The sequence below is a fragment of the Zingiber officinale genome, chromosome 3A (assembly GCF_018446385.1).
Source record: "Zingiber officinale cultivar Zhangliang chromosome 3A, Zo_v1.1, whole genome shotgun sequence".
Classification (NCBI taxonomy): domain Eukaryota; kingdom Viridiplantae; phylum Streptophyta; class Magnoliopsida; order Zingiberales; family Zingiberaceae; genus Zingiber; species Zingiber officinale.
Genome location: NC_055990.1, coordinates 6,115,253 through 6,187,269, shown reverse-complemented (window position 1 = coordinate 6,187,269; position 72,017 = coordinate 6,115,253). Strand labels below are relative to the sequence as shown.

General features: G+C 35.8%; 2 protein-coding genes across 4 annotated transcripts in view; both read right to left on the bottom strand.

The window, feature by feature from the left end:
* LOC122053536 (chloroplast envelope quinone oxidoreductase homolog) overlaps positions 1-2,356 on the bottom strand; it is a 2,636-nt gene extending 280 nt beyond the window's left edge. Inside the window, exons 1-4 of the mRNA XM_042615583.1 lie at positions 2,154-2,356; positions 795-936; positions 596-687; positions 1-521 (exon numbers count right to left, since the gene is read on the bottom strand). The exon at positions 1-521 is cut by the window's left edge and continues 280 nt beyond it. Of these exons, the coding sequence (XP_042471517.1) occupies positions 1-521; positions 596-687; positions 795-936; positions 2,154-2,225 (827 nt within the window). The 5' untranslated portion in view covers positions 2,226-2,356. The remainder of the gene's footprint in view (positions 522-595; positions 688-794; positions 937-2,153) is intronic.
* A 12,897-nt stretch (positions 2,357-15,253) lies between these two features.
* On the bottom strand, positions 15,254-60,552 carry LOC122051099 (probable serine/threonine protein kinase IRE). 3 transcript variants are annotated; one of them, XM_042612052.1, is made up of 16 exons: positions 60,230-60,552; positions 59,875-60,081; positions 58,528-59,802; positions 54,429-54,601; positions 54,039-54,267; positions 49,053-49,145; positions 48,833-48,973; positions 48,643-48,735; positions 32,659-32,866; positions 32,482-32,567; positions 16,530-16,618; positions 16,251-16,302; positions 16,118-16,174; positions 15,834-16,010; positions 15,673-15,750; positions 15,254-15,580 (listed from the first exon to the last, which is right to left on the bottom strand). In XM_042612052.1, exons 1-16 carry the CDS (start codon positions 60,233-60,235, stop codon positions 15,494-15,496), a joined length of 3,051 nt encoding a protein of 1,016 aa, XP_042467986.1. In that variant the 5' UTR covers positions 60,236-60,552; the 3' UTR covers positions 15,254-15,493. The 3 variants fall into 3 exon arrangements, 2 of the variants coding, with proteins under 2 accessions (XP_042467986.1, XP_042467988.1); XM_042612054.1 differs by having other exon boundaries at positions 59,875-60,078; XR_006131322.1 differs by lacking the exons at positions 15,254-15,580; positions 15,673-15,750 and having other exon boundaries at positions 15,950-16,010; positions 16,118-16,179.
* Positions 60,553-72,017: the final 11,465 nt, after the last annotated feature.

Sequence of the window (72,017 nt, the reverse complement as noted above, 5' to 3'; positions counted from 1 at the left end):
AGGGTCACTAGCTTCTTCTTCGACATCATCACTCTCCTGCACAGCGAAGTGAACATGGATCTGAAAGATGGTGAGATGTCAATGACCTTCCCTTCAGCGCTCAAGTTAGCCTCAAAGGTCCCCCATGAGATCCACGTAGCGCAGTGGATCACAGTGTCGTACTTTTTACCCGACGGGCTCCTCAGTTTGGCGCCTGCAGGTTTCTTGTAGTCCAAAACCTCGTCGGCGCCGAGGCTCTTGACGAGCTCCATGTTACGGGAGCCGCAGGTGGCGGTGACGTGAAGGCCCGCGAGCTTGGCGAGCTGGACGGCGTAGTGCCCGACACCGCCGGAGGCAGCGGTGATCAAGGTGTTTGAGGAAATGTTTCTTCCGTCGAACTCGACACCAGCAGTTTTCAGCGCCTGCAAGGCGATGACGGCGGCCGTGGGCAGGCCGGATGCTTCGGCCGGAGCAAGCTCAGAGGGCCGCGGAACTGTGAGGGTTACAGGAGCCACAGCGTACTCTGCAAGACCTCCACTCTTCTGCCATGGTAACATTGAATTTGAATTTTACAGGTTCCATTAACTAAAACAAACATATATATTTGAGCACTTACAGGGAGGTTAAGCATGGCAATGACCTTGTCGCCTTGTTTAAAGTCGGTCCTTTCATCGCCCACCTCAATTATTTCTCCTGCGACGTCGACGCCTGTTCCAAACAAATTAAACACAGAGTTATTGATAGTGTTTGATCTTCTCCTCCTCTTAATTAGCTAGCTAGGAAGGAAAGCGAGTGTGTAAATTAAATTAAATTACCAGGTATAAAAGGAAATTTAGGGGGAAGAAATGGCCTCATCATGCCCTTTTGAAGTTTCCAGTCAATTGGGTTTATGCTTGTGGCTTCCACCTTCAGCAAAATCTCGCCTTCCTTGGGACAAGGAATTTGGACCACAACATGCTGCATTCGACATGATCTTCAGTCGCATGTAAATGATTCAAGAATAGATTTATTTTTATTCAACTATTTGAATCAATGAATCATAATTGGTTCGATTTTATAAAAAATTTTCATCAGTCATCATAATAAATTAAAAAGTATTCATAGTGACAAAATACGAATATGTTCATCTCCAACACCCTCATTAATTCGTCTTAGGGTCAACATAGAGAAGGTAAATCATTGACGACTACTAACTTTTGGAATAATGACTGTCACATAAGGGAGACACTCATGAAGATACACGAGGAATATTTTTAAAATCACTTTTTAGAAGAAAAATCTTTGTAGTGTGATGCTGCAACAATAAGTTTACCGTGAGACTCATTTCCTTATTAGTAAAATTTTATAAATAAAAATTATTTTCTTTTAAACTTTCAAACATCATTCCTAAAAAAAAAGTATATACATTTGTCTAATATAATTTTTTAATTAATTAAATAAAATTCGATTTGGTTAATAAAATATTAAAAATAATAATTAAATTTTATAATATTATTAATATATATTTTAATTGTTATTTTTAATTGTTTTTATGGATCAATTTTAACTTTAATAAAGAGAGTCTTGGTACAATCCTAAAATTAAGTGAGTGATCTAGATAAATTAAATTATCGATTAAAAGAGAGAGAGAGAGTGCGCATGATAAAAAAACAAAGAGATCATAATAATAAAGACCGGAAAAAAAAAGGAAAAAATAAATAAAATTTTAATATATTTTTTAACTTTTAAAATTATTTTTTTTATAAAACTATCAAATTTATTAGACAAACTTAAGTTTTTGAAAAATTACTAGTTAAAATTTAGCTTAAAAAAATAATAACTATCAGCCCAATCTAATTCTGACAGTAAAAGAATTAAAATTATTAACCAAATCTAATTTTAAACGTTAAAAAATTAAAAAATATCGCCAAACTTAATTTTAATCATTAAATAAAAATAAAAATTACATGTCAAAGTGATTAGTTAAAAATTAAAAATCACCGTCAAACTTAGTAAAAAATTTAAAATTACTCGTCAAATTTAATCTTACTAATGAAAAAAAAATAAAATTATTAATCAAAATAAACAATGACTAAACTTTATTTTAATCTATAATTTCAATATTTATTAAGCAAACTTTCTAAATTAAGTGCGTTGCAATTGTGCATTCCGTAACAGAGGAATTAAAGTTAAACCTTCAGGGCGGCGGCTCCTCCTCCGTAGCCGTCATATTGGATTGCTCTCATAACTCCGTTCGCTTGGGCCATTCGAAGAGGAAGAAAAAACTATATCTTGTTGAATCAGGAACCTTGAAAACGGGCAGTCGGCTCGGCTCTGCTCTGCTCTGCTCGCTGGAATAGGGGTGTTAAACGGAGCGAGTATTTGTAACAGCGGATTGTAGCAGCGGTTCGGTGGCCAGCTACCCTTCTCATCACCGGTGAGGCACATTCTTATCTAATAAAATTCGTAACACCAACTACTACGAATTAAAATTTTTAAAATGACATAACTATTTTCAGATTTACCCCTTGTCGTTCTCTCACGAAACAACGCTCACATGTGCCCCACGGACGGGATCAACTGGTTATGACATGGATTCTTGCAGCATGAGTCGAGAGGTCAAGGGTCTGCGGCAGCAATTGCGATAACATCAATATCTGTCCGTGCTAAACACCTAAGACCGCCATGTCATAGTTGGGCCTGTATTCATCATGATTTACTCCCTCTTATATTTGTGGGGCCGGGTTGAGGGGGCCGCTAGGTTGACGGTTCCAACTTTTGCAGCACGAAACAACGCTTACATGCGGCGAACAAAAAGTCAAATCCGAATCACGTTGCGTGCAGGCTCCGCCAGTGCCTGAAAAGGTGACGTGCATCCGCGACATGAAAAAGGCATACAGTGAGAGCCTAAAACTGTGTCTGTTGCTGACGGTGTGCAACACGTTGTAATTAGGAGTATACATGAATTAAATCATGTGAACTATTTGAATCTCAATTTAAATAAAAATTTATTTGATTAAGTTAAAAATCTGATTTTGTGCTAAAAAATATTATAAAATCGAGTTTGAGTTTAATATTATTTGATTTGTAAGCTCGTCAACATGTTTATTTGTTTGTTTAGAGGCATAGGCTCGTTTATTTTATTTTATATGTATATATATATATATAAATATCACATAAATAATAAATATAATAATATATTATTAATTATTATAATTAATTTTCTTAAATAATCTCAAATTAAGCTTATTTAATTTTTAAACGATTTTTTTTCGTCAAATTCAAATTATTTAATTTTATTATAAACTGAGATCGAGGAGAGAGCAAATTACAGCGGTAGGTCACATCAAATCTATGAAAAGCAAAGGTCAGAAAGCAATTTACAGGGACAGGCATGCTAATTTGGTTGTGAATGTATCGAATAGTGGTTTGTGAATAATGAAATAAGATATTATGAATTTGAATTTATTTAAAAAATTATTGAATATATTTGAATTCAACTCAAATTTAATAGTTTTAAATATAAATTAAATACTTAAATCTAAAACAAGATATCGGTCATAACTAATTTCAATTAATAAAAAGTTATGGTATAAATAATATTTACTTCCATCCAAGTAGTCGGGGAAAATTTAGGATATTAGGAAGGTTATTAGTACAATGCATTCAAGTAGTGATAAGAACAAAGTTTACATTAGATGATTATCATTATGGTTTGTAAGTGCAAATTACGTGATAAAATTATTACATGAGCAAGGTGTCATGAATGAAATTAAAGTGTCTTCTCGGGATGGTCTAGTGATTAGCACATGAGGTATTGTCATCATGAGATCTGAGATTCGAATGTCGGTAAAGTCAAGGTAAATATCTTTCTTATGTGCTATAGTCACTATTCCAAAGGCTGGTAGTCGCCTGTGATTTACCTCCTCTGTATTAGCTCTGGAATGAGTTGGCGGGGGCATTAGGGGTGAGCATATTCGTCTTTTGTCACCATGAATGAAATTAAAGTATATAAGTTTGACAAACACTTGACAACAAAAAAATTTAGACGGGTTGAGGATCAAATACTTAGTAAATGTAAATCCACATAAATCAATAGTAATCGGATGTTTAAAAGATAAAAGATGTTGGATCGAAAAAAATTTAGATATCTCTACAATAATATGATATTATCCATTTTGGGCCTAAACTCTCATGATTTTGCTCATGGGCTTTACCCAAAAGACCTCATACCAATAGAGATATCTTTTCTCTTATAAACTCATGATCTTTTCCATGTGTTTTCAATGTGGGACTATGTTTACAACTTTGCAACCCCAACAATTCCCCCCTCAAACAAAGTACCACAAGCCTGCCCCTCGAGTGGAGTCTGATGTCTAGTCCTCTTGATCCAATAGGAGCCCCCACTTTCTTTGTTCGAGGTCAATATTGTACCAACATGGCTCAATTAGACCATACTTCTTGTGCACAGTCGACGGTTATACCTTCTGACAGTCCGAGCTCTGATACCAATTGTAGGATCGAAAAAAAAATTAGATATCTCCATAATGGTATGATATTATCCACTTTGGGTCTAAACCCTCATGGTTTTGCTCTTGAGATCTACCCAAAAGGCCTCATACTAATGGAGATATCTTTTCTCTTATAAACTCATGATTTTCCCCATGTGTTTTTAATGTGGGACTAATGTTTGCAACTTTTCAACCCCAACAAAAGGCTTAATAAGTAAAGTTTGACTAGATACTGTAAGTACCCCGGATGAGTTTTGATATGATCAACAGATTAAGTTAGACTCTGTATTTTTGATGATTTATGTTTAAATGTGCAGGGATTTAGGAACATAAGAAGTTGAGTGGAAGATGCAGCGGACAAGAAGAATGACACGAGAATCAAGTCGATGGGCTCGATTCATCCGAGGGTTGAGAAGCTGCAGAAGAGTATACTGGTGGAGTGAAAAGGACACACGCGATGCTTCCCAGAGACGAGAAGCCCGAGCGGAAGACTACTCGTGGAAAGGCCGGAGATGGGTTTAGATGAGCTCAACTCTGGATGGTCGAAAATCACCCAAGCGACTGGAACAGAAGCCGGATAAATCAACATGAAGTTGACTTGTCTAAGTACTTGGACCAAGTCCAGACACCTGGACACTAGTTGCTCGAAGAGGGTCTGGGAGCCCGGACCACCCTGCTAGTAGGGGGGCATCAACGAGTCGTTATAGAGTGGATAGGTATTGGGTCTACATTAGCAACACTCCAGGTGTCCTAACTAGTCCAAGCACCCGGGTAGGGATAAAGTTTATCTCTAAGATGTTGCAAAGCTGATAAACTTGCACCATTGGGGTGCTAGGATCGAGTCCAAGCATCCGGAAGTGTCACATCATAAAAGCGATTATTTCGACCAGTGGGTTAGTAATAGAGCCCTGACCATAGGAGTTCAAAACAACAATCGAAAATAAAACACTTGCTTCTCTTCTTTGAAATATTTTTAAAAAATGTTTTAAAATAATTTTAAAGTGATTTTTAAAAATATTTTGAAAATAATTTTAAAATTATTTTTAAAATAATTTAGAAATATTTTTTTAAAAGAATTTTTAACAGAATTTTAAAATGATTTTCAAAGATTTTCTAAAATATTTTAAAAAAGTTATTTAAAATGTATTTTAAAATATTTTTAAAATGATTTTTAAGAAGAATTTTTAAAAGTATTTTTAAAAGTTTTTAATTTTTAAAAGAATATTAAAAGATTTTAAAAATTATTTTAAAATAAATTGTTAGAGAATTTTTAAAAGAATATTAAAATATTTTAAAAATTATTTTAAAAATAATTTTTAAAATGTTTTTAAAAATATTTTTAAAATGATTTTTAAAGATTTCTAAAAGAATGTTAAAAGATTTTAAAAAAGATTTTTAACATAATTATTAAAGAATTTTTTAAAAAAATTTAAATATTTTTAAAAGAAATTTTAAAATATTTTTAAAATGATTTTTAAAAGGTTTTTAATTTTTTTTAAAAATAATTTTAAAAGAATTTTTAAACAATTAAAAAGATTTCTAAATAATTTTTAAAATATTTTTTAAAAATATTTTAAAAAATATTATTAAATATATTTAAAATAATTTTTAAAATGATTTTAAAATAAATTTTAGAATAATTTTTAAAAGAATTTTAAAAGAATTTTTTTAAAGGAATTTATATTTATAAAAATATTTTTATAAGGAATTTTAAAAATGATTTTTAAAAGGAATTTAAAAAAATTTAAAGAAATTTTCAAAATAATTTTTAAAAGGTTTTTTTTTAAAAAATAATTTTTGAAATTATTTTTAATATAATTTTTTAAATAATTTTTTAAAGGAATTTTTTAAATAATATTTAAAAGGATTTTTAAAATATTTAAAAGGATTTTTGTATATAATTTTTAAAAGGATTTTAAAAATAATTTTTTATTTTTTTAAAAAATAATTTTTTAAAAGTATTTTTAAAAGTATTTTAAATTAATTAAGTTGGTTAAATTGTCTTTCTTTGAAAAAATATATTTAAGATTTAAATTTTCTTTTAATTTTGAATTTGTTAAATTATCTCTATTAAATTTTAAATTAATAATATATTAAATTATTTGAATTACCATTGTTTAAAAGATTATATTTAATATTTAAGTTTTTATTAATTTTTAATTTCTAATTTGCTAAATTGTTTGAATTATCTTTGTTTTAAAACTTATCTTTAATGTTTAAATTTTTTATTAATTTTTAAGTTTTAATTTATAAGATTTAGTTTTGATTTTATCAAAGTGTTTAATTTTATCTTTCCTTATATTTATCTTTTCTTTATCTTTTAAGTTTATATTATTAGTTGAATTTATTAGATTAATTTTATCTATATTATTATCCTTAAGATTTAAATTTTTATTAATTAAATTATCTTAGTTTTGAATAGAAACTTCTAGATTGATTATCAAATATTTTATTAAGGTATTTATTAATTTTATCTAGATCTATTTTGTCTTTTTTAATTTTTAAATTTGAATTTATCTTAATGTTTAAGTTGATTGAGTTATTAATTATTTCTAAATTTTTAATTAATTTTAAATTTCCTGAATGAATTAATTTATTTGAATTGATTTGGTCAATGTTCTATTTGACCAAGTCAAGGTTGATGATTAAAATATTTATTGACTTATATCAAAATCTAGATTATTTTTTAGTTCAGAATTTTTAATTAAATTTGAATTATGTAAATCTAGATAATCATGCATTATACTAGAGGTAATTTTATAATTATCTAAATTATCATGCAGATTTTTAAATTACTATTGACAGGGATTTTTTGATAAATTGTACTAACCTTAAGTGCAACCCCTAATTCTGTTGACTTTTCCATCGATTTAGATTTGTGTCTTGGTTCGACTTTGATTTGATCCTCCAGTTTTAACAACTCCTCATGAAGCTTATTTAACCAGGTCTAAAACTTGTGGACATCTTTGACCTCCCCTATTCTGTATATAATTTTATTAGGCAATAAATCTGAAATTAACTTTATTATCTTTTGGTTTACTTTCAAATTTTGAGAAGCCCTTTTCAACGTCATGCCACCATCAAAGTTGTTCATAAGGATGAAGCTTTCCATTGACATCCTCCATAGATTGAATTTGCTCATCTTGTACATCTCACATTTCTCTATTCACTATTTTTCTTACAAAGAAAATTTTATAGAAAATTTCCAAGACTAGATCTTGGGATTAATAGTGTCAGGTCTATAAACCCAACTAGACTTCGGTCAGATATTAGGTCCCGTGGATCCAGTATAATTTTTTGTCAGATATCGAGTCACTCCTTGACCTATCTGGACTTTCCACCAGCTATCAGGTCCAATAAACCTAATTAGATTTAGATCTGGTGTAAGATCCTCCAGACCCGTCAAGTCCTGCACACTTGGTAACAAGGTTAGATGACACAACATCTAACTTTGATTTATCAAAACTTAAGTTTGATCATTGGTGCTTACTGTACTAACACTATAGGGTCGGGCTGGTCACCTCCAGGATTAGTCTGTTTGAAGAGCTGGATACCTGAATTACTAAAACAAAAAAAAAATAGACATGTTTAAAATCAAATTTATAATCTTTTAATATGTGCATCATCCAAAGTAACTGTATCACACGTCCACCCATGACTATATATTCGACCTTGGTAGAAGATCCACAGAATTGACATCCTACACTTGTATTATTTTTATTTAATTTATTTCCAGTATAGTCAAAATAAGAGTACCCTATTTATGGCTGGGCTTGAGTCGATTGATTCACTATAGCACATGAAGTCATCAACCAAATTAACAACTCTCTTCTTAGATTTGTGTATTAACATCAATTGATTAATCTCACTTATCAATTAATTGCCTAGCCTAATGAATCTCGATTAGAAATATTATGTTAATTTACATTTTAGTCTGAGTTAAGTTAACTGTCTAGTCGACTCAACCATCAATCAATTGAAATTAGTGATTTCAACTAAAGCATTGACTATAGCTACTCGAAGCTCAAATCCTCATTTTGCCAAAAGATCCCATGTCTCTAAAACTTCCTCTTCTACCTAGTATAAATTAACCTCGATTACTATGATTTTCTCTTCTTAAAAGCTTAATATCTGAAACTTCATCCTTTGTCTAGTATCAATCAACCTCTACAACTAGGACTTTCATTGTTAGGAGGGTTAGCCTCAGGGACTTTATCTTTTGTCTAGTATTAGTTGACCTCTACTTCCAAGATTTTGTCTACCTAAACGCATAGCTTCTAGGACTTCATAGGTAGACGCATAGCTTCTAGGACTTCATCCTTTGCCTAGTGTCAATCGACCTTTAATTATGAATACTTCTTCCACTTACTTCACCTTAAGTCAACCTTTACTAGTCAAAACTTCTATGTACTTAAAGACTACTCTAGGACTTCTACTTGCCTTGCATACAATTAGCCTTAAATTTTCATCATCTAATCACTTACTAAGCATCTAATCAATCTTGATATGTTTGGACTTCCATCATTGTCACACATTTAGCCAACCTTTTAACCTTCTTGGTCTTTAGTCACTTACCAAGTATCTAGACAATCTTAACCTGCATAAACATTTGTCACATGCAAATATGTGGTTAACTTCGATCTACTTGGACTTTCACTACCAATACTTATTAGACTTTCCTCTTGTCAACTTCCTATTGGACTTGCGACATGTCAAATCCCAATTGGACTTTTCATCTTGCCATTTTCACTAATGCCAACACATATTAAGCTTTCACTTTTGCCAAATGTCTAGTTAACCTCAACCCATTTAAACTTATCCACTGTTAAATATCCAGTTAATATGATTTACTCGACATATGGGCCTAACTTAAACTCACTTTAATTATATTTCCCATAATATAATTTCACTAACGTATTTTTGTTGGGTTCTTCGGGCCGCGAAAACCGCTTTTTCGCGTCGCGGAAACCCCGAAGGACCCAAAGCCGTAGATCCGTGCAAAGATTCGTATACAAAATTCGAAAAACTATTTCTTGTACGAGTTCAAAAACCGATCTACTACTTAGATCTACGAGAAAAAGTGTTTACCCTTGAAGCGTGCCCTTCGTTTAGTCCCGCTCGTCCAAGGAAGCGTTGGATCTCGAGAGTGTCAATGTAGACACTCCTCTCTCGGTATCCACATGAACAAGGAGGGTTCTCTAACTCTCAAGGATGGAAGAGAGAGCACCACAAGTGTGCTAGCACTCTCTAGATGCTCTCGGATGGGATTGGAAAGAAGAGAAAAGAAGAGAAAACAAGAAGAATCTCACCACTCCTCTAGTAGTCTTCTCCTTTATGACCTTCACACTCTCTTATTGTCTTGGACTTAACTCACACCTCTCCTCCCAATCAAGTGCACGGCAACCATCAGCCATGGAGAGAGCAAGCAAGAAGGAAGATGATACAATAAAACCACATCAATACACACAAATGAAAAAACTCCACACCATTAAGTGTGGCCGGCCACATAACTCCTCTCATTAATGTGGCCGGCCACATTAAAGAAAGGAGAGTGTAACCTCCAATGAGGTGGCACACCTCATGAAGTGGAGGTGATGTGGCAACTATGTGTCATGCCATGTAAGATGAGTCAACCTACATGATGTGGCAATGCATCAAGTCAAACTTGATGTTTCAACTTCCAATTTGGTCAAGTCAAACTTGACCCAATCTCTTCCTTGTTGAGTTAAATTCAAGCTTTGATTCAAGTCAATTTTAATTTAATGAATCTCAATTCATTAATATAAATTGACTCAATGAATCAAATGTAAATTAGACTCATTCAACAATTGAATCTAATTGAGTCTAACTCAATAAGTCTAATTCGAATCCAATCTTTGGTTCATCATATGAACCTAATCTCCATCCACATGTTCTTTGTGTGTGACCCAATATGTTTTTGTAACGTTGGCAATGTTTCTAAACTCTTTTAGAAACATAAACAATGAGCGGCATCTAGCAATACATCATTGCTACCCAAGTTACAAAAAATGTTGAGATCCAACATCACCTTGTGACTACTAATTGTGACTCCTCACAATATGTGACATTGTCCTTCTATCCTAGACATCTAGATTGATCAATGTGAGGCATAGACCGTGTCATCCTCTAATCAATCTAAATCTTGAACTCCAAGTAGACGCACTCGATCAAATGAGCTCAACATCTAATGTTGACTCATTTGGGCATGGCCATGCACTTAGTGGTCTCACTCTATCAAGAATAGCGATGTCGCTCCCGTCATATGGGAGGAATAGATCCCATCTACATCACTCACATCCCTCTGCATAATTCGTTATATACCCAGTAATCGCCTTTATAGTCCACCCAGTTACGGGTGACGTTTGACGAAACCAAAGTACATAACTCCTTATGTAGGGATCCATGGTGACTTCAGGTCTAAGGACTAATAGTCATACTAATAGCCACATGAGAAAGTATATGACACTCATATAACGATCCATGATACTTTCTCATGGCGGGTCATTCAGTATACATTCTCCAATATATACCCATGTGTCAACTTGATATCTCCATATCCATGACTTGTGAGATCAAGTCATCGAGTTGACCTACATGCTAGTCTTATTGCATTAACATCGTCCCTGAATGTTAATACTCGACTAGAAATGATTAAGAGTAGTGTTCCCTATATCATCTCACTATCGATTCAACCAATCGATTGATATAGGTAAGAACGCTCTACTCAAGGACGTTACTATACTTAGTTTATTTGGCACTAAAACAAATAAGCATAATAACCAAACTATTGCCTTTATTAATATAAGAATATGATATACATGAGTCCATACAATCATCAAATGATTGGCTCTAGGGCTCTAACTAACAATTTTCACCTACATATTGTACAAACATTAAAACCCCTCAATCATCATGCCTTGGTCTAATAGGCGCAAGTTGGGACTTGATTGCACTAACAAAGCCCACTAGTTTTTCTCCTTTTGAACTTCTTTCAGGGGGCGAGAAATTTTTTATATTATTCTTTATAAGATGAAAGACAATTGAAGCTAGAAAGATTAAGGCTAATATTACATAAAGAGAGCTTATAATAAAGAGAGCAATAAGCTTAAACACCAACTATCAAATGTTCCTCTTGATCCTTGATTTATAGCCTACAATATCTTCAACTTTTCACTTTTTCTTCTATCATACTCTCTTTGATCAATGAACTTGATCCACCATTAGTCAACTACTTCTCCAATCATCATAAGCTCTAGTGTGTCAATGACTATCTTAGTCGACTAGCTTCCACCATCAATCGACTATTTTCTTATATCCCTTAGATTATCCAACTGTTATCACTCAACTTTGTTTGATCAATGACTATCTTAAGCTTTTGAATAAGTAATAAATTGACTAGATCATGTTATCAATTGACTTACTTCAGTTCAGTTGACTCTCTCATTGACTCAATCATGGGCAAAAATATTTTATTCAATGGTCAATCAGCTTGAGTTGCCTACCTAGTCAACCCTACCAACAGTTGACTGAACTCTACCATTTATTCTATTGGATCATTAGTTACGACCATTCTAATGGTTGATACTTTGCCTAAATTGAGAACAACCCTCTCCTAGGTTACAAGTCTAGAATGGTTGATAGTTTGCCTAAATTGAGAACAACCCTCTCCTAGGTTACAAGTCTCTCAACTCACTTATGAGTTTACTTTGTAACTCATCTTCTCCCATGAGGCCATCCTATGTTAGGTTTATCATTTCTTGAATACATTGAGCCCTTGGCTTGATCCATGTATCATCTTTCACTTGTTCACCTACTTGTTTAAGTGTTAGGGACGTGAATCTATTGAATAATTACTCAAATAAATTATTTTAAGTAATTCTGATCAATTGAAATATTTTTTCAATTGACTCAGTTTAATTTCAATTAATTGACCTGCTTTATCACACAAGTCATCTTATGGTTGTTGTCTTCTCCTATTAGATCAACAATCTTCTTCTAAGAGGTCCCACTTTCAAGATTTTCTTTTTTACTTGATATTTGATCAACTTTGACCTACCAAAAGTTTTATCTGTCAAACAACTGATTACCCTTATTTTATCTAACTTCTATTCGTGAAGTATTGATCAACCTTAGCCTACTTGTATAATTCTAATTGCTATGCACTCGGTCACTATTTGGACTTGTCTAACTACCGACACTTGTTGGACTCCTTATTTGCAAACATATGTTAGACTTCTTGAATTGCCAAAAATCTTATCACCCTTAATCTATTTGGCAAATCACCCTTTTGACTAAACATCAAAAGTGCTTGGTTACCTTGATCACTTGAGTATTATGACACCAACAATCTATCCAATAGCACTTGGTTGAGCTCACTCACTCAGGGCATGATTACACTAACAAGGTAAATTCTAGAGTATTTTGATAGGATTTGGGACTTTATAGGGGAGTAGAGAAGGATGACATGTCGGAACATGATGCATCTAAAGGACTAGGGACTAAGCGAGTTGAACTCAAGGACAAGGAAAAGCATATATCAACAAGGTTGAAGCTCTTAAGGCAAGAGGGTTGTGATAGATTACATGTGAAATATAACTTGGATTTGAGTCTTTGAGTAGCATCATTGTGTGTGATGTATTTATCTATGTAGGGTTAGATTATATAGTGGATTGAATGTAACCTTCAACTAAGAGGCAATATGTCTCGGGTTATAGTCAATTGATGAGTTTGATTCTATATATAGCTTTGAGAAGGTTTTTGAGGGTGTAAGTTAAGTGAGATCGGGATCGTTAAGTGGATTCAACTGAATGGAGGGGGCCCTCAATCGACTATAATCTTCACTTGAGAGTCGATAATATTTTTATTTGGGCTACAATCACAATTATATTAGAAAAAAAAATTAATCAAATTTAATATCATGATCATAATATTGATCATTAGCACTTCATGACATAGTGAATTCAAAATTTTCATTTATTATTGAGAAAATCACACTTTGTATCACATATTTTTTTCCCTTTTGTAAAATACCTCAAAGCTTTTAAATCACCATTTTGCCTGTATAGATTTAGTTTGTTATGGAATTGCCTCTTTTCAGTGTTATCGTCCGTATCAATATGACTCAAGATCAGCAAGATGCGTCTACATGATCCAATTTGAGCTACCTAGTCATCTTGCTAAGTCATAATTATCCAAGTCCCACTTGGCCGAGCTGCCAAATTGATCTGAGTTGTCGAGCTAGTTCAGCCTAGTTCAAACTAGGCTAACCTATTGAGTTGATCCGAGCTACCGAGCTAGTCCGAGCTACCAAGTTGATATGAGCTGCCGAGCTAATTTGACCTACCGTGTTGATGAGTCCTCTAGTCCGGCTGAGTTCTTTTAGTAGGGCTCGGCAGACCATGTGTAGATATGGGTCACGATCTCTACTTTTCCTAGGATCTCTTATCCATAATCTTCATGAAAGGGCTCTCAGACTCTCTCTTTCTGCATTCTCTCCTTTTTGTATTTTGTCATTATATTCGTGACCTCTGATGCATATTATTCCTCCAGAATCAATAACGTCATAAGAAGAAAATTTCATTAAAATAAATAAATAAATAAATAATCAGTACCATCGAATATGGAAGAAAACTTCATTCTCACTATGTGGTACGGTGGTAAATTCCTGCCGCATCATCCAGATTGCAAGCTAATTTGTAATTAGCTTGGTCGATAAATTCAAGATTAATATGACTTGTGTTTAAGTCATATGATAAAAAAATAATTCATTCATCTCAGCACCCCCAATAAGTCTCGTCAATTTGTCTTTAGACCAATACGGAAGAGATAAATCATGGATGACTATTAACCATTAGTACAGATGACCAAGACATGCTCAGATAGACTAAGTTTAAACCCAAGACCTCATATGGTAATACCTCATATCTCAACTTCATATTGTCCCGAGAAGACGATTTGTGTTAAAGTCATGAACCTACAAAATGTCCCTGTCTCTAATTTTAATTATAAACTGAGTTTACGAGTATTTATTCAAACATAATGTCGAGTTCTAGGGGATAATCAATTTTAAAAATTAGGTTATGCCCCCTAAATTCAACATTTTTAATCACAAATCCATTTTATAACTTGTGTGAAGCCAAATTCTAAAAAAAAAAAAATCTCACAATTTCTTGAAATTTGATTACAAGGTGCTTAAATACAATCTTTATATGAGTTTGCATCTCTAAAGGTGTTTTAAAAGAAAAATTGAATTCATGGGCATAATTAAATCGGCTTGCAACCTGAACATACAATTACGTTTTAATCAATCCTTTCTGGTAATCAATACAATTAAAGCAACGCATATCCTCCAATATGTTTTGACTCACCACCTTTTTGTTTATTTAACACAATGAGGAGACATTTTACTCGAATGTATGCTGATTTAGGCTAGACTGAGTTCCAAGCTGAATTACCACCACTGAATCACCATCACAAGATTATCAATCATTTTGATGAACAAACAGAAATTGGCAGGGGCCATTTTTGTAAGCTGAAGGCATGATGACGTGAATTGATGGATAATCAATCATTTTGTAAGCTGAGTACAATTCACAGGTGGCTTAGGAACCTCAAAATTGGGTTTCCAAGGCCTTCAACAAGGCATATATCACAGAAGGTGCACCAAGTACAAGTACTTCTTTACTGATGCACCATGGTTCTAGGATGTGGTATTACAGTTTGATCTGAAAAGCCTGAAGGAAAAAATTTATAAAACTCGAACAAAACGGAAAAATATGAAACACTAAAATATTCTTCAAGAAAACTTCACCTCGTCTACAAGTTTCATATCTGAGTCGGCAGGATTAAACTTCTATGTATTCCTCACACTCATGCTGCTATATATACACATCCACAAATATTTTGCATGGACTAATTAGGAGCCACCACCATTGACAGCTTGACTCTTGACAATTCAAAACAAGTTACATGAAATGGAAAGAGTTGCTGACTCAAAATTGGTCTCAGGGATGAGAAGCTTCTGCTGAATCTTTGCTAGAGTTGCATTTTGTTATCAGGTCGTAGTTGATTGAAGCCAGTTGCGACAAGTTCTGAGAGTGATTTTGCAGGAGGATGAGATGAGATTTTATTCACAGCATAATCTTTCATAACCACAATTACTATGGTTCAGTGAAACTCCTACCTTGAAAGAAAAGTTGCTGAAGGAATATTTCACAGAATGCGATGGCCCAAAGTCTGCCATACTGCCACATTCATCTCCCTGTTCACGGAAAATTTTAAACAGAATGTTATCTCCAAGAATGACCAATTCCATGGTAAAAAACGGAAAATATATCACTGTACATCTTCATCCTGGCTGGAGCTATGAGGACTGCTGCCGCAGCTCATACTGCATGTGTCCGATCCGTCATCATAGTCATGTGATGCTGCCACAAGCAGCTCATTACTTCGGTTCCATTGATGCCGGCTAGCAAAATAGCTTGTGTCCTCTTCGCCTTCAGGTGAGGGGATGAATGCTACCTGTCAAGAGAGAATCAAACTTAATTCAGTCATGTTTCTTTCTGTTGTGTTTGAAAAAGAAACTGAATCTTGGATCGCGTAAGTAGTCTAGACTTGAAAAATGTAACCTTTTGCAAAGCGAGCATGTCCCAGTTAATGCTTTCGAAGAATGGATGTGCCTTCACCTGTCCTAGTGTAAAACAGTAATGTCAGGTTTTGCTGCACTAATTAAAGATGTTGATCATGCTAAATGATATTTACCTCCCCAGCACCAGTTGCTCCAAGTCGTTGGCTTGGGTTTTGAATTAGCAATCTGAAAAACAAGTAAAGGATGAGTTTGGTTGCCTACTTAATTTGAGTTTTTTATTAAATGCATACGTAAAACATCTTAGGGTCAGAGAAATGTATTTTACAGTATAGAGCACGAGTACAACTCATGTACCCACTATGCTACTCCAACCAGAAAAACGTAATGTAATAATATTTAGAGCATTGCCAAACAAGAAAATAACCAAAGTTTAATTACATCTCAGATCTTACTTGCCAATCAAATCATAGGCTGCAAAGCTCATCTCTTCAGGCACTTGTGGCCAGGGTATATCCCGATTCATGATGTTGTCAAAAATTTTCTGCAATTAGTAAGATACTCAACTTTGCTTAAAAAAATATAAAACTATGAAAGGACACAACTTTATCCTAAAGTATAATGGGTAAAAGTAGACATGGGTAACCAAAGGATAAGCATAATTAAACAAAACAACTACAAAATATTAATTTGCAGTCAGCCAATTTCAAATGAATGAATAGCACACTTTGGGATGTCATTTGATACAGCACTTATATAGGATAGGATCGTTGAGTGCATTTAATAAAAGAATTTAGTATTCAACGTTGATGACCTACCTCAATAGAGGGTTAGTGGAAATGATCTTTACCCTGGAATTAATTAACTATCATAAACCTCCCATATTTGGCAGACATCAAATGTGAGCCACTAGTACTGGAAAGATACCTTTAGCCTTATAGTCTTAAAACAAGGCAAAGATAGACATCTTTGAATTTTTCATAGACTGTCCCTGTTCATTTAAGTCTCACCAAATTCTTTTAGTTTTTCATTCATAACTATTCCATGCCTAATTTTGTCTTGGTTCTCGTAAAATTACCTTCAATTTCATCATTTAATCTTACTTAGAAGCTGAACTTGTAACATTAGAATCTCAGTTTTTGAAATCCACTTTAGTACAATAATTTTATCTCCAATTCTTGAACATTGACACCTCTATCCTTATAATGAAACCTACTATACTTTTATGCTTTACTTCTAATGTCAAAGTTTAAGACAATGTGAAAATCATGGATTAATATTTTGTACTGTTATGGTCAAAATGGGCAAAATTTACCATTGTACCTGCTGCTCGACACCATAGGACGCTATAGGATCACAAAGGAGCCACGATCCTGTGGTACTCCATGAGATTGCAAGGGGCCTCCATGACCCTGAGGAGGCCGCCATGGGATTGTGGCGCCTTCACAACTCCACAGAGGTTGTCGCGGGTGGGATCGCGAAGGCCTTCGTGGCCCCGCAAAGGTCATCATGGGATCACGGTGGTGGCTCCGTGATTCAGTTTTTTTTAAAAAAAAATATTATTATTATTATTATTTATTTATTGCATTTTTAATTTTTTAATATTTAAGTTAAAATTTTTAATTTTAATTAATATATTTTATATTTAAAAAATATCAAAACTATATCGGTATGACATGATACGGTACCAAAACCATATCATTTCAGTTAAAAACTAAAACTCCGATACAAATCAAAATTTTAAACTATGGTGAGAAGCTCTACCTATTTTGCATCACAATAATGAAATGAGTTACTTCTGCACCATTCTGATAGATTAATATCCTTATTTATCGGTGTATTGATCAAATACTACTTTCTTTTGTCTTCTATACGCCTAGATATCCTTTCAGCTTATTATCTACATGTAAACACACTAAATCACTTTTTTGGTAACCTCTAATATTGATTCTATTTCCATTATGATTTAAGGAAAAGTGAGCAAAATAAGGCATAAATCTCAAGCATTATATCAGTTGGTGGTGGCTAAACACTTATCTTCTCTAGTGCTTGATTCTTCTCCACTCCAAAATAATCTCATGGGTTATCTTAACCTACAAAATTTACAAAAAGTTTTCACATTTTATCTAATCTTTAGAATCTAGAGTGTATGCCTTGCAATTAAGTGAGCACGTCCAATCTTCATTTCTTGCTAGTGTTCAAAAAGATACATCAACACCCTTCTTAGCATGTCTGGATATATAGGGTCTGATTGGTAAACCAGATGTCCCAAAAGAAGATCCTTAGAAAAGGAAACAATTTATATAATTATATTATTAGCATTCCTCTTTAAAATTGATTGGCTAACAATTATTTATAAAAATTCAAATCCTACCTATCTTAAAAAAATTGAATCATTCATATGTTATGAGGATGTTAAGGTGGATGTGTGGACATACGAGAATGAAAAAAATTAAAAATGAGAGTATTAGAGAGAAAGTCAGAGTTGCATCTATTAAGGAAAAATTCTGAGAGATACGTTTAAGATGATACGAGCATATACTTAGAGGACCAATAAATGCTATAGTTAAGTGATGTGAAATTATGACAAACACATATATCAAACGAGGAAGAAGAAAGCCAAAAAAGACTTGGTTAGCAACGATAAAACAAGATAAATTTATTTAAGTATAGATGATGATAAAATAGGAGATAGAGCTCAATGATGCAAAAGGATTCATAAAGTCGACCCCACCTAGTGGGATAAGACTTGATTATTATTGTTGTATATGTTATGAGGTCATGTCAATCAAATCAAGTATCCAACCCACACATGAAGAGAGAGTGTCACCCAGACCCACACATGAAGGGAGACTATTTACTATACAAATATATAAATTGGAGCTTTCCTAATAGCTCAAGTTTTTGAAAATAGTTTTAGCCAATGAACTTTAACTATTGGTTTTAAATAGTTTGTCAGCTTTAGTGATGCATATTTTAGAATGGTACGATTTTTTATTTTGTGTGTGTGTTGAAAGTGTGTTATAATTTTAAATACTTTGTTACCTTCATTGGTGAGTACTCTAGAATGCTACTACTCTTAGTTGAAAGAGCCTTTTGAGTCTTTTCCATCTTCTGTTCCTTTGAGAAGTGACAACGCTAAAGTATATATTTCAAAGGGTTAAAAAGGGCAATGCTAATTTGTATTCCTCTCAAACATTTCAATTATTTCTTTTTAATTAGAGTAAACTTCATCAATCTTTGTTTCCTCAGACATTCTAATGAAGTAGTATCGCTGTAAGAAAAAATAGGCATTTGGTGTTCACAAAATTAACCATATGAACAAAGCTTGAAAGAGTTGTTGCAGATCACATAGGTACTGATTCCTTGACCTCATATCAATCAATAAGTTGATAGAGAAAGGATGAAGAAAGGCCACATAACAAGTCTCTTACGTGTGCTTCTTCTTTAACTGGTGTGTACAAAGATGGGTAGAGAAAAGGAAAACATTCAATGAGGTTTACAGGGACGACTAGAGGATGGAGAAAGACCACAGGAGAAAAGTCTCTTGGGTGAGCTTCTACCTGTCGTGCCTCATACAACAGCACCTGACAAATTGATGAAAAGGGAGAAGGAAGCAGTAGACGAATCCTATAACTAGCTGATAGGATTGTGTATTATGGTACACAGTGAGTGTAGGAAAGGAAAAACAGGAAAATTTGGAAGAAGGGTCAAGAAGAAGAAGCAAGCTAAGGATAGGAAATAAGTTTTGCTTGTTAGAAAAGAGGGATTCTACCTCTAGAAAATGATTTGAGAGAGAGGGAGACTAGTGTCTGGCACAATCAAGGACACTGGGAAGAAGTGTAGAGATAAGGGTAGTGAACACGCTGAGAGGTTGATTGAGATATAGTGACATAGAAAAGACAGCTGGAGCCCAAACGAAACCAAGAATGAAGTGCTGAAGAAAGCCGAAGATCTGAAAGCAGAATGAAGTGCTGAAGAAAGCACCTCAGGAGGAATGAAACTTTCACCAATGCAAGCCCTATAAGAGAAGCTCTGTAGGGAGGGAAACACTTAAGCAGAACTCTATATCAAGAAGTGCTATTGATAAAATAAGTTGGTAGGTAGTATAGCTGCTAATAGGGGAATAGAGTTAGAAGGATTTGAATTTGGATTTGGAGGACAATCATCTATGAAATCAGAGAAACATCTAGGTGCAGGAGGTGGGGCAGGAAGGAATCAGAAGTAGAGAGATAGAAACTACCCAAAGCATTAGACATTGAGGGTAGCTGGCATTGCCAACCTAGTGCAGATGTTAAGCAGAACAAAAGAGACAACATTTTGAAGATCAAGCATGAAGGGAAGAAATCAATGACTCTAATGTTTAGTGGGTGGCATCACAAATTGATAGAGGTGACAAGGAGACAAATTTTGATAACCAATGGAAGAGCCATAGTTTGTAGAATCACGATCCTACGCAGAATCGATTCAGGATCGAGATCGGATCGTAGAATCGTACGATCCTACCAAAAACCCTTAAAGTCTTATCATACATGATTAATAATTAGAAAAAATACCTAAAAACTCATTTATATATAAATAGATAACTAATTTTACATATATATGCAATCATTTACACTCAACACCTCAGATTACATTACTACATGTACAAATTTAAATTAACTAGTAGTTTAACTACCATTCTTTCATAGTAATAATATTTATATTTATATTTTCATATCATAAAATGAAAGAATATAAAATTTCTATTAACACAATAATAATACACATTCAACATCAAAAATATTTCCTTGGTTTATAAGACGATCCAATTTAAATGTCAACAAAGCACCTAACGTACATAACAGAAGCTATTGAATCCTTTGATTCAAATATGAACACCGAAAATAATCTTCTAAAGATTGGTTGATGCCACACAATACTAGACAATAAACATCCAAAACTCATCATTTTGGGAAAAAGAAATGACAAAATATTATTGATAAAAAACTAACTCAAAAATAATTAAACATATGTTTAAATAATTTAAAACCCTAAAAAGACAAAAAAAAGATAATAAAAAAGATAAAATCTTCTGGATATCCGAAAAAGATTTAAATGATATTTTTTAGGTTTGAAATAGAGCGGTTAAAGATAAACTTTGAAATTTATTAAAGATCTTCGAACGAGCATTGATTTGATATATTATAGGCCCCATGGTTCAATCCAAGTCAAAAGTTATGACCTCTTAAAGCTTCCACCGATCCTGCTCCAATTTTGCTTCGATTCTGTTACGATCCTATCGATTCTATTCCGATCCTACCGATCCTGTTGCAAAAATCGATTCTGCACGATCCTGGATCGATTTTGGGTATCCGGATCATAGGATCGTATACGATCCTACGATTCGGATCGCGATTTTGCAAACCATGTATGGCACTGAAAGCGAAGGTTTGTGAAGTTAGTGGTGTTAGTGGCTTGAGAAACTTCCTGGAGCGTCCGAAATCCGATTTATTTCAAACCAGTAGTTATTTTACTCTAGAAATCAAATTCGGTAAAATAGGAGACCTCTTTGTAAAGTACACCTAAATTTTAATTTTTCTTTTTATTTTACTTAAATTGGGCCTAAATAACTAAGTTTAATATAGATTAATAGGCCAAATAAATCCCTACACATAAATACCCAAATCTGAAGTCTTAAAAAGGGAGAGAGGAGGCAAACCTAGGATCGGGGAGAGTGGGCGGCGACCAAGACTTGGCTGCACGAATCAAAAAGAAAAAAAGAGAAAGAGAATCATGGATCAGGAGGAAAGGGAAGGGAAGTCATTCCTCAATCGTGCGCTATGACCCTTTATGCCAATATTTGGTTTTGAGCGTTGTTAACACAAAGACACGTCCTAAACCCTTCTTTTTCCCATTCAATTTATAGTATTTGTCCTTACTGAAATCTTTCATGAAAATACATAGAAGCATGTCTCATTAGATGACAATGTGGTTTCTTGAAGTTTCTGAAGTTTTTCCTTTAGATCTTGTTGTTCTTGTCGAGTATTGTGGTTGGAAACCTGTAGGGGATGTTGCTGCATTTTCGGATTCTAGGATGAAGTCCAGGAGGTTTAAAGAGGGCTGGTATGTGAGACTTAATTCTGGCGGGGAGGGAGTTGAGTCGCAAGGTAGAGTTCGTTTCAAGAAGGGAGGATCGATGTCTCTAAGGCGCAGTTTTTGGGCTCGTCCTTATAGACTGGGGTTTGCATAGGGTTGTGGTCTGATCATGTTTTGAGGCGAGTTGGGGGTTGGAGTTAGAGTAGTGTTGGTTGAGTTGAGAGGCTAGGACAGCGAGTTTGTGGGATTTAAGAATTATGAAAACGATTCGATGTGATTGGAGGTAGTGAGGTAAATCCATCAAAAATGGGTGCGATGATTGTAAGTGCACCGTGTTGGTTTTGATGTGGTCAACTAAGTCAAGTTAGGTCATGTGTATTTGATCCTTGTGTCTAAGTGTGCAGGAGCTTAGGAACACAAGAAGTCGAGCGGAAGACACAGCTAGCGTGAAGGATGGCACGGGAAGGGAGTTGACCGGTTCAGTGCATCCAAGGGACAAGGTGCTGCAGAAAAGTATGTTGGCAGACGAGAAGGAAGCTCACAGCGTTTCTGAGGGACTAGAAATCGGAGCGAAAGATTGCTCGAGGAGAGAAGGCCGAAGTTGGGTTCGGGTGAGTTTGACTCTGGAAGGCAGAGAATCACCCAGGCGACTAGAGAAGAAGGTAGTGACTGGAGAAGGCGCCAGACAGTCAGCACGAAGCTGACGGATCCGAGCGCCCGGATCACCAGGGTGTCACGTCGCAGTGGATCACTCTTCGGATTCACGTCAGCAACGGTTCGGGTGCCCGGACATGGTTAAGGTGCCCGGACATGGTCCAAGCACTCGGATATGAAAAAACTCTATCTACCAGCCGTTGTGAGGAGATAGAGTTTACCTCGTTGGGCGCCCGGAGAGGGTTTGGGTGCCCGGACCGTGCCACATCAACAACGGATAAAATTCACCAGAACACTATAAATAGAGTCATGGCTCAGTCAGTTTAGAACAACACTTTCTGTATTTGAGTTATTTCACTCTGTTCTTCAAAATTTGTGCTTTCAAAGTTCTGCAGAGGCTTCTCCTCCTCCGATTGGTGTCAAAGAAAAAGTTGATTAGTTGAGCTACACTTACCTTGAATTAGCAATCTCTTCGGTTGCAAACCAAGTAATCTTTTTGTCTCATACTTATTTTATGCATTTTAGTTTCTCTTATAAAAGTGTTTGCCTTAATCAAAGTCGAAGGTTTTGGAAGGGACCAACAACGAACTCACAAGAGGGAATGGAATCCATCGAAATCGACGACGGTGAACTTACAAAAGGGAAGGGATCCGTCGAAAACGGGGGTAGTGAACTCACGAGAGGAAAGGAATCCGTTGAAAATAGTGACAGTAAACTCACTATAAGTTGGCATGAGGGATTTGGCGATATCGGTGTCAATGAACTCTGCCGGCCCGGTAATATACTTTGTAGATGGATCCATCGGAGAGAGGATGTCACTTGAAGGTACTACACCACTATGCTTATGCTAAGTTGAGGAGAGGTCTATGATAGACATCAAGTTATTCTAAAGGTTTAGATTAAGGTGATTGCCATTGAATTTAAGTTAAATGGACTTGTTGGAAAAAAAAAAGAATTATTATTATGGTATTATGCATGTGAATGGAAGATTATGTACTTGTAATACTGGTTCGGGATGTGTTGAGTCGTTAGACTCACTAGATTTGAATGGTTGTTGGTGAGGAGGATACTGAGGCAAGAGGCTTCGACACTTGAATGGATCAGGACCTAGGCAGTGCACTCCCAGAGACCTTCCGTTTTCGCATAAAACCAAAGATAATAAAATTTGAGGGGAGGGTTTTTAATATAGATGGTTTCAGGGTTTAAATTCTGGAATTTTGAATGTTGATTTCTGCTTAATTTATTTTTAGTGTAGTTCATGACTCAAGTAGCATTTAAAGGTTTCATTGGCATAGTTTGTTTTAAAGTTTTTAATAATGAGTTTTCTAATTTCAGTGAATAGAAGTTTTTGGTGAACAGTACTGCGTGAACTGTAGCTTTCGGGGAAAAAACATTTAGTATCATTAGTTAAATTTAGTATAGGGTCGTTTTAGTTGGTATCAGAGCGGTTGTTCTGGTAAGGGATGCACCTACTGTCGGGTGCGAGAAGCCCAAGAATTCAAGCCTTAAAGTATGTAACTTTAGATAAAATTTATTAAGAATTTAATTGCTATGCCATTTGTCTATATATATATATATATATAAATGCATGCGGTTTATTTTCTTGTTTTGGACTGAGAACAGAGATGCCTCCTAGACAGTACGAAAGGAGGAATAGGGGGAATGGAGAGGAGGGGTATGGGGAGGCACCACCATCGTTGATATTGAAGATTGAGTGCTTCAGACACCTCCTCCACCCCCACCCCCTAGTACTCGTATGCTAGAAGGTATGGTGCAATTGTTGGAGTAGCACACTAAAGCTTCTCGCAGGGTTCGACCAGAAGTAGTTTATGAGCACTTTAAGAGGATGGACCCTAAAGATTTCTCTGGCACTACAGATCTATTTGTGGCTGAGGGATGGATCAGATCGTTAGAGGTAATATTCAAGTTTATGGACATGGAAGATGCAGGCAAGGTGCGTTGCACCACCTATTTACTGAAGGATAATGCCTCTTTGTGGTGGGAAAGGGCAGAGAAGTCAATTGACTTGAACACCTTGACTTGGGAGGGGTTCAAGAAGATATTCTATGAGAAGTACTTCACAGTCGATGTGCGGTCGAGGGTGAAGAGGGAGTTCATGAGTCTCCGACAGGGAGACTTAATTGTTGCGGAGTATGTCCAGAAGTTTGACAGGGGTGTCACTTTTTGCCTCTAATTGCAAATGATGCTGAGGAAAAACTGAGGCACTTTTTTTGGATGGTTTGTGGCCTACTATTTACAACGATGTGTTAATGGCGGACCCGACTGAGTACTCTTCTGCTATTACCAGAGCCTTCCGGGCAGAGCAAGCCCTGAAGGATATCAATTTTGAGATGCAGAGAAAGAGACAGTATCGACAACAGCAAATAAGAAATCGTTTGCAGGATCACCGAGGTTACAAGGGCCCCAAAGGCCTCAAGGACAACAGAAACAGCAGCCTCCGAGGCCAGTTGCCCCGAATGTAGGTGACAAACCCTTGTGTAAGGAGTACAACCATCATCACTTTGGCAAGTGCATGTGGGGATCAGGTAAGTGCTTCAAGTGCGACGAGGAAGGGCATCAATCTTATGGTTACCTGAAGCTAAAGCAACCAATGACCAATAGGGCTTATGTGATGCATGCCTAACAAGTTGAGCCAGACACCACACTCATCACAGGTATTATAGTTGATTCGGTAAAGTTTTAATCGTTAAATTTATTGAGATGCTAAGTCCAAATGCTAGAATTATTGCTAAGGTAGGATTTCAGAATTTATGGATAATTAGAAGATTTAAAAAAAAATTGATGCCTAAACCATAGGAGTTAAAAATTTTGTGGTAGATTATGAAAGACTTGGACTGGATGTGATGTTTCTGTTGACACATGCAAGATTTATATTGCGGGGTAGCCACTTATGCTTTATTGGATTTTGGAGCTACATAATTGTTTATATCTGAATCATTTGTGAATCGTTTAGCAATCATCCCTGAGCATTTGGAAGGGGGATGTAGAGTGACAATCCTTTCAGGGAAGAGATGTTATCTACCAGTTGGGTTAGAAACATAGAGCTCGAGCTGCAAGAGAACACTATTCGGGCAGATCTTATTGTGTTTCCAATGCCTAAGTTCGATATTATATTGGACATGGATTGGTTGACATTAAATGAAGCTTTGATTGATTTCCGACAAAAGTTAGTGTTAGTCAAACAGATCAGTGGGAAGTCATTTATTTTTGAGGTAGTGAAGAGCAGGTAGGTGTCGTATGTCATTTCTTGTGTTTGTACGAGGAAGCTTTTGCATAGAGGTTGTCAGGGATTTCTAGCCAACATCATTTCAGTACCCGACATAGTCAATCAACCTATAGAGGATGTGGAAGTGGTCAGGGAGTTCCCTAAGGTATTTCCTGACGATGTTGCTGGTATCCCACCTGACAGAGAGGAGGAATTTTCTATAAAATTGTTACCGAGTACAGTACCCATTTAGAAGGCACTATATCATCTAGCACTTGCCAAGATGAAAGAATTGAAGGACCAGATTAAAGAGTTGCTAAATAAGAGATTTATTCGTCCTAGTTACTCTCCATAGGGCGTGCCAGTGCTATTCGTGAAGAAGGACGGAAGCCTGAGGCTCTGTATTGATTATCAAGAGTTGAACATGATGACCGTGAAGAATAAGCACCCATTGCCAAGGATCAAGGATCTCTTCGATCAGTTATAGGGAGCTTCGGTATTTTTGAAGATAGATCTTCATTTGGGGTACCATCAATTAAAGGTGAGGGAAGCAAATGTTCACAAGACAACCTTCAGAACTCGTTATAGATATTATGAGTTTTTGGTAGTGTCATTCGAGTTGACGAATGCCCCAGTGATCTTCATGGATCTCATGAATCACATATTTCAGCCGTACTTGGATCGGTTCATCATCATATTCATAGATGACATCCTGATCTACTCTAAGAGCAGAGATGAGCACAGACAACACTTGAGGACCGCATTGCAAGTACTTCAGGATCAGAAACTATATGCTAAGTACAACATGTGCGAATTTTGGATGGAGAAGGTAGCATTCTTAAGCCACATTATTTCGAGTGGAGTAGCAGTTGACTCATCTAAGGTGGAGGCCGTGAAAGAGTGGTCAGCACCGAGAAGTCCAATCGAGTTACGCAGTTTCTTAGGCTTGATGGGCCATTATCGAAAACTTATTAAGGACTTTTCGTCTATTACAGTGCCCTTGATAGCCTTGACGAAAAAGAATGTCAAGTTCGTATGGGGAGCTAACTATCGAGAGAGTTTTGAGGAGCTGAAGCAGGCACTTACTACCGCACCAATTCTAGCGATGCCATCTGGGAAAGGGGACTATGTGTTGTACACTGATGCTTTTAAACTCGAATTGGGTGCCGTTTTGATGTAGCACGATCGGGTTATTGCTTATGCGTCTAGATAGTTGAAGGTTCATGAGAAGAATTATCCGGCGCACGATTTGGACTTAGCAGCAGTTGTTTTTGCCTTGAAAATTTGGAGACATTACTTGTACTGTGAGAAGTGCAAAGTCTTTACCGATCACAAGAGTCTCAAGTACCTCTTCACCCAGGAGGAGCTGAACATGAGGCAGAGATGTTGGTTAGAGCTTGTGAAGGACTACAACTATGAAATTAGCTACCACCAGGGGAAGGCTAGTGTCGTCGCAGACGCCTTGAGCAGGAAGACATCATAGCTCATCTGTCGTATTCTATACATCCGGAGAGTACAAAGATATATAAAGACTTGCAACTACTCTATTGGTGGTCAGGTATAAAGTGAGATATTATGCGTTTTATATTTGAATACCTAAATTGTCAACTGGTAAAGGTAGAGCATTAGAGACCAGCAGGGATGCTGAGACCATTTTCTATTCCTGAGTGAAAATGGGAGAACATTACGATGGACTTTGTTGTGGGATTGCTGAGGACGGTAAAAGGCTTTAATGCTATTTGGGTGATCATTGATTGACTCACTAAATCAGCACACTTTTTGCCAGTAAAGACGACTTTTACCATAACGCAGTATGTAGAGCTGTACATTCAGGATTCCAGCATCGATAGTGTCTGATAGAGATCCAAGGTTTACATTCTCCTTCTGGAAGAGTCTGCAATCTACTATGGGGACTAAATTGTTGTTCAGTATAGCGCTTCATCCTCAGACAAATGGCCAGTCTGAGAGAGTGATACAGATTCTAGAGGACTTATTGCAGGCTTGTGTGATTGATTTTCAAGGAAGCTGGGAACCAAAGTTAGCTTTAGTAGAGTTTACCTATAACAATAGTTATCAGGCATCTATAGGTATAACTCCTTATGAGGCACCTTATGGAAGAAAGTATAGGTCGCCTATTCATTGGGATGAGGTTGGAGAAAGAACTGAGATCTGGCCAGAGATTGTGCGGTATATCGCATACTTAGTAGTCAGAATCTGGGATAGGATGAAGGCTGCTAAGAGCCAATTGAAGAGTTATGCTGACAAGAGAAGAAGAAAGCTCGAGTTTGTCGTTGGAGACCATGTGTTTGTGAAAGTAGCACCCATGAAGGGGGTTATAAGATTTGGCAAGAAGGGCAAGCTTAGGCCAAGATTCATAGAGCCCTTTGAGATCTTGGATAGAGTGGGAGCATTGGCATATCGAGTGGCTTTATAGCCTAATCTTGCGAGAGTACACAATGTGTTCCACGTATCTATGCTTCGCAAGTACATGTTGAATCCTTCACACGTGCTAAACTTTGAGCCACTGTAGCTTACATCAAACCTATCTTACGAGGAGAGGCATACACAGATTTTAAGCACACAAGAGAGGAAGCTGTGGAACAAGGTAATAAAGATGGTCAAGGTCAAATGGGCGAATCAATCCAAGGAGGAAACCACTTGGGAGATTGAGACTGACATGAGAAGTCGCTATCTAGAGTTATTTAGTAAGCTTTAATTTCGAGGACAAAATTTCATTTAAGGGGGAGGAATTGTAGCATCCGAAATCCGATTTATTTCAAACCAATAGTTATTTTACTCTAGAAATCAAATTTCGGTAAAATAGGAGACCTCTTGTAAAGTACACCTAAATTTTGAATTTTCTTTTTATTTTACTTAAATTGGGCCTAAAAAATTAAGTTTAATATAGATTAGTGGGTCAAATTAATCCCTACACATAAATACCCAAATCCGAAATCTTAAAAAGGGGGAGAGGAGGCCAACCTAGGATTGGGGAGAATGGGCAGTGGCTGCTGCATGAACCAAAAAAAAGAGGAAGAGAATCATAGATTGGGAGGAGGAAAGGGAAGGGAACTCATTCCCTGATCGTGCTACGACCCTTTGTGCCGATATTTGGTTTTGACCGTTGTTAACACAAAGGCACGTCCTAAACCCTTCTTTTTCCCCATTCAATTTATAGTATTTGTGCTTATTGAATTCTTTCATGAAAATACGTAGAAGCATGCCTCATTAGATGACATTGTGGTTTCTTGAAGTTACTGAAGTTTTTCCTTTAGATTTTGTTGTTCTTGTCGAGTATTGTTTCTGGAAAACTGCAGGGGTTGTTGCTGTGTTTTGGGATTCTTTAGGATGAAGTCCAAGAGGTTTAAAGAGGGCTGGGACGCGAGACTTAATTCTGGTGGGGACGGAGTCGAGTCACAAGGCAGAGTTTGTTTCGAGAAGGGAGGATCGGTGTCTCTAAGGCGCAGTTTTTGAGTTTGTCCTTGCAGGCTAGGCTTTATGTGGGGCTGTGGTCTGATCATGTTTTGGGGCAAGTCGAGGGCTGGAGTTAGAGTAGTGTTGGTCGAGTCGAGAGGCTAGGACAATGGGTTTGTGGGATTTAAGAATTATAAAAAAGAGTCGATGCGATCGGAGGTAGTGAGAAAAATCCGGCGAAACGAGGGCTACGAACTCACTAGAGCGAATGGGATCCGTCGAAAATGGGAACGGTGAACTTACAAGAGGGCAGGGATCTGTCAAAAACGAGGGCGGTGAACTCACGAGAGGAAAGGAATCTGTCGAAAACGGGGACGGTAAACTCACTATAAGTTGGCATGAGGGATTTGGCAATAACTGGGTCAATAAACTCTGTCAGCCCGGTAATATGCTTTGTAGATGGATCCATCAGAGAGAGGATGTCACTTTCGATGAAGGTACTACACCACTATGCTTATGCTAAGTTGAGGAGAGGTCTATGATGACATCAAGTTATTTTAAAGGTTTAGATTAAGGTGATTGCCATTGAATTTAAGTTAAATGAACTTGCTGTCATTGAATTTAAGTTTTATATATATATATATATTTATGGTATTATGCATGTGAATGGAAGATTATGTACTTGTAATACTGGTTTGGGATGTGCTGAGTCATTGACTCACTAGATTTGAATGGTTGCATGTGAGAAGGATACTAAGGCAGAAGGCTCTGACACTTGAATGGATTCGGACCTAGGTAGTGCACTCCCGAAGACCTCCCATTTCCGCATAAAACCAAAGATAATAAAATTTGAGGGGAGAGTTTTTAATAAAGATTGTTTAAGAGTTTAAATTCTAGAATTCTGAATGTTGATTTCGCATGCTTAATTTATTTTGGTGTAGTTCGTGACTCGAGTAGCGTTTAAAGGTTTCATTGGCGTAGTTCGTTTAAAATTTTAATAATGAGTTTTCCAATTTTGATGAATAGAAGTTTTTGGTGAACAATACTATGTGATCAGTAGCTTTTGGGGGGGAAAAATTTAGTGCCATTAGTTAAATTTAGTATAGGGTCGTTTCACTTCCGAAGCTGCGGAGTGGAGGCAAAATCTGTAGTGAGGAAATATGAAGATATTGAGGGCTTGACTATCAAGAGATGACAAATATGATGGTGTGGATAAATTTAAAGAGGGGAGGTGATTGAGTTTGGCAACGACCTCTTTCCATATTAGATTTGTTTCCTAAGAGCATCCGCATTGGTTTGAATGTTAATATATGTCACCTCTTCGAAAAGCATAAGACCCACATGCCACATACCCATTATATTATATCTCTCTTTTATTAACACACACCCACATTAATTTTAACATTAACACTCATTAATTGTAGGTCCCACGGTCCACTTATTTATCTTTATTCTTATTTTACATTAAATAAATAAATATGTTTTCAATTTTATTCTTGCTCATTAACTGTGTTCAAAGAATTGAACGTTGGCGTGTGTGGGTGCTATAACACCCACCCACATTGGTTGTAACACCATTTGGGTGTTATAACACCTAAACATTAACACCAATGTGGGTGCTCTAAGACCCTAGCGTGAGAAAAGAAGCTTTCCACATAGAAATTGACAAACTTAGTATCATATTTATGATGTTATGAAGGAAAAATTACATGATAGATATAATACTTATGATAAAATTCCAAACCTATGGTAACTCTTATAAAGTAGCAAGCAACATGGTTGAAGTATATTGTTTCAGTAAATTATGAAACTCAAAACTAAATAACAAATATAAATTTCTTTTATGTCACCTATGCTAATTGACACTTGTAAAGCTTTTCCTATTTGGTTTATGTAATAGTGGTAATGAACATCCAATGGTGTAGATATGCAACACCCCTTGGTATGGTGTGACACAAATTAAAATAAGTTCAAGTAATGTTTGTAATTTTTAAACTTTTCTATAAAAATTATTATAGAAAAAATGTAGGACTAAATCTTATAATAATTCATTTCAATAAACATTCTAGTGAAAATGAAAATTTTAATTCAATTGCTAACATAGTTTTGCTAAATAAGAATATCTAAGTGAGAGAGGATTAAATTAGTAAAACCTATTTAAATTCATCATGAAATTTTATCTAACATACTTGACATATTCTTATACTATCAGTTGTTGGGTCCTCGGAAGCTACTAGACAGAGGCTAACAAATTGGTTTTCTCAAGATGGTGGGGTGGCTAGGGTGTATGACTTCTTTAGGCATCCTAGCCCTAAGAAGCCAAGGGCCAGAATAATATGGGAGACATACCTACATCCGAGCCATGTGGTTACCTTATGGATGCTGGCACAGAGGTGTTTTCTGACTAGAGACTAGCTGGATCACGAGGATCGGCATTGCATTTTCTAAAGACAGGTGCTAGAGATATAAGAGCACTTATTCTTTGGATTAGAGACTAGCTGCATATGCGATCGAAGATGCCTACCTATCAGAGAATGATGAGTCTTCGAGAGACATTGCCGTGGGAGTAGAGTATGGACAAAGGCTCATCATCTAGTCTTGTCATCTGTTATTCATTATGTATGGAGATCTAGAAATTGTAGTTTCGTTGGTGAGGGGCTATTAGACATTGAGAGGATTTTCAAGAGTGTGCAAATTCATGTATACCCATCCTTGGGTGTTTACTCTGATTTGATACTTTGTCATACATGCGTAACACAGAGATCAGTTCTTGTACTCCTGGTTCATGCTATTCAAATTTTTTACTTATGCAAAAAAAATATTGGCACGGTTAATAAACCTAACACAACCTATTGGCAATCATATCATAATCTTGGGATTATATCCACAACATTCTTACAATATTAACCTAGTAAACCTAACACAGCCTATTGTCAATCATACCATAATCTTATAAATTTCTCTTTAACCTAAAAGGCACATCATACAACCCCTAGAACTTTTTGTTGGAAATTCTGAAGTCCACAATTGCATACCTGTGGATGTTCTGCATTGAATGGAGGAATACCTACTAGAAGTTCAAAAAGAATGACACCCATTGACCACCAATCTGCAGTTGGGCCTGCAATCCATACACGACAATTATGATGCATAAGTTGGTATCTAGTCAAGAGCAATAAGAAGAAACAATAGATAAGTTTAACGTGACAAACCATGCTGCATCCCTAGAAGTATCTCTGGTGCTAAATAATCAGGAGTTCCAACAGCTGATTGTTTTTGTCTTTGCTCCCGCTTTAATGCCCTTTGTTCTGCTGGCATTGATTCATTATTTTCTAAGAGGACAGATCCACTTACATCTGGACCTGATAAATCATCAGTGCTGTTGATAAGGCCAACCTTAGAAAGCCCAAAATCAGTCAACTGCATGAGAAAGAGACAGTATGAGTTCACACAGAATGCTATTGTAACACAGTTGATACATAGTAATAGATCAGAAGCAAGTGTTAGCTATAAATACTTCACAAGTCTTAGCAACACAGTTAAACAGCAAAAGGAAAGCAAAGTTAAAAATAAGGAAAAGGTAAAGGATCTGAAATTGTCCAAAGGACATTAATCTTAGTAGCACATGATACATAGAGTTCATGGACCATTCAACCTGTCTAAGTCCAGTTTGTTGTTGGCCTCACCTCATATACACACGGCCCTATTGTGATCTTTATCCTCGAGACCATCCATTAAGTTCAATATTAGACACATAGCACAAAAAGTTACCTGATTTTTTCATTAAATCAAATATCAATGTATTTAGTAAAAGTAACACATATATTCAAATTCAAGAAATATGCAGGCACCATACAATAAAGTTTATTAGGGTAACAAAAGCACAATTTGGGATATGTTCTAGTTCTGACCCTCAGCTTTCATATTCAAGTTCAGCAGGAAAATTGAATATTGGATTATTATCATTGGTTTTAAGTTTTTAGTTACGATAGATGTAGGATTTCTAATATTGTATACGATTTGCTTTGATTGTTATCTGTAGGCCAGAACAAGAACCTGACCACCAAGTTTGATGTTGCATGATGATTGGTAAATTGTCCTCTACTACTATGGAACCATTTTTCCACTTTTGAATATCATAGGCTGAATTTAACCAAGGTTTTAAAAGTGTATATAAACTCTTGAACCACTGAATAATGCGCATGTGGATGCGTATGCAGTCATAATATTCTAAAGCAAACATCAGGTATATTGATTATAATGTAGAGTAACATGACGTTACAAAAAATAAAAGTTCTCAACTCCTAGCTACTATAGAATAGATTAAATTAATCAATATAAGCAATTTATATAAACAAAATTTACATCTATCACTTAATAATTAAATTAATCAATCTAATTTCCAAATAAAATTTCCCAATATGAATCTAAGCAATACAAAGAAAGCAAAGAATATAACACCAATCAATCCAAATAATGTCATGCAAATAAAAAAAAAGAACACATTAACTAAGCAAAACATAGAATAGTCTCTGCATTTATTATTTGGTAAAATTGGTTTAATCTAAACAGCATTAACATGAGACGGAACTTGATACAATAGAGATAGATCTAACCCACATAATCCTTCTGTGCTTATAAACGCAGTTACTTACTAGATAAGTGCATGGCTGCATAAGCTGTTTATGAAGGATCTTAGAACAATGGTTTCATCGAATATTAAACCGTGCAAATCCTCTGCTCTCCTCTTTAATTCTATCATCATCTCAGTTCCCTTACCTTTTGCAAATTTCTCTTTCTCAATATCTACCATTCTTACCTTTTGATTTTTTATGGAAACATGGTATGCAACTTGTTCAACAAAACCAATTAAAGTGCAGATAAATACACTGCAGTAGCAACAAGGCATTATGTAATTGAAATTCCATGTTGCTGATGGCTATGGAGCTCCCAAATGAATCAAAGTGTTGTTAAAAATTTTGTCATTTTCGACGAAAACAATTAACTGCAAATGAGCCAGAAAGGAAGAGAAATGAGAATGGTTCCACAAACATGATGAAAAGTTGAGCAATTGTTGAGTGTCCTATCTTCTAGTGATATGGAGGCCACTTCTAGCATGAGAAAGAATAATAGTAGTTGAAAAGGGCCGATTTTATCACAACACCTTATCTAACAACAAACACACACATGTTAATAATGCATAATATGATAGTGGTAAGTGGGTGGGGGTGGATGGGTGAGGCTAGAAGGGACCCATCCTCTAATGATACTTGAGATCATTCATTGTTACTTGCATAAATTAGAGGATTATCACACATGGATCTAATCATTCTTGTTTGTGGCCATAGTAAAGACAAAGCAGGCAGGGAGGGAACATGGAGATGGGATGACAAAAGGGGAAAGGGGAGAAGATTGGGTCTGTGAAGAAGGAATGGGAGAAGATTGTAAACCCTATAAAAAAGAGAGAACCTGAGCTTCTGCCCTTTGTGAATCTATATTTAATGGAGTAGTTGAGTTGAATCCAATAAGGATATTTGGGATTTGAGTTTTAATAAGGGTTCAAGAGTTTTTTTATCCAAGCTCATATGTGGGCTCCGTTGACAAGCAAAGTGTCACATTAATCCATTTCATGACTTTAATACATATTGAACGAAATTACAACTGAGATTCGATTTGAAAAGGATATGCTAGATTTGAAACTTTTAAGGGTTTGATAAATATTAAAAAAGAAAAGTAAATATTAAGATAGATTATATACTAACATGTAACTTTCTATAAATGATTTAGAATCTCAAGGAGCATTACTAGATATATTTCTATACTAATAAAAAAAATATGTAGCTATGAATATCACCTATCTAACATTTAGCAAGATATGTACCTTTGACTAACAAAATGTATGTAAACTAATAATACCTATTTATTAATTCTCACAACTGTAACGTCTTGGCAAGGACCGTTATATCTCCAGAACTCGGGTGTAGTACTAAATATGCAAAAGTTCGCGTTGCAGGGTCTAACTGTAACGTATTGACAAGGATCACTACATCTCCATGAGAACTTGGGTGTAGTGTTAAATAGGCTAGAGTTCTCACACCACAGATTGGATAAGAATAAATATGATAGGAAAATTAATAATCTAAAATTTGAAATATGGAACATAAGAACCCTCACTAGTAAATCAATGGACATAGTAAATACGATGATTAGGAAAATAATTAGTATTTTGTATATACAAGAGACAAAATGGATAGGCAAGAAGACAAAGATGATAGAGAACTCAAGTTTTAAGTTATAGTACACAAGAAAGAGTAAAGTAAAAAAATGGAGTGAGTATTATTGTAGATAATTCATTAAAAGATGAAGTTGTAGAAGTAGTTAGAAAAAGGGATCAAATTATAGCTCTTCAAATAATAGTAGCAAAAGAAACTATAAACATAATTAGTGTATATGCATCGTAAGTGGGATTAGATGAAGTATTACAAAACATTCATCAAATGAAATGATTTTAATAGGAGGTGATCTAAATGAGCATGTCGGAATAAAAAATGAGGAATATGAGAGGGCACATGGGGGTTATGGGTTTGAAACAAGAAATGAAGGAAAACTATATTAGATTTTGCGATAGCATATGACCTTATATTAGCTAATACATTTTTTAAGAAAAGAGAAGAACACTTAGTCATGTTCAAAAGTGGAAATAATAAATCGCAAATTGACTTTCTCGGAGAAAGCTTAATTACCCAACATAGTTAATAGCGTTGAATATACACCTCAAATATAAGATAATAGAAAGAAAAAATATATGACTTATAGAAGTGGTGGAAGTTAAAAGATGAGAAGCAAAATATATTTAAAAAGAAGGTAAGAGTATAAGTATTAGGTGAAATATATGGTGACTCTAATACGATATGGAATAAAATGGTATCAAAGTTGGAAATAGTAGCTAAGAGTGTACTCGATGAGTCAAAGGGGCATGCGCCACTAAATAAGGAATCTTGGTGGTGGAATGAGAAAGTACAAGAGAAAGTGAAGGAAAAACGAACAGCTTATAAGGAATTATATATTTATAAGAACAAGAAAAATTTTAAAAATATATAAAATAGCCAAGAAAGAAACTAAGGGAGTAGTGAATGAAGCAAACAATGAACTTTTGAATGATTATATCAAAAATTGGATACAAAAGAAGGGGAAAGAGATATTTATAGAATAACTAAAGTGAGAGAAAGGAAGACAAGAGATCTTATCCAAATAAAATGTATTAAAGATGAATGTAATAGGGTACTAGTAAACGATGGAGAAATAAAAGGAAAAGGTATTTTCATCAACTTTTTAATAAAGGTTTAGATGACCAACTTAACTTGGATAATTTAAGTGGATCAAATGAGTATAGAAATTTAAATTTTTATCATAAAATTCAAACTTCAGAAGTAAAATAAGCTTTAAATGAGTTGCACAATGGAAAAATCGTTAGACCAGATGATATTCTGATAGAGGTATGGAAGTGTCTAGGGAAATAAGTTATTGAATGTCTTACAAAATTATTTAATATGATATTGAAAACAAAAAAAATATTTGATCAATGGAAGGTAAGTACTCTAGTTCCCTTATATAAAAATAAGAGAGACGTATAAAATTGTGCAAACTATAGGGGTATTAAACTAATGAGTCGTACCATGAAACTGGAAAAAAGTAATAGAAAAAAGATTAAGGAGACCACAGTGATCAAAAATCAATTTGAGTTCATGCTTAGAAGATCAATAATAGAAGCTATATATCTTCTTAGCAACTAATTAAAAATATCGGAAGTAAAAATAAGATCTACACATAATATTCACTTAGAAAAAGATTATGATAGAGTCCCAAGAAAAATTATATGGAGAATTTTAGAAAAGAGAGGCATTAGCATAACATATATTGAACTAATTAAGGATATGTACAAGAATGTAACGACCAGAGTAAAGATTTCAGACAGAGTAATTAAAGCATTTACAATAAAGATAGGGTTACATCAAGGATCAACTCCAAATCCCTATCTTTTTATACTAATTATAGATGAACTCACTATAGACATTACACATTACCATGGTGCATGTTATTTGCAGATGATATTTTTTTGGTAGATGAAATACGCGAAAGAGTAAATGCTAAACTAGAATCTTGGTAGGAAATATTAGAAGGAAAATGTTTCAGGCTTAGTAGAATAAAGACATAAGTATAGAATTTAAGTTTAGCAATATTAGATGTAATGAGACAATTATTAAGATAAGAGATGATGAGTTGTTCGGAACAAAAGCTTTAAATATTTAGGATCATTTTTGCAAAACGATGGAGGGTTTGAGAAAAATGTCTTACATAGAATAAAGAAGGATGGTTAAAATAGAGGAGAGCGTCGAGTATTTTATGTGACCGTAAAGTACCTCTAAAACTTAAAGAAAGTTTTAAAAAACCACAATTAGACCTACTACGTTATATGAAGTTGAATATTGGATTATGACTTGAGCACATGAGCAGAAGATGAGAGTTACAGAGATGAGAATGTTAAGTTGGATGTGTGGACATACGAGTATGGATAGAATAAGAAATAAGAGCATTAGAGAGAAAGTCAAAGTTGCATCTATTGAGGGAAAACTCTTAGAGATATATTTAAGATGGTATGGACATATGTACTTAGACGACCAATAAATGCTTTAGTTAGGCGATGTGAAACTATGACAAACACACATATCAAACGAGGAAGAGGAAGACCAAAAAAGACTTGATTAGCAATAATAAAACAAGATAAAATTTATTTAAGTATAGATGATGATATGGTAGGAGATAGAGCTCAATGACGTAAAATGATCCATATAGTCGATCCCACCTAGTGGGATAAGGCTTGATTGTTGCTGTTGTATTAATTCTCACAACAGTTGAAACTACAATTGAATTAGAATAAGAGCAATGTAGATACCATGACTCTTTTGAGAAGGACAATAAAAAAAATATTGAAAGGTACCTAAAAAAAAGAAATGTTTTGACTTAGTGGCAGACAAAAATTAGAGTTGCTAGTGTCCCCCTTTTAAATATTTTAGTATGTGATATAAACAAGTTATTTTTAAATTTTTTTAAAGATAACTAATTGCTCTTTAATATTCTCAACTTTTTTAAAAAAGTGGGTGCTAATTTGGGTCTCTAAACTCAAAGTCGTGTGTCCACCACTGCTTCAATTTAATATATATTATAAAATATTCTTACTTTTATATAGTTATGACGGTTAATTACCTAACAAATATGTTCTAACTATAGGGTTGTATAATACATAGTAGGGTTGTATAATACATAGTTTAAAATCTCGTATGGTACTGATCGACATGCTAAAATTTATCATTCCTCTCGTCGACAAACACAACATCGACACTAGCAGGATCACGTGAGGCCACGCACGAGATCTTGGGTGGCGTGAAGCCCCATGCAAGACCCCGTGGCAATGTGAAGGTCTCGCACAAGACCCTACAGCGGCACAAAGCCTTGCATGAGACCTCGTGGTCGCGCGCAAGGCCATGACGGTCACAGGATTCGATTTTTATTTTTCAATTGATAATTTTTTTTCTTTTTTCTTTTTTTAATAGTTAATTCTTTCTCCTTTCTCTCCTATATTATTTTTTTTATTCCTTTCCTTCTTGAACACATGGAAAAGTCTTTTTTCTTTCTCCCCGTATTAATTCTTTTCTTATTCCTTTCCTCCTTAAACATTTGGAAAAAAAAAAATTCTTAAGAATATTGATTCTTTTTCTCTGTTAATTTCTCTCTCCTTCACCTTTCACATGGACAAATACAAAAGTTCAAAAAATAACTCTTTAAAGGAAACCTAAACCCTAATCCCAAAACTATCTTTTAGGGATATTAAGGATAAAAAATGAATATAATATAATTCCTAAATATTACTATGATTTGATTTAAATTATTCTACATATAAATTCAGTTTAATTTAAATTGATTAAAATAAAATACATTCAATTTAATTTAAACCTAATCTTAATCATCATATCTAAACTTTAGTTTATCCTAAATTGACTTTTACTCGATTTTAATTTTTAAAATATTAGTTTAACCTAATAATAAATATTTATAGCAATCAAATATTATAATAATAATTTTTAATTAATATATTTTATATTTAAAAAAATACTGAAACCATATCAATATGACACGATACCAAAATCGTATCATTCTCGTCATAAATTGAAACTCCGTCGAGGCTCGAAATTTTAAACCGTGGTACAATACGTTTTGATTAAGTTGAATAAAAATTTATCTCCAATTTTCACATGATATAAAAGCACACCCTAATTACCCGAAAATCCTTAGGGCTAAAACTGAATTCATACATCATCTTCCGATTATCCCTGTCAGTACAAGTTTACATAATATATTCTAGTTGATGCCCATATAATAATATTGTACTGTCTATACATGGTGAAATTCAAAATGGCCACAAAAAGACTTAGTTCCTTCTCTATATTTGACGTTACCTCTTATTATAGGATACAAAACAATATCTCCAATGGTCCCAATCGATGATGATGTTCATATGTGGCAAAGAAAGGACAATTATTTATTTGGAGTAGCAGCCCCTCCAAAGGCAGATGGCCCGAGATTCAAAAGTTGGAAATCATAAAATAATATAGTTATGTTTCTGTTAACGCTCAACTCTGTCCTTTTAATGTCTCAATTAAACTGTAATTTATTATTAGTTAGTAGATTCACTCAGTATCACAATTGTCCCTAATTTTTTTTTGTGTGAATTATAGGTCTTTGATTTGGAGAAGAAGATTGGCAATGCTAAAGAATATGATTAGGGCTCTATCTACTTGAGGTGAATGATTCTCCTAAAAAGAAACATCATAATACCGATGGTTTAGTGTTTGCAAATTAAAATTCAGTTTCTACTTTTTTTGAAATGGGGCAATGCTATTATATTATAGAACTATAGGTTAGGGCATCGAAAGTTTATAGATCTGAAGAACCTTTTTCCATTTCTTTTCAATAATAAAAATCCGAATAAATTTCAATGTGAAATTTGTCAATTAGCTAAACATGTTTGAAATTCTCATCCTTACAAAAAATCACAATCTTTTTCATTAATTCATAGTGATGTGTTGGGATTGTGTAGGATCAAGAGTATTATTGGATCTCGTTGATTCATAATATCTATAGATGATCACACTCACATAAGTTTTTTGTAAAGAAAGAAAAATCGGAGCAAGGTCGTATATTTTAAAAATTTGTGGTTCAAACTCAATTCCAAACCAAAATATAAATATTGAAAATAGGAACGTCTTGTCTCTATTCTTAGTGATTACTTAATAAGTCAAGGGTTGACACATCTCAATAAATGGTGTGGCTGAGAATGGGAACATTTTAAAGTAGTCTCATCTCTCATGCTCTCTACACATGTGCCAAAATAGTATTAGGGGAAGCCATACTCACTGCGACATACCTCATAAACAAATGCCTTCTAAAGTCTAAACTATCAGCACTGAGTTATCAAAAACTGAAATTAAGGATATTTCACCAATTCAAGATGGAACAACTGGATGTTCCAGATAGTCGGAGTAGGATATTGTTGATATGGGATGAACAAAGGGTTGAACTTGAGGTTCAAGAATGGAATGATCAGTTTGTGCATTATAAAGTGACTTGCAAAGTGACACGTAGACCCATAGCTATCACCTTTGTGTATGGCACTGCTCTTGGAAGGAGACCGTTATGGAACACCTGTAGCGTCTAGCGGATGATATAGCTTTGCCTTGGGTTGTCATAGGGGATTTCAATGCTTACCTATCAATAGAGGACAAGCATGGTGGAAACCCTCTCTCACAAGAGAGTCTTACTGAATTCCAAGATTTTGTTGCAGTTACTGGACTGGAGGATTTAAACCATATAGGATCCAGATATTCCTGGTCCAATGGCTACATGTGCAGTAAACTTGATCGAGCACTAGTGAATAAATGTTGACGGGAGGCTGAGCTATAGAGTTTTGCTAATTTCACTCCCCCGAGTTGCCTATCATATCATTCGGCCTACATTATGAACAGTGGCATTCAAATCCTTAGGCCATTAAGTTTTTCAATATATGGGCCAAGCACAACACCTTCCTACAAATACCAAATGGACAACCTACAAGCAGCAGATTGGCCAAGGAATAGCTCAGTACACAATTGTGCATATTCTGAAACTTCTGAAATCTGACTTGAAAAATATGAATTCCGTGCACTTTCAACACATTTTGGCACGAGAAACAGCTGCACGACTAAGATTAGAGGAAGCTCAAGAAGCTGGATTGTCCTGTGGAACTATGGTTGCCAATTACAAAGAAATTCAATAGGCTGCTTCCCGATTAAATGTTGCTGAACACAACTTCCACATGCAGCATGCCAAGCTAGAATATTTTAAACAAGTGGACCGTAACTCCTCGTTTTTTCATGCGATTGTAAAAAGAAATAACAAGCGCAATGAAATCACAGTAGTAGAAAGGCATGATGACAATCTTACTGAATCTTTTAGGGAGGTTGTTGGAGTAGTTACTAATTACTTTTAGAACCAATTTGACACTCGAATAGACAAGACTTTATTCCCAGCATCTTGCTTGTAGTTTGGTCAGATTCTTCAAACAGCTCAGCATGATTAGCTGGTTTGCCTTCCTACAGTTGAGGAGATCAAGGAGGCACTCTTAGACATAGGGGACCAGCATGCCCCAGGCTCTGATGGCTATGGATCGAGGTTTTTTAAGCAAGCTTAGGACACTGTTGAAGGAGATTTTTCTGATGCAGTCCTGCAATTCTCAACAGCAGGAAGCTACTTAAGAAATGAAACCATACTTTAATTTCTCTAGTCCCGAAGTCTTCCCATGCCAGTAAAGTGATGGATTATAGACCTATCTCCTACTGTACAGTCTTCTACAAGGTCATATCGAAGTTATTGGAAGGTTGTCTAGCAAATATCATGGACAAGTTCTTACATCAGCCACAAGCTGCATTTGTAAAGGGCAGGCTCATCACAAATAACATCCACTTGGCTCAGGAGCTTTTTAGGAAATACAGCTGAAAGTGTTTGTCTCCAAGGTGCATCATGAAGATTGATCTACAAAAGGTATTTGACTCAGTCCACTAGGATTTCCTGAAGGAGACACTTCTTGGGTTGTAGTCCCGAGGAAGTATATAGATTCGATTATGGAATGATTGAACACTACCTCACACTCACTTGCCATTAATGGAGGGACTTTTGGGCTATTCTGTGGAGCTAGGCGGCTGTGGCAAGGAGACCCACTGTCACCATATCTATTTGGAATCTACATAGAAATCTTTGGGAGACAAATTCAACAGTGCACAGTTGTTTCGACTTCCAAATTTCATCCCTAGTGTGCACTCCTGGGACAAACCCACCTAGCCTATGCTGATGATCTCTTTCTTTTCAGTAAGGGTGATGAGAATTTGGTTACAGCATTATCTGCCTGTCTGCGTGAATTCAGGGAAACGGCTGGCCTTCGCGTTAATAGGTTGAAATCATGCATATACTTGGCTGGAATTGAGGATAGGATCAGCGTGAGGTTGCTGTCCATCACGGGCTTTCAGGAGGGATCTATACTGTGCAAATATCTTGGGGTTCCCCTTGTAGCTAAGCGACTTCGGATTTCGGACTATAAACCTCTCCTTAACTTCTTGGTCCGGCGTGTTAATGGTTGGCTGAGACACACTCTATCTTATGCAAGCAAGGCATATCTTATTTCCTCGATGCTTCAAGGGGTGGAATGTTTCTAGATGTCCATCTTACCAATGCCTCTAGGTCAAGCCATATCTATAGAATTTGCAAATCTTTCATGTGGGCATCTAAGCATCCTCCAATATCTTGGGCTGATATCTGCAAACAAAAGGAGGAAGGAGGTTTGGAATTCCGAGAGTTAAAAGTTGAAACTTAGCTCTGCTAGCTAAGGTATTTTGGCAGATTGAGGTGAAAGCAGACACTCTTTAGATCAAATAAGCCCACCACAAATATCTGAGATGTGCAAATGTGTGGTCCTGAGAAGTATCCCCTTTAGATTCACCTTTGATTAAGAGGTTACTGCTAATACAGGACCAAATTCTTTCGGATGTGGGCTTGGCATCTGTTGCTAGACAAAGACTAATAGGATGGTTCGCATAGGACGGTGGAGTGGCACGGACATATGATTTCTTTAGACGTCCAAGTCCTAAGAAGGTATGGGCATGAACAGTGTGGAAAACTTACTTTGTAGCCTAGTCATGCTACCACTTGCTGGATGTTGGCCTTGGGGCGTCTTCGCACTAAAGACATGCATGAGTACTTGGAGGATAAGCAGTGTGAATTTTGTCGACAGGTGTTAGAGACACATGAGCATTTGTTTTTCTAGGTGCCCCTCTATTACTGAGTTATGGAGGAGGGTCAGAAACTGGCTACATATGCAACAAGAGATGTCCACTTTCAGACAGGCTTTAAGAGTGTTTGGGAGATGTTACCGTGGGAATAAGGTATTAATGAAGGCTCGGTACTTGGCATGTCTTCGTTAATACACTATATATAGAGAAATAGAAATAAATGTATCTTCGAGGGTGAGCAATTAAGTGTTGAGAGGATATTCAAGAGTGTGTGTATGTATGTATATAGCTCTTTAAGGGTATACTCTGATTTAATATTATGTCAGTCATAAGTGTTAGGACTTGTGCGAGCTAGAGGGGGGTGAATAACTTCGTTCGCTTCTTCAATGATGATTTGCAACCAATACTTGAAGCGAAGACTCCACAATGCTAACACCTCCAATTTACTTGGTCTCCACCTCCTTGAGATGACTAATCCAAGGATCCACACGGTGCATACTACTCCACTATGAACGCACTCCTCGAAAATAATCCGGAGGCAGAGAAACCTCGCACAAGCTCACAACAAGAAAATGCAACAAAAAATACAAACTAGGTTACACAAGAAATTGAAAACGATTACAACTATAAACCTTGATTTGCTTGCTCTTTTCATGCTTGGAATAGCCTCTTGTAGACTCGGAAATGCAACAACACTTCACTCTGAATCATCCAAGAATCGGCGTTGAAAAATTCCTCGAAACCCCACCTTTAAAGCCATTGGGTCGAGACTGATTTTTACCTATCGGTCGTCTGATCTTATCCATCAGTCTCTGACCATTGAACGACCTCTGATGCTTCTAAAACCTGTCTGGTTTTGCACAAGTTGAAGATCAGTCAACTAATGAAAACATCAATTGACTGATCACAGCAGTCGAATGGAGCACGCAAGTCCCACTCACTTCTGTGCTCTTCAATTCGACATCAATCGACTGATGCCCCACATTAGTCGACTAATGTCCCACATCAATCAATTGATCTTATCAATCAAACAGAACAAGCGCATTAGTCGACTAATGTCCCACATCAGTCAATTGATCTCATCAATCAAACAGAACAAGCGAGTCTCACTTGCTTTTGTTCTCTTTCTAAGGTTATCAGTTGATTGATTTTACCCATCAGTATATTGATTCCATTAGTTGAGTCTAGCAACTGAATCGACTTGCTTTTATTTGGTTGCTAAAGCCATCAGTTGACTTATCAAACTTATCAGTCGACTGATACCTGACTTAAACAAACATAGATCTCTGAACGGGCTTCATTTTACAATAAAAATCGCCTCATTCTGATATCCGAATAAAAAATTATGCCCTTCGGAAGTTTGCTATATCGAAACTTCCTCGTTGCATACCAACTCCATGTTAGACTTCCGACCGCCAAGTGTCCAGTGAATTTTTGACCCACTTAGACTTTTCAATTTGCCTAGCCCCGCTAGGATTTTTTCACCAAGCGTTCAGTCCACTTTTGACCCAATTGGACTTTTCCATTGCCTAACCCTGCTAAGACTTCCATCGCCTAGTTCCCAACTAGGTCTTCAACCTCCTAGCCCCGTTAGGACTTCCATCGCCTAGTTCCCAACTATGCCTTCAATGGTCTAGCCCCGCTAGGACTTCCATCGCCTAGTTCTTAACTAGGTTTTCAAACTCCTAGCCCCACTAGGACTTCCATTGCCTAATTCCCAACTAGGTCTTCAACCGCCTAGCTCCGCTAGGACTTGCACTGCTTAGTTCCCAACTAGATCTTTCACTGCCTAGCCCTGCTAGGACTTCTTGTTGTCTAACCTCCAATTAAGACTTCCCAGACAATTATTCAATCCTCCCTTGACCTACTTGACTTCTCTCTCACCTATTGTCAAACATCAAAACTTAAGCTCGAGTCAATCTGAGCTTAGCCAACCTGGTCAACCTTGACCCCAGAATGATTGTACTAATAGTAAGTAGCCACTATAGACCATTTTCTGTACTCTTGAACTATGATATGATATTTTTTCTTATAAAATAAAAATGCCTTCTCAAGTCTTAAAATTTCAATCCCCATGTAGATCCTACTTAAAATAAACCCAATGACATATCTCATATCCTCTATCTTTTTCAAGTTGTTTAGCTGCTCTGCTTTTGTGCATATTCATAACTAACACTAGGGAAAACTAATCCTAGAGATATTAAGTGTATTTTCTTAGGGTATTCTTCTCATAAAAAAGGGTACAAATATTATTCTCTAATTACAAGAAATTTCTATAACTCCATAAATGTTACATTTTTTGAACATCAACCAAATTACCAAACTTTAACATTTAGGAGAGGATAGTTTCACACAAGAAATGTCGGAACCTCCAAATGCTTTGACTCATTTATAGAAATGTCAAAACCTCCAAATGCTTCTTTCCCACATTTCCTCTTCTCTAACTGTTATTTAGTCAAACAAAATCTCAAGTCTCACTAGTCTTCATTTCCTTGACACTAATCAATTTGAAAACAACAATGACCTTATCACCTATTCTAGTAGGAAAAAACTAAAGGAAGATAGAGCACCAAGCACTCCTTGAGCAAATCTAAGAATTGGAACTAGACTCAAGATTAAAAGATCCCACAAGGTAACTCCAATCCTGAGTCTTTTAAAGATGATCATCTTCTTATTGAAAAATGAAAGGATGTTAGAGAATACACAAAACATCCGATCTATAACTTTGTTTCATTTCAGGGGCTATATAATAAGTACAAGAGTTTTGCGGCAAGTTTGGATCAAACACAAGTTCTTAAATCAATACAAGAATCTCTCACAATATCGAAATGAAAAGTTGTGGTTGAAGAAGAAATCTTAGCAATAGGAAGAAAGGAACATGGAAGATCAGTGAGCTGCCACTTGCAAAGCATCTTGTTGGCTACAAATGGTCTTTGCAATTAAATACAAAGAAGATGGAATGTTGGTTAATTCAAGTCTCGATTTGTTGAAAAAGGATTCACCAATCTTATGGAATCAATTACAAAAAAATTTTCTCTCTTGTAGCCAAATTAAACACAATCGAGTTCTTCTATCTCTGATCACAAATATAGATTAGCCACTTCATCAATTAGATGTCAAGAACATTTTCCTCAACAGAGACTTGGCAAAAGAAGTTAACATGAGCATCCCTCCTGGATTAAAGTTGCGAGAAAAAATCAACAAATTTTGTTGGTTAAAACAATCATTATAGGACTCAAACAATCCCCAAGAGCTTGATTTGACAAATTTACTAGAATAATCAAGCAATATGGTTATCTATAATGTCAGGAAGATCACAGTCTCTTTGTTAAATATGCAACTCATAGGAGAATTGTCATAGTTATTGTATATGTGGATAACATTATTCTATCAGGAGATCATATGTATCATATGTAAGAGATATGCAAACTCAAGAGCCTACTAACCAAGGAATTCAAAATCAAAGATTTAGGAATCTTAGGTATTTTCTTGGAATGGAAATAACTTGGTTAAATGCAGGAATTTTAGTCTCTCAGCAAAAATATGTTGTGGACCTTCTGAAAGAAACTAGAATGCTTAGATGCAAGTCGAGACATTCCCATGGATTCAATAATGAAACAAGGAACCAAAAAAAGATTATTCACAATTGATAAAGGTAGATATCAAAGACTTGTGGGCAAAGTCATATACTTATCCCACACAAGACCCGACATTTTCTACATGGTTAATATGGTTAGCAATTTATGAACAATCTAATTGAAGAGCATATGGGGCAATCTATAGGATTTTAAGATATTTAAAACTAACACCAGGAAAGTAGCTATATTTTGGGAAATCAACAACCAAAAGCTATATAGTGATGCTGATTGGGCAAGATCAATAATAGATTGAGGATCAACTTTCAACTACTGCACACATGTATGGAAAACTTAGTTACATAGCATAGCAAGAATCAATTTGGTGTATCGAGAAGTAGTGTAGAAGCTGAATTTAGAACAATGGCACATGGTATAAATGAAGGGATGTTGCTACGAAGACTTTTAAAGGAGTTAAAGAATTGTTGCTGACCCAAGTTACTGAATTTGCCAACCAGTCTTCAAACAAGGGGCATCCTCACTAAGACGAAGGACTTTGAAGATTTAAAATCCAAGCTAGGTTTAATCAACATCTACAACCCAGCTCGAGGAGTCTATAATATTGTAGAATATTCTTCCTTTCTTGTATAGTTACAACTGCTAATCAACTAATTAATATCTTCATGTCCTAGAAGATCATATGCCCATTTATTACCTAATTATAAATGGTGTGTGTGAGATCTAATAAGTTTTTTTTTTTCTCATATTTTCTAGATGTGGCATCATCTATAAGTAGCGTTATACAAATTAAGTTGAATAAAAGTTCATCTCCAATTTCCTCATATATCTATGCTTATTAAGATTGTACTCATCTCATGTCCAAAAAGTAATAAATGAAACCATGGAAGGTTCTAGTGAAAGCTTGATTTCTATCAAAAATTAATGAATTTGCATTATTGAAGACTATGGCAGAGGAATGCCAATTTATGTGCAATTTCTCACTGATGTAGGTGAACCTTTATATCCACAAGAATTTAAAACAGTTGGTCAAAATCAAAGATTTTACCGAGTAGATCTTCCATTTCATACATGTGTTGAAAAACCCATAGCCTTCAATGCATTTTATTTATCATACCTTTGATAGAACAAATTAACACTGAAGAATTCTCTAAACCATAAATTATTTCTACCAGTGATGAACAATAGTCATTTCCAAGACAAGACAAACCATGAAAAAAGTACTGACCTTGATATGACCATTCCGAGCAATTAACAAGTTATCAGGCTTAAGATCTCGATGAATTACATTCAGGGAGTGCAAGTATTCCAAAGCCAGAACCTGTAATATTACTTCCAAAATCATATCCCCTAAAGTTCAGAAACAACTTTTTTCCTCATGCACCATTAACATATAACTATCAAAAAGTATTACTTACTAATTCAGCCATATATGTGCGTGCCATATCGTCATCCAAACAATGTAAATTTCTTAACAAGGAATATAAATCCCCTCCATTTAAATACTCCATTACAAGGTAAAGATTTTCCCTGCATGTGAAGGAGTAGAAGAAGCGCACCTGTTCATTCATAAATGAAATGCTGAATAGAGGGACTCTAGAGCAGTTGGAATGCCCAAAGATTAATTGAGGTGCTTACCACAAAAGGGTTACGAGCTGATATTAAGATGTCACGTTCAGCTAGAATACTTTCAACTGCATTCTTGCGTATCATATCAGATTTTTTAAGTACCTAGACAAGCATGAAAAGTAAAGCATATTATCAGCCAAAGAAGTTTTGCACTTGAAAAAAACCAAAAAATCAAAACATAGAGGTCTGCAATTGTCAAACATTGAGGAAAGAAGCTTATATTTCAGAAATCTATAGGATTTGCAATTGTCAAATACTAGACCATGGACTTGGTCACTACCATGCAGTTACTAAAAACTATAAGACATGTGCATAATCCAGCTCTCTTAAGTGGCAGTGTATGACATGGCATACACATTAACCATTTTCTTAAAACTCCATGTCATGATCATTGGAAGGAAACACTAAACATTTTGTGATATTCTAACTCCAGTGAAGGTTCTTCTATATTGTAGGCTGCTTGGATGTAAATCGGGCTGGTTTTTGCAAAATAAGTGATCTATATTGAGCCATTGTAATGACCAAATGCAGAAACTCAATATAGGGTCATAGTTCTTAGCATGCGAGCCTATCTACCTCAAGCAATTGATGATTAAATTAGGTAGTACTCCACTGAGTAGATGAAACTATAATGCTACATATCAAGCTGTCATGTAAACTGTTTCCATCTAGTATTTCATGAAAAGATAAAAATATATAATTTGATTCCTACTTTGTCATGGAAAAGGTAAAGGAGATAATTATTTTTTATATCAATTCTAATGACTGTTAGCATTAAATAGTTAAGTCTCTTATAGGTTCTATAATTGAATATAAATTGGAGTTTTATAATTTTTTAAACCAACTTAAGGGTATATTGAACTCCGCCCGTGACGAACTAGTCATGACCGGTCCCAAGCCCGAATAAAGGAGGGTTGCGTTAGGTTGCCGACCAGCGTTAAAACTATAACAAATATTCAATAAATTGATCCATTAAACTATTGTGCTAATGCTAAGTTGTTTCCTAGAAGAAATACGTTGCAGGGTCCACTGTAACGTCTCGACAAGGACCGCTATATCTCCAGAACTCGAGTGTAGTGCTAAATATGCAAGAGTTCAAGTTGCAGGGTTCGATTGTAATGTATTGGTAAGGACCACTACATCTCTATGAGAACTTGGGTGTAGTGTTAAATAGGCAAGAGTTCTCACACTATATGTTGAATAAAAACAAATATGATAGAAAAATTAATAATCTAAGATTTGAAACATGGAAGATAGGAACCCTCACTGGTAAATTAATGGAGGTAGTAGATAAAATGATTAGGAGAAGAATTAATATTTTGTGTGTACATGAAACAAAATGGATAGGCGAGAAGGCAAAACTGATAGAGAACTTGGATTTTAAGTTATGGTACACAGGAAAGAGTAAAACAAGAAATGAAGTGGGTATTGTTATAGATAGTTCGTTAAAGGATGAAATTATAGTAGTTAGAAAAGGAGATAGAATTATAGCCTTTAAGATAATAGTGGTGAAAGAAACTATGAACATAATTAGAATATATGCACCAAAGTAGGATTAGATAAAACTACCAAATAAAAATTTTAGTACGACTTAGATGAAATATTACAAAACATTCTGCCAAATGAAATGATTTTAATATAAGGTGATCTAAATGGGCATATCAGAGTGAAAAATGAGGAATATGAAAGGGTACATGGAGTTATGGGTTTGGAACAAGAAATGAGGAGGGAAAAACTATATTTGATTTTACGATAGCATATAACCTTATATTAGCTCATACGTTTTTTAAGAAAAGAGAAAAAGACTTAGTCATGTTCAAAAGTAGGAGTAATAAATCGTAAATTGACTTTGTTATGGTTAAGAAAAATGATAGAACGATTTATAAAGATTGCAAGGTCATTCCAGGAGAAAGTTTAACTACCCAATATAAGTTAGCAGTGTTGGATATATGCCTCAAACATAGTATAAAGAAAATATATACAAATCCTAAAATTAAGTGGTGGAAGTTAAACGATGGAAAACAAAATATATTTAAGGAGAAAGTAGGAGTACAAGCATTAGGTGAAATATATAGTGATTCTAATATGATATGGGATAAGATGATATCAAAGTTGAAAATAGTAGCTAAGAGTGTACTCGGTGAGTCAAAGGGACATGCACCACTAAGAAATCTTGGTGGTGGAATGAGAAAGTACAAGAGAAAATGAAAGAAAAGCGAATAACTTATAAGGAATTATATATTTGTAAAAACGAGAAAAACTTAAAAAAATATACAACAATCAAGAAAGAAGCTAAGAGAGTAGTGAATGAAGCAAAGAATGAAACTTTTAAATGATTATATCAAAAATTAGATACAAAAGAAGGGAAAAGAGACATTTATAGAATAGCTAAAGTGAGAGAAAGGAAGACAAGAGATCTTATCCAAATAAAATGTATTAAAGATGAATGTAATAAGGGACTAGTAAACGATGGAGAAATAAAAGGACGGTGGAAAAGGTATTTTCATCAACTTTTTAACGAAGGTTTATGTAACCAACTTAGGTAATTTAAGTACGTCAAACGAGCATAGAAATTTAGATTTTTATCGTAGAATTCAAACTTCAAAAGTAGAACAAGCTTTAAATGGGATGCACAATAGAAAAGTCATTGGACCAGATGATATTCCGATAGAGGTCTAGAAGTACCTAGGGAAACAAGGTATTGAATGACTTACAAAATTATTTAACATGATATTGAAAACAAAAAAAAATGTCATATTAATAGAGGATAAGTACTCTAGTTCCCTTATATAAGAATAAGGGAGACATACAAAATTATGCAAACTATAGGGGTATTAAACTAATGAGTCATACCATGAAATTTTGGGAAAAAATAATAGAAAAAAGATTAAGGGGACCACAGTGACAGAAAATCAATTTAGGTTCATGCCTGAAAGGTTGACAATAAAAGCTATACATCTTCTTAGTCAATTAATTGAAAAATATCGGGAGCAAAAACAAGATCTACACATGGTATTCATTGACTTAGAAAAAGCTTATGATAAAGTCCAAGAGAAATTATATGGAGAATTCTAGAAAAGAGAGGTGTTAGTGCAACATATATTGAACTAATTAAGAATATGTACGAGGATGTAACGACTAGAGTAAAGACTTCAGGCGGAGTAACTAAAGCATTTCCAATAAAGATAGGGTTACATAAGGATCAACTCTAAGTCTTTATCTTTTTTACACTAATTATGGACGAACTTATTGCACACATTCAAGACCCAATACCGTGGTGCATGTTATTTGCACATGATTTTGTTTTGGTAGATGAAACACGTAAAGGAGTAAAATGCTAAACTAGAATCTTGGTAGGAAACACTTGAAAGGAAAGGTTTTATGCTTAGTAGAATAACAACGAAATATATGAAATTTAAGTTTAGCAATATTAGACATAATGAGATAATTGTTAAGATAGGAGATGACGAGTTGTCCGTAACCGAGAGCTTTAGATATTTAGGATCATTTTTGCAAAATAATGGAGGGATTGAGAAAGATGTCTTGCATAGAATACAAGTAGGATGGTTAAAATGGAGGAGAGCGTCAAGTGTTTTACGTGACCATAAAGTACTTCTAAAACTTAAAGGAAAATTCTACAAAACCATAATTAGACCTGCTATATTATATGGAACTGAATGTTGAGTTATGACTCGAGCATATGAGCAAAAGTTGAGAGTTGCAGAGATGAGGATGTTAAGGTGGATATGTGGACATATGAGAATGGACAGAATAAGAAATGAGAGCATTAGAGAGAAAGTCGGGGTCGCATCTATTGAGAGAAAACTCCGAGAGACACGTTTAAAATGGTACTGGCATGTACTTAGACGATCAATAAATGCTCCAGTTAGGTGATGTGAAACTATGACAAACACGCATATCAAACGAGGAAGAGGAAGAGGAAGATAAAAAAAGACTTGGTTAGCAATAATAAAATAAGATAAAATTTATTTAAGTATAAATGATAATATAGTAGAAGATAGAGAACTCAATGGCGTAAAAGGATTCATATAGCCAACCCCACCTAGTGGGATAAGGCTTGGTTGTTGTTGTCGTTATTGTTAGGGGTATATTGAGGGCCATTTGTAAATATGCAAAAAGGGTGTATATGTGAAATATAATACAGCAAAGAGGGGGTTGTCTTGTGTACTAATAATTACCCATGAATAACTGTCAAAGAGAAGTATTATGTTAAAAACAAGTTAATGCATTGCTCTTGTACACAAGCACAAATTATGCCGCATGTCTATTGATGGGTGAAATGATAAATTTTACCAATGTCAACCGGAAAGGAGCATAATACACATGTTCATCATTGTCATTATGCAATAATGGACATTGGAATTATCCATACCTTAAAATATTTTACATGATTAACATATGAAATATCCAAATATATAAGAATAATGTTGGGGCCAGTAGGATATACATAGTTCACAACAGAACGCAATGAATTCATGTAACATATTATGAATCCATGAAATACAATTAGTGAAGAGCAAGGGAAATGGAAGTGATTGCATTAGGCAATTTAATTGAAGAGGTAAATACCCATCATTGGCTAATAAAACTGGAACAACATGATTAAGAATAAATATACACCATGACTTTTCTTCCATAAAATAGAAGAGCATGGGAAATGGAAGTGATTGCATTAGGTAATTTAATTGAAGTGGTAAATACCCATCATTGACTAATAAAACTGGAACAACATGATTAAGAATAAATATACACCATGACTCTTCTTCCATAAAATACCCAACAACTAGGGATGGTATTATAAGGTTGAATTATGTTTGGATGGGGATACTCAGGTGAAAGGAACTAAGCGTCTCTATACAGTATGCTGGAGTATTGAAAATGGTGTAGACAAAGACAAAAGAACAAACATAGTTCAATTAGAAAATAAAATTTCTTTAATAATGTTATTCTGATGCACAAGTAGGTTGTTATTACCTTTATTGCAAAAATGTCACCTGTAATCCTTTTCCTCGCAAGGAAAACTCGTCCAAATGCCCCTCTGCTTATTGGTTTTATGATTTCAAAATCCTCGATGGAAGTTCGATCCTTGATCTTGGATCCCAAGGTTATTGAATTTCCTACAGAACCATCTTCATCTACCATCACATTCAAGACATCTTTAATCCCATCATCTATCTGACCACATAGATGTATAAACTTCTCCCTGTTAATTCAATCATTAAACAACATTATATCATCCAATAAAAGAAATAGTTTTCTTACAGATACAAATTAATCCATAAAACAATTAATGAAAAACTGTAAAGAATCTGAATTTCATTGCCACAATCTAATATGCAATGTGATTTTGCAGCTGCAACTTACTGTAATAGTTTTGCAATTCTTCTTCCAAATGTCTCAACAACAAGAGCATCAATCTTTCTGGTATCTAGGACTGCGTTCAAATCTTCTAAATACGAGTGCAAATCCTCAAGGGAGCTGTAATTGTAGGTATTCATTTTTGCAATGCCGCGAACAATATCCAATAAACTCTCAATCTGCCAATATGTGATGCAATAGAAGCTTTAAAAAATGAAGACTCTATAGTCAAGACAGACTATGAAATTCAGGACATGTTCCTATATTACTGTTTCATAATTTGTCTCGAAAAATAAAATAAGCAAACAATCTATTATGATATGTCTATGAGCTTAAAACAGATATAAATATAACTTGACTTACTAAATGAAGTTGGTCATTCAAAATTTCTATAAATGGCTTGCACAACTTTTCTCAACTCCGACTATGGCAACAAGGTCATTCAAGAAGTTTCAATGTTTCCTAAGTCATTGTGTCAATCATAAAATATTCCTCCTATGTGGAACTAGTATGTTCATGTAACCTCATACACTAGCAATAGCTCACCTCTAAAATTTTCAAATCTACAGGAATATTTTTTAAACCTATTAAGATAAGTATTAATATTCATATATTACTGCAACTTTCTGTTCACATTGAATTTTTCCCCTCAAAACTATTCATCATGTATAGGAACTCCAACTTCGACCATAAATTCATAGAATAATGTCCTTTGTGAGATCAAGAATAGGCAGTAATATGTTTTCCTTCTGCTTCTAGGAGAATGACAACAACAATAAAATGATATATCAAAATCCAAATACTCCTAAATTTAATTGCGCAAGAATCGCCTACGTCATTACCCCATAAAACAATATAATGCATAATTAAGAAGAGTTGGATAAAATTTGAACCACAACTATTGTGTGAAGATAAATTTGATTGGAAGAAAGGAAGAATAGCATGATTAGGAAGATCTCAAATAAAGAAGAGGAGAAGATATAGATATGGCTTGTATCAATGGAGGCAAAGCCTAGACAATAAGTTGCATTTAAGCTTTCACCCTCAAATAAACCATCATTTTCTTGTTCTCACAATGCATACAACTTAATTTTTATGTGTCTATAGAAGAGCTTATGTGATGTTGCAAACCTTAAAAGGCAATTGTATGCATAAAAAACATTACATGCACACACACCACTCAACTTTAGTGAGTGTATCTGAACTTTCCCTAATCTGATAAGTTCTAACCTAGTGTTCATGTTAATGCAATCAAACCATAAATTCTCATGTTCGATTAGAGTGTTTTGATATGTTTGGAAAAGAGTCTAAATTAGGTTTGCCAGACCAATGCATCTATGAAGTTTTGTAGGGACAACAAGATGCACACAAAGTTTGCAAAGCTTATGATTCAACAAGGTTGACTCATGTTTGGTGACTTGGCGCAGCCAAGTAGGTGTGACTCGACAAGGTCAAGTTGTGGTCGATGACTTGGTGTTGCTAAATTGGTGTTGCCTAATGGCTTAAAGGCCCACTAGAAATCGGTAAAGGATGGCGTGCGACATCCGAGGGACTACAGGAGGAGAAGTATTAGGTTGGGTTAGTAGAGCTCACAAAACTTAACTAAGCATGGCTAAGAGGGTTTGGATCAAAAACTTAAAGGTTTAGGAGATCATTGGAGGGTATAGGACATCTAAAGAACTATAGGATGAGGATCATTAACTTCGTTCCATAGCTTTAATGGGAGTTGTAAGAGGTGGACTATGTAGGCATATAACAAAGGATGATATGTGAAGCGAGCAAAAGGCTTGGAACATCCACAGGATTGAGGATGTAATGGGAGATAAACTCTTGGGCAAAGTAAAGCTACGACAACAAGTAAAAATCTTAGTGAATTGTGCGAGTCTACACAAGTGACTTGTATTTTGGGTTTCAAGTAGACTTTCACTTAGGCAAGGAGTAACTATAGTTTGATTGTAGTCAACGATCCAGTCAACTAGAGGTTGATATCATTTGACTAGTGTTGAGTCAATTGGGGAATCGATTCAAGATGTTCTACTTGCAAACAAAAGGGTTATGTTTTGATTGGCCACTCAATCAACTGAGCAGTTAACTGAAGGTCATCTTATGTGGATTGCTTGCTCTCTATTTGGGAGTCAACTAGTGCAGTTGATTGAATCTCAATAAAAGTCAAAATCAAATTGTTGATTTGGCAAAGGAAGGCAACAATGTCTAATGGCTTACATGGACTTGCAAATCGGCAAACTAAAATCAAGTTTTGCAATCAAAAAATAGTCGAATGAAAGACGGCTGGATCTATGTAGAACAACAGACTAAAGCTTGTTTTAAGGCAACTTGAAAGATATAAACAAAGGGGTAAGGGGAGCTGTCTAAGTTGGTGAAAACTGATGAGAAGGCTTAAGAAAAAGCTAAAGATAATGTTTATTGCTCTTATTGTTTAAGTTTTATTTTATTGTTGTTTGTTTCTTACAAGTTTGATTTGCTTTTCCTCACATTGTAAGAAGTTCTCTTATAAGAGGCTTCTCTACCCATAGGAAAGAAAAAAGACATCAGAATTCATAGGTGACTCTCCTTACAAGTCATACATCGTGGAGTAGGAACTTGAGAGTTCTGAACCATGTAAATCTCATTGTATTAACAATTGCTTTTCTTGTTTCATATTTTTGACAGCACTTTATTAGTTTGTTTGACCTTGCAAAATATTTGCAAGGGAAAAAGGTTTTCATTTTTTAAGTTAAGCACTATTACCCACTCAAGCCCTCTGGTTCATCTACGATTGATCCTAACACTTCTACCATAAATCTTCTACCATTATACAAGCCCACTTTTCCTCCATCTTCTATAATTTTAAAAATCAATTTTGATGGCTTTGCTACTTCTCAGGGAGCTAACCTACATTCCCTTAGGATCTAATACAGAAGGTAAACTAAGCCTTAACATTAAGTATCTTAATAAATCAAATAAACTTTAGCTACACATAATAGGGGTTTTGTACATATTTTGTGCATGTAATAATAATGTGATAAAATGTGCATGAAATAGTTTGTATTTGACCTGAATTTATTTATTCTCCTTGACCAACATATGATGAGCAACAAAAGACTTTTGCTTAATTTTGCCTCAAACCATGGTGTATAATTTTTCCAATAGTTTTACTCTCTCGTCTTCATATCAAATAATCTTACTCGTGATTCCAGCTACAAAGAATGTTAATCACTGTACTGAGGGTGATAGTGTAAAGTTCAAAAAATTTACAGAAGCATTTCTTATGAACAACTGCTTATCTTCTTCTTATCCAAGTTTGAATCTAGAATAACAAGGGGATGGAAATTCCTATAACCAAAAGTCCAAAACATACAATAAGAAACAGCAAAGATCTCTTCGACTGAGTAGATCTTGTATTATGAGTAATTGAAATGTATATTAGTCCCTTTTCGTTACAATGATTCTACACAATAGGAAAGTGTTTTAAATTAGGTGATTTTGCAGATAACTTATTGATAAAGCGTAAGGTATAAAGGACATCTGAAGATTCTAAGCAGGGAAAAATTCAGCACTGATAAAGAAATCAATTCTTGATGCAAAAAGTGTAGGAAATAACCTTTAGGCTAATTTCTTCTAGCAAATTGTATTTTTGAAGTATTACTATTCTGTAAAATGAGATTGTTGATAAATATTCAGTGACTTCCTCAAAGTTTTATATGTAAAAAAAACAAGGTTAATAACTAATGACTAGCTGTAAGCAATAACTACACTCTTTTTTATTCTTATAGCCAATCCTGAATAAAGCCCAAGGGAAGTTAGTTCAATCAAGAAACAGAAAGAAGGATTATGCTGTAAACACTAATAGCTAGGAAGATGACAAAGAATGAGAAACACCATCTCTTTTAAAGAAATAACTCAGGAAAGCAAACAGTATACTTAAATGATTAAATGACAGATTATCAAATTTTGGGGAGTTGGTTCCTCATCATGTTTCATGTTCAATAGCAAAAGAATATGAAAGTTTGTAATTACATTAGTTGCATCATGACTAATTTTGCAGATTAAAGTACCATATCAAATGTCAGTCTTGAGAATGATAAAATGATTAATAGAAACATACCTGCTGAACATTTTCATGATCAATAAATGACTTGATACCAAGCAATAGAAAATCAATCTGGCTGGTTCGTGGTGTCATTAGTGGTGATTGTGGTGTCATGCTTCCAGATGATAAAACACTATATGAATTGCTCATAGTTGCTTGTAGTTCATTCATATTATTTCCTACAAGATTGCCAATGACTTCCCTATCCAAGATATCTGCATATGATGGACAGAATAATCTATTCTGACCAGGGGACAGGCAATCATGCCCTTCAGCTGAACATGAAGCACAAGTTTTAACAACCTCACTATGAACTTCTACACCATCTGAGCCCTTCTGTGTAATGGATGATAAAATCTTCTCAAGAACAGCCACAACTCTCTCCAGCCTCTCATCAAGAGTTAAGCCCTTTGAATCACATTTATCAGCCATTGTACAAACTCTAAAATGACCTTCCGCATATATTGTAGGTATTTCATAATCACATATTCTACAAATCATTTTTGGCTTTCCAATAATTTGATGTTGTTGAACTTCAGAATCATCTACAGAAGTATCGTCTTCCTTAGGTAACTGTGGCTTTGAACTATCATCAATCTTAGAACTAATATTAGAAGAACCACCAGAAGCTCCCAACTTAGTTATATCTATTTGTGAGAATGGATCTAGCAATTTCTTTGGAGGGGATTGATCAGTCTCATCGTGAATTTTTTTCTGATTCTTCTCATTAGATGAGGGAAGCTTCTTCCAGGATGATATCCTAGGTCTGGTGGATGAATCCATGTGCCGACCACCATCTTGATTAAAATATTTATGGTCTTGCAACCTCTTCATGATAATCCTCTCTTTCATATCTTTGGCACTCAATGAGATCTTGAGACCGTCTCCTGATCCCGAGTAAAAGCCCAGGTCACTCAGTTGGTGGAACCCGAGAATATGTTCTTGTTCTCCACACATCCCCTCTTTCTGGAACTGAATCAGTCTAGTGCACCTGGTGAGGATAAAAAGAATGCGGGTATGGACTTGCTTGAGCAAGCCCATTGGCAATTCTTGGCGGCGATCATCCACATTCTGAACTATTCCCTCACAAGATGACCAGAACTCATCCGGTGTCATCTCGGCACATTTCTGAGTAAGAATCAGAAGATCCTCCAAAGGTTCCCGCCACTCAGAATGCTCATTTTTGCCCTTTTCGAGAATCCCAACCAAATCGCCAGCAAATATGCCCAATTCTGCGTTAATCTCCTCTTTCAATTTTTTAAATTTTGACCGAATCACGCTCATTACTTCCTAAGATGTGCACCAAAACATCAAAATCCCAACTTAGCTAAAGCAAAGAAAAGAGGAGCAATGCGTGATTACCTCCGGGCTGAGGCCTCGGAGCTTACGAATGGGAATCTGGTGGTGGTGGTTCCCTTTGCCATTCAACTCATGGGAGAAACTCTTGACATCGGTTGTCCGCTTCCGGCGGCCGCTGGTGGCGCGGAGCACAGCTCGGAAGCGCGGCGACTCCATCTCCTTGACGGCCTCGAACTTAACACGGCGGTTGCCACCGGCACCACCACCCTGCTGCATCGCATCGCAGGAATTTCATCAAACAGATCGCGTGGAAGCCGAAATACAAACCACGACGATCGACAACAACTCCCTTTGAATTTTTTTTTCCCATCAATCATCAACGGAAAACATAAAGAATCCACTAAATGCGTCGCATTACCTCCATTGACAACACCGAAATCCGCCTTTCTTTAGCGATTGGAATCTGTCCTCAGCGTTTACTTCCCGCTTATTATCAATTAAAAAAAAATAAGAAATCAAGAGAACAAACAGATCAAGAACAACTGTAAGTAAACCGCAGATTTGACTAGCAAGGAAAAAGAAGAGAGATCAAAGAATGGGCATTGGAAAAAAGAAAAAAGAAAAAAAAGAATTAATTAGTTTGCTAAAATTTAATCAACGTCTTCTGATTCAATCTCGCTCTTCCTCTCTCTATTTAAAGCCGGCGGGAGTTCCGGGCCTCTCCGCGTTCGTTGCACCCCCGGTGACATTTACCTTTGTACCAGTTAACTCGAATAATATATAATAAAATTCCCAATGAGACTCTCCCATTTAAATTATTATTATTATTATTTTATATAATTCTAGCTTATTGCCCCAATATGTTAGAATTATAAAAACATAAGAAAAATTAAAAAAAAAAGTTAGAATTATATTTGTATTTATATTTAATTGAAAAACATTGTTTTGCCATGTTTTATCTTGAATAACTTGTTAAGTAATGGATAATAAAGTTAAGACTCATTCTTTGATATTTTAATTATTAAAACATTGTGACCTACCACTAAAACAATATCAATGTTTTTAATCTAAGAAAAATATCCTCTCAGAAGTCAATTGTAACTTTTCGACTTATTTCCTCATAAATAGTCATAGGACCAACCGTATGGATGATGAATTTCATCTTTTTACTACCATATTAATTTTTTTAATTGACTATTGATGTTATCCTTTAAGTAGTTTAAAGGGTAGATTGTCACTATCGAGTTACAATACAATGATTAATTTCTTCAAGAGGTTAACCAGATATCTAAGGTTCAAAATCTCAGCTGCAGTGTACTATAAGAATCTTTCTCTAGTGAGACGATAAATCTAAAAACATTGGTCGTTTGGATGGGTATCTACGAGCTCTTCCTGATTTAACCTGGTAGCATATAAGAAATTTTCGTGGATCTGAATCGATCATTTCTAAAATTAGTCGGTTTAAAAATTTAAATATATGAATTACCAAAATAAAAAAACACACCCAAACAAAAAAAAAAAAAAAGATTGTCTTCCTATTAATAAGTGCATTTGGAGATGCTAGTGAGCCTTATTTAGGAATAAGAGTACCTTTCTTATTTACCCTTTGTAGTTTTCAGTTAATTCATTAATCTGGCATTTTGTGTTACTTAATTAATATTAGATATTTAACTCACGCTGATCCATTTAAAGGATGGTCGATCTGAATTAACAAAAGTTTTTTTTATTGATGATCAAAATAAATCAGAAAACACTATGATAACCTATCAATCAACAACGTTCTAATTAAGTCAACCGTATATATTACTTCCTTTGATCATATGTGTTATGCTAAATGTAACTCATCATTTTTCACTTATTAACTTATGTTGGATCTTTAAGAAGTTAAAGACGAGAGGCGAATAGCTGATTGCCTTATTTTCAGGCTTGATTCTATAAATCGAGTTAGTGCAGTAAAGATTTAAAAAAAAAAAAAGGCCAGCTAAGCAAGAGTTTTTAAACGTGATTCTATAAATCGAGTTAGTGCAGTAAAGATTTAAAAAAAAAAAAAATGGCCAGCTAAGAAGAGTTTTTAAACGTGATTTAGAACCATCAATTCGTACTCCACAACTTAGGACTTGTCTATGAGTTATCCCTTGTCGTCCTCTCGGGGCGGTCTAGTAGTTAGAGCATGAGCTATTGTTATTATAAGGTTTGGGGTTCGAATTTTGGTATAGTCGAGGTAAATGTCTTCGTCATACGCTAGTCACTCTTCCAAAGGCTAGTAGTCACCCATGATTTACTTCCTCCTTGTTGGCCCTGGAACGGGTTGATGGGGATGCTGGGGTCATAGTCGCCTTTTGCCACCATGAGTTACCCCTTGCAATTCACTATTTTTTTTCTCCTTCTCAATAGCCTCTGAGAGGTGAAAAATTATATGTTGGATATATGTAAATAGAGAAGAGATGGAAGGGAGAAGAAGGGCGAGCGTAATCGCCTTTTGCCACCATGAGTTACCCCTTGCAATTCATTATTTTTTTCTCCTTCTCAATGGGCTTTGAGAGGTGAAAAATTATCGGTTAGATATATGTAAATAGAGAAGAGGGGGAAGAGAAAATAAATTCTATTATGAATAGGACTTTAGTCCCACATTGAGAGTTTTAAGGTATTTTGGCTGGTTTATATTTATTCACATGTTTTGATAATGTGAACAAATGTATGGGGTGAGACTCTCTTTTCACGTGAGTGCACAGGAGGAGTGCAAATTCAAGGACTGGATTGCACTGAACCAAGTTGACTCGTGTGCGAGCACAATCTACGCGCGTTGAATGTGTCGGGGCAAAATTTGCCCAAGTGGAACAATAACATTTAGCCACGTAAACCTTTTGTTGTTTGTGTAATGGATGCATTAAAGAAAGGTTAATGCAGCTGAGTGAAACGTTAGCGCTTCAAAGATGACGAATAATGATCATTAACACTGTCATTGGTCTAAGCTCCTATATAAGGAGACTTCGACCATAGGCAAAAGATTACACGCTCAAGAAGTTGAAGCACCCCACCTACGTTCCCCTTCTCCTCTGTCATGCATATCTTGCTCGGCAGAGAGCCCGTGATAGCAGTCGGGTACCTCTCAGTTCACCATGACCATCAATGCTTGGTGGGAATCACGATTCACCGTTGTATCCTAGGAAACAGACGACCTGAGGAAATCTCAAAGCACAGCTAAAGGTGGGGCGAATCTGTTTCAATGAAACTGCGTCCAGTGCAGGCTCAGTACGCTCACCCGATCGGTCGCTTGCCCGCCCGGTCGCACTACCTGGTCTGCCTCTTTGTCCGTACGGTCGCACGCCCGATCGACCTCAGCTCACTCGTACAATTCGCTCGGTCGCTTTTCCAGATTGTCTGACCACTTGTTCGTTTGCTCGCTCGACCACTCACTCACCCGGTCGGTCGATTGCTCACCCAGTTCTCCCGTCTAGCCGCACACTCGCTCGACCCTTTGCTCACCCGACCACTAGCTCGATCTGCTCGGGCAATCACTGGCTCAATCGCTCGGTCCGCTCGACCGCTCGACCCCTCTGCTCGCCCAGCCGCTTGCTCAATCAGTTTGCTCGGCTGCTCGGTTACTCGCTCGGCAGTTCGGTCACTTGGTTTGTGACTCATCCATCTGGTCGCTCAATCGTCCAGCAAGGTCGCTCACTCGCCTGACCGCTCGCTTGGACCGCCCGACCTCTCTACATTTAGGCCGCCCCTGCCTTCCACTGTAAGGCTAATTGTCCACTCGACTTGTCTGCCTGATCGGCCAATCTATTGCTTACCCGTCCGACCTTTCAGTCCGCTCAAACTTTGCTGCTTGGACTCGGAGCTCAGTCTGCACTTAGCAATTAGTAGAAATCAATTTTTACTGGCAGCCTGAGATTATCTGCTCAGGTCATCTCTACATATAAGTTGAATTTAATTTCGTATAATTTAAATTCGATAAAGTCGTAAATATCTCGGGCGGATTGTTTTTTTTCTAACAATATCTTATTCTTTTATTACAAAAGATTTGAAAATAGTTAATTATTTATTTCCATGCTTGCTTCCATGAATCCAGTTAGTGAAGTAGAAATATAAAAACAATACGAAAGATAAATCAAACAAATTAAGCAAGAACTTTTACCATGATTCAGAACCACCAATTCGTGTATTCCACAACCTAGGACTTGTCTGTGAGTTACGTTCTCCTTTGCAAACCATTATTTTTCTCAATAAGCTTTGTCGAGAAATATCTTATTCTCTTCTTATAAAAAAAATAATATAAGAAGAAAAAGAGTTGAGAGAAATGAGCACAAGGAACTCTTTTGCATCCTTCAAACAACTTTCCAATCTTTAATCAATCAACTGTTGACAATTAATCGTCAACCTATTGCACCACAACAACCTTGTCGATTGATGATTGTTCGTAGATCACTTGACTATTGTAGCCTATTGATGTCAAATCAATAGTTCTCTTCCAAGTTTTTCGTTGTTCATTTGTCAAATAACTTGGAACACTGGTCGACTAACTAGACATCAGTAGAATGAAACCCCTGAATAGAACTATTCTGTGACATTCTATTTGAGTTGACTGCCTAGTTGACTCGGTATCAATAAATTGAAAGATTCTTTCAATCGATTGTACCTATATGACTTCAACCACTTCAAAGGCTACTCAACAGGAGAATAGTAGTATGTAATTATCTCCTATTATATAATAATCTCATTTGTAGAATAGTAGTACTCTAAATTTCATAGATCATCAAGTTGTTTTTTCCTCAAAACTCACAATTGCGAAGAGACTACTCAACAGGAGGAGAGGAGATGCATAATTGCTTTAATCTTTTTTGATGGAATGAGATGCAAGAGGAAGATTCCTTTTTATAGGGATGGAATATAGTAAAAAAAAATTCACAACTAAAAGAATGTTACCCATTATTTCAAATTTAAATGGGAAATAAACTTCAAGAGGGAAGTCAAGGTCAATGATCATTTCTCTCGTCAATGTGCAAGTTAAAGAGGCGATTTAAATGCCTTTTCCAAAGAGAAATCACTCTCACTCAATACCTCATGGGTCGAGAGACTGCATGGCAACCAAGGGTTGTAAAATGATCAACTCGTGCAACTTAGAGTAGAACCATGTGGACTCTCATTGTCGTCCCCTCGGGATGATATGGTAATTAAAATATAGGGTGTTGTCATATGAGATTTTGGGATCGAATTAAACTCGGTTCGTCTGAGCATGCATTCCTCCATGCCTTGGTCGCTTGCACTAATGACCAGTAGTCATTCGTGATTTATCTTCTCTGTGTTAACCTAAAAACGGATTAACGAGGGTTCTGAGATGAACAAATTATTTTATATATATATATATATATATATGGACTCTCGTTGTTCATCTATGAGCTCTATCACATGGCAAAAGGTGATTCGCTCGCCCCTAATACCCCCACCAACTCATCTCTAGGTCAACACGAAGAAATCTACGGGCTCTACCACATACGATATATATCTTGCATGTGAATGATTTTTCATTGTTTGGTTTTGTACGTACTCGAGTAAATTCTCTTACATGTGTGCTTTTGAGAGCAACAATGGTTTACAAGCTTGTGCTCTTGTCCAATTGCAAATCAATAAACTAACTACAATTATGCAACTTTATCCATCATTTGAGTATCTCATTTTGGTTATAGTGTTTATTCCACTACAAAATTTTCTAGGATTACCAACAGAAAGATCTGTCATATTCCGTCGGTACAAGGTCTTACCGATGGATTTTTGACATAAAACAATCGGTTGCGAGGATATGTGTCGGAACCTATTTTCTGACGGAAATAAAACTTCCGTCGGTATAATATCGACGGAATTATAATCCCGTCGGTAAATCCCGCGGGACAGCTGTCACCAAGTTTTCCGACGGAAATATAACTTCCGTCGGAGCCAAGGGTACTCTGTATCGAAAAAATACCAGCCCTGTATCGTAAATTACCGATGGAATTGGTATTTTCGTTGACAATTGCCGACAGAAAAGCTAAGCCCGTCGGTAATTTATGATACAAAAATACCGACGAAATACATTTTCCATCAGTATTCCGTCAGAAAATAAAAAAAAATGGCAGTACCTAATTGTATTCTCATTCAACCATGTATACAAATTATATATCCATATAAAACCATCACAATCAATGGTATTTCATACATATAAACATCATATTATACAATCCATACGCACAATCATATTTTACATATACTAACAATTCATACAATCACCATAATGCAAATCCTAGCAAGCCATATATAGATACAAAACAAACTAACACAATACATACATATAGAAACAAACACTCCAAACATATAAAACATATAGAAACAAAACATAATATAAACAAAGCATCCATATATAGATCACAATATTTCCGTGCTCAAATATATAAATCCATATCATGATAACAAATACTCCAAAATAATATGTAGTTGTTTACACAACAATCAATCTTCTCTACAAGCAAACCTAAACCTCTAACCAATTTCTTGGTATTGTAAAAACTATCTGTCATTATGTTGTCAGTAGGAAGCAACTCTGACATCAATTGACATATATCATCATAACATCTTTTAGAAAAATGATGTTCTGCTTTCATATTCAATAATCTTGCAGTAGCTGATAATTGCGAGTGACCTGAGGGAATGTCTTCCCACACTTCTCTTTCACTAGCCTTTAACATTTCATATAGCTGCTAATATTCAGGTGTTGGTCTTTCGTTTATATTGGAATAATCAACTACGACATTCATTGCATCGTGAACCATTGATTGCATTCCAATATCATAAGTTGATAAGTCATGCGCAGTAAAAGTTGTGCTAGATGATGAACCACTGGAAGACCCAATTGGTTCATACAAATAAGGTTCTTCGTGACAATACCAATTGTAGTAATTTGGCACAAAATCATTCCTACATATATGTATTTTTACAGTATCTTCATCACGAAAAGCTCTATTTTGACATTTTTATGATTGCATGGACACTTTAATTCAGCACCATTCATACATTCTAGATGACTTTTAGCAAAGTTGACAAATTCTTCAACTTCAACAATAAAATTATCTCTAATAAATCCTTTTTCTAATCGATTCTACATCCTAACTTTGTTCATAGACATTGTCACCTAATGCGAATACAATTTAAAATATTATTAAACAAGCATCCCTTACACAAGCAATCTAAAGCGTGTTGATAGCTATGTAAGTCAATCAATTAACATGTTTAATACTCACATTATTAAAATCAAGATGTTTACTATCTAAAGCATAAATTTACACAACTATAACAATTACCATAAAGCATATATAACAATAACCATAAAACATATATGCACTATTAACCAAGCAAATATGTAAATGTAATGTTTAAGGAAAAATACCTGAAGATAATAGGCTAATAGGAAGAGAGCAACAGATGCAGTTGCTTACAAAATATAAATTTAAAAATAAGCAAAATTATACTAAAATAAGTAAACAAAGACAGTAGGCTAATGCCGGAGACATGAGCAGCCGCGTACCGACGGCCGGAGACGCCGCTAGGCGCGTGCTAGCGGCAGGACGCCACCAGCCGCATGCTGGTGGCCGGAGATGCCGCCAGCCGCGTGCTGGCGGCCGAAGATGCCGCCAGTCGCGTGTTGGCGGCAGGAGACGCCGCCAACCGCGTGCTGGCGGCAGGAGACGCCGCCAGTCGCGTGCTGGTGGCAGGAGACGCCGCCAGCCGCGTGCTGGCGGCAGGAGACACCGCCAGTCGCGTGTTGGCGGCTGGAGATGCTATCGTGTCAATGAGGAAGAAGTTTACCTGGAGAAATCGAGGGAATCGCTTGTCGCCGCCGGAGAGAGTAAACGCACACGTGAGAGAAAAGAAAGCGATCGCGTGTGCCCTAGATTTTAGCGGGATTATCAACAGAATTTTATTTCCGTCGGTAATCCCCGACGGAATTCATATTTCATCCGGGATTACCGATAGAATACGATTTCCGTCGGTAAACCCGGGTTTCCATAAGTGTTTTTTTGCCTGAATAACGGGTTTTATCGATGGAAATAAAATTCCGTCAGTAAACCTGAATTTCTCCGACAGAATTTAATTTCCATTGGTAAGTATAATAACTAGCAACGGCATAATATTCCGTCGGTAAATTCTAACATCTAGTTGTAAGATAATTGTTCATGTTCAATGATTCATTAGTTATCAAATAGCATACCTTAATTACTTGATCAATCGGCTATGAAATTTAATATCCAACAAACTTAGTACAAGAGTGTGAGTAAGAGCATAATGGTGGAAAACTTAATCGATGGGTGATCAGTCTGGCCTTAAGGAAATTTTCCACCGGTCACCAGGATAAATCGGGAAGCGCACGCGGTAGTCAACCCAGACGCCCAGCATCCTTTGATTGCGCTCTCCATTTCAAGGAAAATTCTTGCAAGTACGCCGTAGTTAGGGATTGAACCGTGGGTGCCTGGGTGACAACTTGGATGTCCTACCGCGGCACCATGCCCCGAGGACGACTTTAATTACTTTTCATATTCCTATATTCACTTGTGTTGATTTAAAATTATTGGTTTCAATTTTATATTTATTTGTCCATACATACAAATATAAGGTTATAAATTGTGCACCTTATTTAATGATGTTTAATTAAGTAAATGTTTCTGTAAACTTCAGGTTATGCTCTAATTTATTATAGGATTATTCAATTAGGTGGGCTGCATTTACCATGTTTATCATGTTAGTTAGTAACTTTTATGACATGATATAAGCTAATAATGAATATTGATCCTGTCTAAAATTTGAGTCATACAAAGGCGGGCTGAGATGATGTTAGCGTTGACGGAGAGGTGACTTGGACACACCTAGTGTATGTGCATTGGAAAACGAATCCCCACGTAGAACTGAAGGACAGTGGTGACGAAATATACGGTACTTAGGCTCTACGCACACTCAGACAAACACACGGAATGTTAGAGACCAGAAATCAGGGAAAAAGTCTCCGGCGCAGGCCCTCCGACGCTCAAGTCAGGTACTTTTTCCCTAAAAGAACAGTGTACAAAGGAAAAAAGAATAATAGAAGACGAGTGCGAATGTACGCGTACCTACTTAAGAGAGAGGACCTTCCTTTTTATATGGCAATGCGTACCTCTAGAGTCTGACCGATGTCAGAGAATGTCAAATGTCAGGGCCTGTCGAGTGATGGGGGATACATGGTGTTCTCTCATTGGTTGAAAGAAGGTTCCATTCGCAAATGATAGGAGACCATTGGAATATTCCTTGACGTATGACAATTATTCCCTGACAGGAAGTTATAATTCCCTGACATTGTTGTCGTCTACTGCTTTCTATCCTACCCGAACTTAGCTATGGACCGCTTGGGATAACCATGTAGGTGTGTCATCTGACTTAGTCTTGATGAGGGAGACGAGCTGTGGCGAGGGTATGCTTGGATCCCTGAAGGGCCGACCAGAAGTTGTCTTACTGAAAGTACCAGGCTTGACTATGCGGACTAGGTTGAGGAAACCTGACCAGTCGAGGTAGGTCAGGCATTACTCCAGGCTACATCTTATTCCTCATATCTGGGACCCTGATCTATCTGTACCTGACCTGGAATTATGCGGCTGATGACGTCAAGCGGCCTAACTCCTTCTTTCCCCTCCTAACTGCTGACTATTATGTCCATTTGACTTCTGACCGCCACGCCTCTTGACTTCTGACCGCTACGTTCCCTTGACTTTGGATTGTCCTTGACTACCACGTCTCCTTAACTTCTGACCGCTACGTCTTATTGACTTTGGATTATCTTTAACTGTCACGTCCCCTTAACTTTTAACTGTTTGACCTTATCGAACCCTATTTTTATGTACCGTATGAAATATGATAACTCTGGTGTGGAGAGATCGACTCATAATAATTGCTAGTTTATAGCAGATAGTTAATCATTATGCCAATAACACACGCACTTAGTTGTCTAATCTGTAGACTTGGGCTACTTTCGAGGCAATCCTGCATATTCTTTACATTTGAATTTATAAGTAAAATCTTTGTTATTGTTTTTATGTTCATGAACAGTCGCGAGATTGGATCGATGTGGCCGCATGCTTTTTCAACCATTTTTGTTTTTTTGCCCATTAAATCCAATTTTAGATAGTGATCATCAACGTGCATGATTATCCTTTAACACACATACACAGATTCTCGCGAACACACGTACGTACGTATCAGAAATATCATGAAAAGAAATTAAGAGACATACCAAAAATATATAATACGGCCGGCCAACCTAGCGAGCCATGTTTTCAATGAATAAATTAAATGAAGTACCCACTTCTCGCCTTAAAGCTAGCCAGTGAAGAAGCTAACAACAGCTTCAGGCCTAAAGTTATTCCTCCCAAACAAAAGCAGTTGGAAAACAGCATGCAAACGTAGCCAAAAGCATCTTTCATCCGAGAGAGAGATCGATCGATCGAGAGAGAGAGAAGATGATGGGCGAGGTAAAAGGACAATAACATGTGTTGACCCTCAGTGTTGTGTACCACCTTTTCCCCTATAAGACTGTTCACCCTCCTGTTCAATTCCAGTCGCCCTACGAAACGCACACAGTGCCTCAATTCTGCTCCCCTCTGCATGCGATGCATGCGCAGTACTTGGAGTGGAGTAAGCGTGCAAGGAGAGAGGCCAAATGTTGCTGTATATAATAATCTTCATTGGGTGATATTTCAGGCAAGTCTTCTTCATCAACATGGCCATCGTCTGCACTCCACTCACCGGCGTTTGCTGGTGGTTTGGTGGATCATCTGCCTGCATGGTTACCTGAAGATGAAGAGCTGGTGATCATGAATGGGGAATCAAGCTCAGCGGTCCGACTTAGTGTTTGATGTACATTATTAATGAAGTCTCTCTCTGTCTCTCTCTCTATATATATAATGTATCGCAGAATATTATCAATTAATTATCAGCTATTCATGCCTGATCTCCTTCCATTCCCAAGGATCTCTCAATCAAAATGAACAAAATTATGAGCTTGTAATGTAAGAATTGAATGGAGAACTTGAGCCTAAAAATAAAAAATGGATAATTTCATTGACATATTGTTCACTTTTCGCACTTTTCAATGGGATTCACTGTTAGAGGAAAGTTTATGGTTTCTAGATAACTTTTTTCTTTTCTAAATGTTGTGAAACAATGTAGTTATTTTTTTTTACTGAGAGATGTACTTTTTGACATTTCATGGACCAATACATATACTTTTCTTATTTATGTTTGGGATGAATTATTGTAGCACTGAGCAATTTTTATCCTTAATGATCGTAAATTATCTAAATTTAGCCTATTTGGATACAATACACTCATCAAGGTATTTTTTTTTCATATGATAAATTTGTACATTTTAGGCTCATTGTAGAATTCTTTTGGCTAAAGCTATTTAAGCTCAGTCATAGACTATAACTAGGAACCCATTGTTCCTTAGTCAAAGGCAAACCAACTAACATAAAACATAAACCCCAATATTATAATTCACATAATGTCTCAGCTTATTGTTTGTAAGATTTTTTTTTTTTTTTACTTTGTCACAACTTTACATTGCTTAAGAGCGCACCACTGTTCAAATCCTTAATCCTTTGAATGCATCAAGTCTTCAACTCATTCCACATGTCATCCTTCATAAGTCACTACATTGATCACTATTGGTCTTACTGTGTTCGAGAAACGCGACAAATACGTGTTATGAAACATAATCCATTAATATAATCATTACATCAAAAATATGATCCTTCGTGCATGGTTCACAATCAAAGCTAGGTGGTATTGCCGTTAAAACCTCTCCAATCATATCTTTGATTTCTTAAGTATTATTGATTCACTAGTGAATAGTTAATTCATGATTGACTCAATAATTAAAGTGTTCAAACTATTCGGTACTAGAATCAACATTCTAAGAGAATTAATTACCCTTCCTTGTGGAAGTTATGGATTGCATATCTATAATATATATTTCTAGCATAAATGTCCGACCTGATCTCCAAGATGTCAATTACCATGAGCTCACATAGATACGAGCAAGATCCGTCAAGTCAAAAGACTCATTGATCCATGAACGAAATTTATTATTACTCAAAATTAAGATCAATTCTTATATTATCATCTAGTGATATTGATTCGAGTCTTTGAAA

Excerpts from the sequence above, each read along its gene's own strand:
- LOC122051099 (XM_042612052.1), bottom strand. Across the intron at positions 59,803-59,874 it reads TCCGAGGCCTCAGCCCGGAG|GAAGTAATGAGCGTGATTCG; the intron begins GTAATCACGCAT and ends TGCACATCTTAG. Across the intron at positions 16,011-16,117 it reads ACATGCTCGCTTTGCAAAAG|GTAGCATTCATCCCCTCACC; the intron begins GTTACATTTTTC and ends CTCTCTTGACAG.